Here is a 60,948-nt window from a genome sequence, read left to right as displayed (position 1 = left end):
TTGTTCAAAGCTAAGGTTTTATGGAAGTTAACCTAAGCAAAATTTTCTTTACCCACAACTCGAGTAGCAGTGGAGCTATCCGAGTAGACACATGCGTCATCGATAGACTCCTCAAAGTGATAAAACAACTCCTGGTTGGCGCAAAGGTGTCTTTATGTGTTTGTGTCTAGTACTACTCTATCTTGTTAGCTACCAGGTTTTTCTCGATGACAATAATAACAATCACTTTATTACCCTCAACAAGATGAGCTTAGACACGAGCTCGTCCTCCTTGCTTCGAGTTTTTCCCTTATCTTTGATGAACTGTGCAGCTTTGTGACCAAGTTTTTCATAGACGATACAAGGTCTTTTTACCTTTTGGATTTGACTCTCTAGCTTGTTTAAGTGAGGGTGCTTCTTCACATGCCTTTTTCAAAACGTGCATTTATTTTTGTTTGAACATGCTTTTATAAAAGTATCAGAAGATTCCGCAGAGTTAGCTTTAGAAGAATTAAGAGAAATATCGTCCATCTTATCTTTGAGATGATTTGCCTCTTGGTCCCTATGTAATTGATCAGTTGTTAGAGAGTCAAGTTTTTCTTGTTATGTTTCAGTTGGTTTCTGTAATCACTCTAGAATGGTGAACATTTTCAAGCAGAATATTGGCTTGAAAAACCTCACACATCTTCATGCCCTCGTTGAGAACGTCAACAGTCAAGTTTATATACTCGTGAACATGTTCCATAATTGGCTTATTGTCAACCATCCAGGACTCTAAACCCATTGCTCAATAACATACTTCTTCTTCCCTACATTATCAACACCATATTTATTTTTCAAACTGCCCCATATATCCTTAGAAGATTTATAAGTAACAAATAAAAAGAAAACCGGAGTGGTCATTTGGTTCAGCAGGTGTCCTCTAACCGTTTTATTCTTTTTTTTCAAACTTTTTTAGTAGCATCATCAACAACCACAATAGTGCTATAACCAGCAGTATTGTTAGAAACATCAATAGAAGGTTCTTTAAATAAAACACAATCAATTTCAAATTGTTCGAAGAAAATCATAAGTTTCTAAGACCAACATTTAAGTTGTTTCTGTCCAAACGCACAAGTTAACAAATCAGGAAAAGTATTGTCCAAAGAAATAGCCATTGATCAATATTGTATATAGAAATTTGCTTTCAGTTTTTTGGATAATACTAGAATATTGATGTAGAACATAAATAAATAAAAAATAGTAAGAAATGATAAGATCAAAACATTATGTCTTGGCAAGCCACATCCTTGATGTCACATGTCATGAGCATCAGCCGAGCCGGATGGCGGTAGCGGCGCACGTGTGTGGTTGCCAAGTTCCAACTCAACAAGTATGGAGGAAACTCAACGAATCCCAAAAGAAGAAATTAGTATATGAAGTGCTCCTAATGTTTTCCATCTTCCTATACGGTATTTTTGGTCTTTCGCGTAAGACAAAGAAAAAAGTTGGAAAAAAGGAACCCACAAGAATTCTTTATCCTTTGCATTATAAAAAATAACAATGCCGAAAAAGGTATAATGCCAACATGAAATACCCATATAGTTTAACTTATATACATTTACGAGAATTGAATATTAGATCACATAAAAAATAATTACATAGAAAAAGTCTATAATAAGTGAAATCAATAACCTAAAAATACAGCAAAGTACTTACCACAACATGTTAAAATACACATTAACTGTAAAAAATTTCAATATATATGAGTTAGATCCTACACGAATAAATTAGAAAATATCACTAAAAAAAAATGGGTAATTTGCAGAGGTTGAAAGTTGTAATTCGCGGAAGTTTTAGCTTCCACTAGTAATTGCTAGAAGAGGCTAAAACCTTAGCGAATTGCAACTTTTAACCTTCGCAAATTACGCATTTTTTTGTGGTGAATGTGGATGAAAAAGGACGTTGTGAATGGAGCCAGAGTTGAATTTGCATGAATGCGACAACCAGTATCGACTGTCCATAGAAGAGATATTACAAGGACCAAAAAAACACATAAATAATAATGCATGTGGTTCGGTGTAAAAATTGAAACACTTGGCAGCTCTCAACTCTTATATGTGGTTAATTTCTTACTGCTTGGAAGATTTTGTTGTGTTAAGCGAACATATAAATAGTGTTGTTTGCCTTGTGAAGTTGTATTACAATGTTTATGTATTTGGGTACATGTAGATATAATAATTTGAGTTAATATTCTTACCCAAATAATTACACCTAAATTGGCAAGGCTTCTGACGATCTTACTTCTGAATGTATAAAAATAGCATGCTTCAACGATATCAAACTACGCTTTTGAATCATGTGATCAGAGGTGAATTCATAATTTAGAGTCAATTGAATTAAGTATGCTTTTCTTAGAATGTTAAAGTGTATGCATTGGCCGCCATTATTCTAGGTCCGTCCCTTCATGCGATATATAATGTTCCATGTCCGTACTCCACATATATATATACATTATATTAAAAGCATGAACTCCCTAACTTAAAAGTTAAATTACGTAAATATCCTTTTAACTAATCAAAATAACCAATTTAATATTTTTAAATAAAAACCTAAACGTTCTAAGAGACAGAAACCGACGATTAGCACTTTCAAAAAGAGTCACAACTTTTACATTATTAAGTACGTTGCTTTGGTACAAACTCCATAATTCTCTGCCGGAGTCCCGTCGGTGGAAATAATACGCTAACTCGATGCCCTGTTGGTATGACCAGATTGTTGAACTGCTCAAGCCATTTCTTCCTCAGGAAGTCCACCTATCAATTTGTCTTCACTTTTATAATGTTTGTTGGAGTGATTTAGTCTGTTATTGATAAATGTTCATAGAAATATTAGGAAGAACTTTTAGCCACCATACAATATCACGTTCTCAATGATAAACATATTGCACGTTAATTATTATTATTATTATTATTATAGTTGTTCATTATTGAATAATTATTATATCAAAATAATAGTGTTGGTGTATTTTCTGTGAGGTCACTTTATATTTTTCTCATCGCTTAAAAGGAATGATTTATCTTTATTGATTCATAAACTTTTCAAAAAAAGGACAATTCAGTATATGGCGGAGTAATGGACCTATCCCTGTGAACCATTTAATATCTTTGCCATGGGTTAGAAGAAATAATATATTAATCCATACACCTTTCAAACGATGATTGGGTACTCCCAAAATTTTGATAAATTTTGTATTTTTGTGTGTGACCCTGCTAAGTAGTACTTGTAGTTTATTAGCCAGGTTATTCACTCATTTTTACAAAATTAGAATATTACTTCTCAACGTTAAAGTACCTAATTTTGATAATTTGAGTGAGTTTCAGACAAACATATATATATATATGTCGATAAAGATTTTTATGAGAAATAGTTTATGTACATTTATGTTTTATAATGACAAAAAAATAAAGTATCACATCAAACATTCCCAAATGTTGAATTATATCTACCACAATATGTTTTATCACATGGCCACACTACTAGAAATAAAGGTTTTTTCCACCGACATTTAATGAGAAATTTGTGCTACAAAACATGATTTTCCCACCGAACCAGCTCACCGAGAAAACGTATGGTGAGAAACAAGTTCCCATTGAAACCTTGAGAAATTTTCCATTTTTTGCATGTGAAAACGCTAATTTGTTTTTCCCACCGACATTCGGTGGGAGATAGCCACTGAACATTTTTCAGTGGGAAATCATAAGTGGGAAAATAGATATATTTTAGTAGTGCCAACTTTACATTGAATTTTCCAGAAGTATATCAATGTCGATAGCAAAAGTCTTGGAATCCTATTCATGACAACTGAGCAATCAAAATAGATGAAAGGAACATACATCAGCAATATCGCCTAGGAGGAAGTATTAAGATCTTCATACATGTTTGTACCTAATAAAATAAAAATAAGTTAAAAAAAAAACACATATTTGCGTACTTTAATTTATAGTTTAGTACTCAAATTATATTTCCAAAATATATGTGTGAAATTTTATTATTTTCTGTGGCTGAAAAAGATACAAGGGTGCAAATTTATTTATTTTTCATGTCCATAATTTTGAATTGTTTATGATGACTACTTTTCATGTGGGTTAAATGGAAGTAACTTACATTACTTGGTATCCGCTTAAGTACGATTTTGAACTTCTTTCCGTGCAATAGCATATGCTGGTTTAGTTTAGAATCCTTATATAGATTACAACCATAATGATAAGTTGTGGTTTATTTTTTTTCTTGATCTAATTTGAAAATTTAAAAAGAGAGATAGGTATGATCTTTGTATGATTTTTACCCATGCACTTCTACATGTGAGGGAAAAAGATGTCAACATAATCATTAGCATTAAAAATGTTTAGGAATGAAATATACAAATTTTAAAAAATTGAAGAAGTTACAAAACTTTAGAAAGATATCTGCAACTCTCATGATTTTCAAGGGTAACCGATGAATCCAAGTACCTTGATTAGTAGTATGTAGTATATATCTTTGTCTATGATCATGTAACTATAGAAGGTGTTTATAGGTGGAGGGAAATACAGGAATGAAAAAGGTTTCATTCTTAATTGAGTTAGCTAAATATAATCAAACAATCATCATTTTCTTCCATTTACAATTTTTCTTTTATTTTTATAATCTCCGTCTAAAACATAATTTTTAGTAAGTAATATTTATTTGTTTCTTTAAAAAACACCACCCTAATGGAGTTGCAGTATACACGCAACGCGCGTACTGAGATACTAGTGTATGCATATATATATATACGAGTCGTAAATACTCACATGTTAATGTTTTACTATTTCGTCATCTCACTTCTATTCTTCGTATAGCATTCAGACTTAATAACAATGAAATTACGTCGATACTTCTAGGAGATATCTTTATAATCCCCCTCCCTAAAAAAATCTTTTGAATTCTCACTGTTTAACTTCCGATTCATCTCCAGCCATCAAATGTGTATGCTCAAAAGACAAAGAAAATAACAGCTGCATATGAAAATGAGATGTGGCCAAAACAGAGCAAATTAAAATACCATGTCCATATGGGTCTAGTCTTGACACATTATTGTGCACTGAAAATATAACAACACCCAGAAAGGTACTCTTTAACCATATAAATACATCCATATATCTGCCTGCAAACTTACCCTACACCTGTGACCTGACCCACCCAAATTTTGTTTCGTAAGAAAGAAAAGTTCAAAAAGTGGGTCGGTGAGACCACATTAGTGGAACTCTTCCACTAACCTCTTTACAACTCAAAAGTCTACTCCAATTGTAATTCTTAGTTAGTGCGAAAAATGGCCCTCCAGTGCTTGATATTAGACCATACGACTAAGTTGTCTCCACTCCTCGCCGTACAGAGACAGCTAATAACTACTAATAAACTCACATGGAGCCAAGACAATAAAATTGTGCAAATGTCACCTTAATTTAGACATGACATGATGGTTTTTTGTAGCTATATCATATTTTATTATATATGGAGAATCAGATTTAGCTTGAGGGGTGTGTATAAACTACTCCTATCATTTAAGGATATTTCGCCAATATAATGTAGTGTAATATAATTAAGAGTAATTTTCAGGTTTCAACAACCTCGTCTATAGTTATAAATTGAGAAAAATAAGAAAGTAATATTAACCCATTTTGCCTTACAACCCAACTCTCTTGCATGCGCAAATCCAAATTTTTTTTTACCTCTTTACTAGTCCACTAGAGGATAGTTCTATACAAGGAAAAAATGTGTTTTTCCTAGTTCATGAAGACACTTCCTTGAGATATCCACAAAGTTTTTGCCAACATATCATCTTGGAGTACTAACTTGTAACTTATCAGCAGCAAAAAGTAAAAAGATAATTATTTGACGTAGAGGGACATGAAAATTTAAGCGATTGAAGTTTCAATCAAATTTATATTTAAACTCTTGCTAAGAATCTTAGTAATTTAATACTGTTAATAATGTTTTACGTTGTGTGGGGCGAGTTGTAGTCGGATAGAAGTGCTGCAGTGAGAGTTCTGTGGAAACAGAAAAGGTTGACTAATCTTTTCTTTTATATAAATGACAAAAGTAGGGACATATATAGGTGGTCATAAGATGACATGCTTCGTTTGGCCGTTTGGATGCGACTCTCTTCAGTATCTGTGTCGTTTTGGAACCCTCCAACAGAAAGTCCTTCCACACTGATGCACCTGTTCTTCTCTGGGGACCCCTTATTTTGCCCACAATAAACAAAAATAGCTAAATTAATAATATGTCATAATTTGAATATAACAACATACTCAGTGTAGTCCCATAAGTGATGTTCAGAAATATGACATAGTTTGAATCTGCTATGAAATTTAAGAAAATAATGAATATCTTTAAAATTTGTGATTTTAGAAATGTTGCAGTACTTGTGTGGTTATAAATTTTTTAAGACTTGTAACCTTAGCTTAAATATGCTATAATATTTGTGCGTATAAAAACTTTTCATTAATGATGAAGTGAGAAGTATAAAGTTACATGTCTCCAAATATAAAAGTATCTCATTCTTTTTCAAATGAATTATTAGGATAATAGTGTCACATGAATTAATACAGTAAGTATTATTTTGCAACTTGAATGTCTAAGAATTAAGATGGTCTTTACAAAATAGAAGGCATGTTTGAATAGTTGTCGCCTAAAGCCTCATTTGTTTGCATTTAGTGAAAGTCTGAATCTAAATGTTCAGACTTCAAGTTATTAAGTGCATTTGTTTACATTATGAACTAAGCACTTATTTGATTTTAATATGTCTTAATTATTGAGATCTTGTATGAAGTCTTAATATCATTAAGAGATATTTTGTATGGATAATTTTTTTCACTGGCTCCACCATACCCCTGCCCCCACCCCCCACTCCCAACACTCACCACCCACCCCAATATATTATCCCACCCTTATACCAGCCCCCACCACCCACCCCCAACCCTACCCCCTCACTTACCACCACCACCAACACAACACAACCCCTCACACCAACCACCATCACCCAACCCCTCACACCCACCACCATCACCCAACCCCATTCACCACCGCGCTCCATCACTACCCACCACCACCACCACCACCCTAACCCCAAATCCACCTTATCTCCAAGAACCCCACCCACCACCACGCGCCTACCCTACCCACCCCACCTACCAACCTCCCACCCCACCCACCACCGCGCACCTACCCCACCCACCACCATCCACCCCCACCTACCAACCCCCCTCCTCACTCACCACTACCACTAACACAACCCAATCCCCCACCTAACCACCATCATCACCTGACCCCAACCCCATTCACTACCACCCATCCCCACCCTACCCCCAGAACAACCTCACCACCACTACCCACCCACCCTCACATACCAACCCCCACCCCATCCCTAAGAACCCCACCCACCACCACGCACCTCCACCATTGCTAACGAACAATAATGTTTCATTTTTTATCAAAAAATATTTTTATTTTATTAAAGTTGTGTTTATTTTCTAATATTTAGTTACTTTTTTATTTGAATTGTACATTTATTATGTTTAAATAAATACATTATGCACATTCAGATGTTGAAAAACAAGCAGTATTAGAGCTTGTTTGGATTGGCTTATTTTAGCTTCTTTTAAGCCAAAATAGCTTTTAAGCACTTTTGTAATGTTTAGGAAAATAAAAAATAAAAAAAAAGTGCTTTTAAGCACCTGTTTTTAAGCCACAATAACAAAAATCAGCCAAAAGTCATAAATTAGATTTCCTAACTAATGGCTTTTGGCTTGTAAGTCAAAAGCCATAATTAGCTCATCCAATGAACTCTTAATCATTCAGTGTTCAGATCTAGAGACAACAACTTAATCATTCAGATATGCATACAGATTCTGTCTTAATCTTAATGAAAACAAATGAGGCCTAAAACTACAGTACTTCTATTAACTTACAAAGAGATTCTTGGAATATTTACCTTTTGGCAGACAATTTTTTTAGGAAATGCAAAACGAACATGTTTACAAAATTCAGAAAATCTTTTTTAATAATTGTTTTCACTCATAGAAACGCATCTCTTGCTAACTTGACTGTTGCAAATAATTAGTGTAAAATTACTCCATTAGCCTCTCTAACGAATGTCTCCATTACCACGCACGGAATAAAAGGAATCAATTGACTTTGACATACGGTTTGAAACTATGGTTTGAATAGATGAAATCACTGTTTGGACATGCATTTCATGTCATGGTTTTAAAATATGGTTTGAAACTCTAAATCATCCAAAAAGGCATGATTTTGGGTTTTAAAAAATCTAACTATAAACTTGACCCATAAGTTTATATTTTATAAAAAAGGCCCATAAGTTGGTAAATATTTTTAACAATTACTCTCACCAATCATTTACCAACCTCATTAACTTCCATCAACCTTTATTTATGTCTACCATATAGGAGGATTATATTATAGAGTAGTTACATTACTATTCATGTTAAATTTTTGTTTTTATTTAACTAAAGTTTGATCAATTGATGTTGTATTTTTTAGAAGGGTCTTCTAGTAGCGTATTAATTTTGTTCTGAACTATGACTTGCTCATTTGGTAATATTGTATAAGAACTGGGAATGTTTTGATAGTTTTCATAACTTGTGGGTTTTTATATCTATAAGAGAAAATACAACTTAAGATATCAAAATTACATGCCCAAACATGGTTTGAAACCATGATTTAAAAGCATGTCCAAACAGCTCATTTGAAACCATGAGATGAAATCAACATTTGGACATGTGATTTTATCTCATGGTTTCAAACCATGAGATGAAATCTCAAGTCATTCAAAAAAGTATGATTTGGAGTTTCAAACCATATCCAAACGGCACCTTAAGAAGAAAACAAAAAGATAACAGAAGGCAAAATTGTTTGCATTGTTTCTCAAATATTGCTGTAACAAGATAGAACAAATTTTTAGGGGCCTGAGGGAGGGAGGGAGCAACTGATATTTTTTCTTTTGGATCAAAAGGAATATTTCATACTAATATATATTACTGCTAATAAATTAATGGAAGTATTTAGGTCCAATCCAAAGAGAAAAAGGAGGGAAAAAAATATAATATGAACATTTATGTTTTTCCGTCAGATTTTGCTTAAAGAAAAAACACATTTGCTTAAAGAAAAAACACATGGATACACGTAAGCAATACATGATATTGCGACATGACTTACGTGTGATTTTCATTCCTACGCAACCCTAATAGAAAATGAGAAGATAGGAATTTGTGGAAATTTTCTCTGTGTATTGACGGTATCAAAGATGTATTCTTATGCTAGTTATAAAGGACTAAAATGCAATAATAAAATATTTGCTAAACAAACTACCAGCTGTGCAACTGAATTTGGAATTTTGTACATCTATACACATTCTAGAATAATCTAATTTAAGATCCTATACTATGTACAATACGTATGCTTGTACATATATTAGCTTATGTATATCATTTTTTTGCGCGGATTGCCCTTCTTTTGGAATGGTCTTTAAATTTTGCCCCTCATATTTGTGTTCTTAAATTATGCCCCTCATATTGCTGGTCTTTAATTTTTGCCCTTCGCATTGTAACTTTGAGCGTTCACGCAGAAATCATGAGGTTCTGAGTTCGAACCCCCGCTAAAGCATAAATTTTTTTAAAAAAATTGCAAGGCAAGGTTTGGGTCGCGTGTATGTCGGACCCGGCATACTCATGCCTTATGGGCAGACTTGGCATAAGTATGCCGGGTCCGGCATAACTTTGGTAATTCCTTCACAAGTTTATGCTGGTGGGGGCATACTTTTAATGGGCAAACTTTTATGCCAGACCCGACATAAACTTGTGAAGGAATTATCAAAGTTATACTGGACCTGGCATACTTATGCCAAGTCTACCCATAAGGCATAAGTATGCCGGGTCCGGCATAACTTTGGTAATTCCTTCACAGGTGTATGCCGGTGGGGGCATAGCGAAATTTAAACTCTGCCTTGCGAACTTTTTTTAAAATTTTGACTGTGAGTGTGTTAGAACCTGGAACCCATGAGTTTTAGCCGAAAGGCAAAATTTAAAGATTTCAAATATGAGGGGCAAAATTTAAAGACCACCCCAAAAGAAGGATATTTCTTGTAGGAAATAAAGCTGAAGCCCAATTGACACAAAGGCCCCAAGTCTGATTAAATGAGGCCCAAGTGTGAATAGAAATAATGAGCTCACTTTCCCTTTGTTCTTCTTCGTTATTTCTGAAGCTTCATCTGGTTTCTTCACTTTATTCATGGCTTCATCTTCTTACTTCTTCTTACAATCTTCTTCATTTCTTTGTCTAAAACTTCGTCATCTCATACAACTGTCATTTTAACTTTTATAGTATCTGAATATGAACGCAGGAAGATGAAATTATAAGAAAATTCCAATTGTTGAAGAGTAGATCGATAGAATATTATGTTCTCAAATATAGTACCAACAAGAACGGACTAGTAATATTTTAAAGAGTTTTAAATATTTTAAATATTTTTGTAGTGAAATGACATGGGCAATTTATAATAGCTGATGCCACTTTGATAGTCTTCAGGTGAAATTCGTATGGCTTCATTATCAGATTGGTAACTTGAGATAGTTTTGTTCCATCAGTCATTCATAACTTTCATATGGAAGTGGATAATTTTCTAGTTTCTTCCTTTGAGCCGAGGACATGATCTTGGATGAGCTAAGGACTTGACCTTGGATAGGAAGGTGTGGGGGTCGAGAATTAGGGTAGATGGTTAGTAAGTAATAGAATGTTATCATACTTTTAGATGTATGATTTAGGGTAGTCGCGTAGTTTCTTTTTTGCTAATGTGTGTTGATATCTATTACTATATTTGTTTTGTACATTTGTTATTTTGCTGTCCCCTTTTCTTTCTTACATTTTTGCATCAGTTATATTTCTTTTGAGTTGAGATTCTATCGGAAAGAACATTTCTATCCCATAAAGATAAAGGTAAGGTTTGCGTACATCTTACCCTTTCAGACCCCACTTATGGGATTACACTGGATATGTTGTTGTTGTCGTCCTTTGAGCCATAGAAGTTGCATCTACTTGAGTTAATTTCTCATATTTAGCATAATCTCAGTTTATGCATAAATTCTTTTATTTTACACTATACAACAATTTAAAAGTCGGCAATTTAAAAAAAAAATCCTAATTTTTATTTCTTACAAGGTTTAGCCAATATGATGGTTATATAATCTATGTATAATCGGTATGCATATAATATACGCTTGTTATGCATCAAGTATACACTTGTGTGGGGTACAAAGGAATAAAGGATACGGCTAGGCCGTCCGAAGTATTTTTAGCCGCCTTTCTATTTGTGTAAGTTCCCAAAAAATTCTACGTTTTGTTATTCTTTTGAAATTTTAGAGAAAATTATACAGTACGTTAATTGGGGCAACAATGCTACCAAAATTGACCCCTTTTTTTAATTCTTACAAAAAATGACCCAAACTTCTCTCTCTCTCTCTACCTTCTTATATGTTTGTATATGTTGGCATAAGTGTCTGTATATGTGTGTATATGTCTATATGTGTATGTATATGTTTGTATATTTTGGGCTATTTTTTGTAATGTAAGTTTTGGGCAATTATTTTACAATGTAAGTGACCAACTTGTATATTTCTGAAATTTTCCCTTTTCTTAATGGTTCAAGAGTATCATGATCTCAAATCTTTCTATAGCTAGATGAGGTTGTGGGCAATTCGCACGAAATGGCCCTATCTTGGGGTGGTCTTTAATTTTGCCCCTCAAATCGTTGGTCTTTAAATTTTGCCCTTCGACACTTTAAGGGACAAAAAAGTGGCCGAAAATATCTCTGACATCGAAAAAACAAAAACAAAAAAAAAATCGGATCTATGACCTAATTTTGCAAGGCAAAGTTTCATAGAAAGTATTGTTACACCTCGGACATTTCACGACGTTATGCTGTGAATAGACTAGCGCAAGCTTAAGGTGAACATGAAGTCCATGTGACCATAAGGAGAGTACTTGGTAACTTTAAAGTGTACACGACAAGATTTTAAAGCTAGATGAATCGGTGAAACTAGCTAGTCGTGTTTGGAGAGGTTTTTGCAAGTATCGAGTTAACGATTATTTAGTAATGTCTTGGGAAGGAATTATAGGGCTCCTTAGATGGTTAATGAAGTGTTAAACAAGTGCCAAAAAGACTCCACAAGGACTTGAGATCAAACGAATCAACGAAGGCAACTTTGAAAAAAGGTGAGTTATATGACCATTTATACAGTCCGTATAACTTTATACGGTCTGTATAATGGTCCGTATAACAGTTACAGTGAAGGGTCATCACTGGTGCTATTATACGGTCAATTATACGGACCGTATAAGTGTCCGTATAAATCCTATCGGGCAGCTTTGGTTTTTTTTTTATAAAAAGATAACCCAAGTTCTTATTTCTTATTTCTCATCTTCTCCACACCTCTTGAGAACTCTAGAATATTCCACACACCATATTAACACAAATCCAAGAGAAATCAAAGATTAAACACCAAGAATCAAGAGGATCAAATGCAAGGAGGCTCACTAGTGTTTATAGAAATCAAGAATTCCTTTGGTATTGAAGTCGGGGTTGTTCTCAAGTGAGGTATATTCATCCAAAGTTCATCCTTACATGATCAAAGGTGAGTTTTTCATCTATTTCATGTTATTAAGAGTATTTGAGTGGTTGAATGACTTGGATGAGAGGAGAAAATAGAATATGAGCTCAAATATAGGAATAATGATACTTTGGATAGTAAGTTAACTTGAGTCATGATTCTTAGTATGCTATGGGTATAATTTTGTTATGAATGATATTAAGGATGTTGAAGGAGTGGTATATGTAGATGAATATGCTGTTGTGTTGTAATTATGGTTATGAATGACTTTGAAAAGGATTTTGAGGATTGAACAATGTTTAAACTCGAAGAAGTTTATTGATTATGGTATTGTGGGTGTTGCTATTGATGTTGGGAGTTGTTTATTATATGGAGAAAATTATCGAAATAAAGGAAATGCTGCCCAATTTTCGTTAACTTTTAGTCGCTTTAGTTTAAACTTAAGCGTATCTTCACTTATCTAATTTTAGTGGGAATTCTCTTAAATGTAGAGTCGTGAGCTTGGAAGGAGAACGTGTAGCCGTTAAGAAAACGTTAAGGTATGTTAAGGCTAGTCCCTTTCTTTCAAAGGCATGACTTCTATATTATGATTTCCTCTCTATATCTCCATGACCTTCTTACATCCCAAAAGATGAAAGTTAAAAATTCTTAAGAGCTCCTTATGAGAAAGAGATAAGATGTCTTCTATGATAATGATGATGATGATGATTTTACTTCTAGAGATTCCAAAGCTTATGAATTGATGCTATTTTGAGCTTAATGATCTTATTTCATAATTTCCTTGATGTTATTCATCGTTGGCCATCTCACTTCATGACACTAGTTCCTTCAAGGTGAGACATAGTGATGATGGTTGTTCCATAATATAATCGGAGGGTACCAACCTTACGTCACTCCGATAGAGTTGTAGCTTTTACTTAAGCTCTCATGCATGCTTTATGTTATGTATGTGTATGACTACACCCTGCCTTGTTAGCCGGACAGACACCACTACGCTAGGCGTAAGTGGGCGGCTTATGGATAACACCATGCCTAGTTGGTCAGGCAGTCACCACTAGTGGGCGGCATGAGATGGTTACCCCGGACGCGGGCTGATGATGATAAGCAGTTTATGTATATGCATATGTTTATGATGTTGTTTAAAGGTAAAAGTTAGCATGCATGACTCCGCCTTAAGAGACAATCAGTTATAGGTTATCTCTTCATTTTACGCTATTTTATTTTTTGCTTATGCTGTTACACATGCCTTACATACTCAGTACATTGTTCGTACTGACGTCCTTTCTTTTATGGACGCTGCGTTCATGCCCGCAAGTAGACAGGGAGACGGCACAAACGCTTAGGAGCTTTATTCAACAGATTTGCAAGAACACTCCACTACTCCGGAGTTGCCGCTTATTGGTATATTATTTTGTGTACATATTTGGGCATGGCGGAGTCCTGTCCTGTCCTTACGATCTCAGTACTCTAGTTAGAGGCTCGTAGATACATATGCGTGGGCAGTAGTGTCTCATGATCTCTTCAGTGTATCTTTTGTATGTCGTTTTGTGGCCTTGTAGGCTTATGTACGTATATGTTTTCAGAGATATTTGAGGATCATTTCATGATAAGCTTGTGTTGGAAATGGTGTATGTTCAGGTTGAATTTGATGATAAGTCTGATGGGTGGTGCTCGGTAGTTAGCTCCGGGTACCCGTCATGGCCCTCTAGTTGGGTCGTGACAAGTATGCCTTGTCGGGCAAAGTTACATAGATGTCTTGTCCAGCATAGTTCTGTAGAAATTAAGTTATCCGACATAACTTCATTTCTATAGAACTTATGTAGGATAAGGTAGAACTTATGTTGGACATGGCAAAGTTTCTATAAACTTATGCCTAGGGGTGTTCATGGGTGGGTTGGGTCGGTTTTGGTTTTAACCAAACCAATCTAGTCGGTTTTTGAAACTATTAAAATCAAACCAAACCAAAGATAATACATATTCGTCGATTTTGTTGTAGTCGGTTTGATTTGAGTCGGTTTTTCGGGTTTTAAGAAAACAAACGGTATTTCTCTCTTTCATGTTTTTTTTCTTACAATTAGAAGAATATTTTCTATCATTTTTCAACTTATAATTCGTTGTGGTAGCTATAGTTTTCTTGCATTATGGTGAAAATGGTTTATGATTTTAATTTAGTGAATAACGTTTTAAATCATATATATTTTAAAAATATGGGTCTTACACATATTTTCTTGGAAATAACAGTTAGAAATTGGGTTAATCAGCACAAAAGAAGAGGGAAAAGTCACACAAATACAAGTTTTTGAAAAGTAATTTAAAAGCATTACAACTACTTTCAAAAAATTACACAAATACAATTTATGTCAAGTTATTTACATGGTTTATAATTTTTTAGATTCTAAGTATCTTTATTTTTAGGAGTTACTACCATTAATGCATATACGTTTTACTTTCTCTTTCTTTCAAATATGGAGAAGACAATAGAGAGAATTAATGTAACTTTCCAATAAAACAAAATTAGATGAATACTATTTTTTAATAGACCTTTAAATCCGACATCTATCATTTTGAAAAGATTCTTTTTCGGTTCCTTCTTCTTCTTTTTTCTTGTACTTTTCACTTGATGCAATTATTTTTTATGACTAAAAGAAATTATTTAAATATATTAATATCAATAAAAGTACATGAATATACAATAATAATTATCCGCACTTCAGCATAAAGACAATTCTTATAACTTTTTTTTACTGTACATGTGTGTGTGTGTTTATATATGTATTTTATTTCATTAAAATAGTTGATATACCAATGTTAAATGTTGGATATAATATGATTAATATTATATAAAGTATACAATAGCACAATAATTAATATTATACCTATGTTATATGTTGTGTATGGTATACTTAATATTATATAATTTATACAATAGCACAATATATTTGATATTATATACCTTATTATAATAAAGTATACAATAGCACAATAATTAATATTATACCTATGTTATATGTTGTGTATGGTATACTTAATATTATATAATTTATACAATAGCACAATATATTTGATATTATATACCTTATATAATATTACGATATACTTGATATATTATTTTTGATGATACAAAAGTTACAAGAATAATTTTCATGTTGAAATGCGAATAATAGTTACAAATTAATTTGAATATTCATGCACTTTCTTAATATAGTAACATTCAAATAATTCCAACAATTTCTTTTAGTCACAAAAATATAATTGCATTAAAGTGAACAGTAAAAGAATAAAAATCAAAAGGAGGGGAAAAAAATAAATTTAAAACGAGCTAACAACCCTATGCATCTTGACCTTTTTTTTTTTCTCGGGAAAGCCATTTTTTCAAGTAGGGTTTATACTAGATATTCATTTGCATATATTCCCTATATGTCTACCATTTTTAGTTTGAAAAGAACTTATTCATAATAAAGGTCATTTCTAAATTAGAAAATATATATTAATAAAAACTTGGCTTTTCTTTCCTACACAGTGTGACCCCAAGACAGCACAGGGGGAAAGAGAGAGAGACAGAGATACTTTGGGAAGGAGTAATTACATTTAATATGTTGCCATTTACTATTTCAAGATTTTAGGAATAGTCATAATTGAGATAGGATTGATACCTTTTAAGGCATACCATATAAGTTACTTTGATGGTATAATATATAATATTGGGTAAACTTACAAGAATATCTACCTTAAGATTGGATGTAACCAGCCGTAGCTACCATTCCAATATTACAGCTCGTAGCTAATATTATAGCAAAATACGTATTAAATCGAGTGTATTTGGAAGTCTTCAAATACACTGATATGTGGTATAGAACGTGTATGTAAAAAACAAATCCCTGGATATTAGGCATTAATCATGCGTTAAATATGGAAGGTGAAATTAAATATTTTACAATCTGTTCCAGCAAAATAGATTCCCATTGGTCACACGTTTCTCCTTCTCTCTCTCCTTATTCTTCATAGTAACGTAAATTCAAATTTCAAAAACATTCAAAACAGAGGAATCATAAAAATATAGGTTTTGATCATACACCAGGTAATTCGGAGAAAATCATTTACAAAATCAAATTCACTAAACAAGCAGTTGAAGTTTCGCTTTTGTTGAGGGCATTCCATTTGTTGCGTCGTAAATCTCTTTTGGGTGAGTGAATGTTTTGTTGTATTTGATTTTCGATTTTATGTTTTATTATCTCCATTGTTATTTGGTTCGTATATAATAACAATAGAGATAATAAAACATGCAGTGATTTGTTCATATCTATGTATAGTACATGTAGTTCATTAATGTGATCAAAATACATAGACAGTCAATTTCGTGTATGTTTTTTGTGAATCGGTGATGTTCTGTATATTTGTTTGTATATTTTGTGAGTGTGTAATTCTTCAGATTTTCGTGTATGTCTGTGTATAGTCCTTATGTATGTGTAAGTGTATTTGAAGCACTAAGGAACTGCGTGTCGAAAAATACACATACATTCAAATCTTTGTGTCGTACTTTGTATTTATTTTGTACCTGTTGATTTTCGCCATTGTTAGTTGTTTCCTATAATCATTCCGTATTTTATTTGATAATGTATTTCAGGATTTTACCAAGCACATTGAATTCGGTTGTTGGAAAATGTCCTCTATATCTTCGTTGATTAGACACTATGGTACTTGGAACGATGAGAACCGTTCTGTAAATTTCAAAATCGATGTTGTTGTTTTCAAAGAGTATTCGACGTATATGGATTTGTTACATTCAATTGCAACTCAGTTGAAATTAGACACGACCAGAACAGAAATATACATCAAATACATGGTGGAGGGTAGTGATATACCGATGGAAATACACAATGATATGGGGGTCAGAGTTTACGTGGATTTGAAGAAAGAGAATAAGCAGTTAGCAATGTATCCATTGTGCATAACTACTAATGATAAGAGCTTTGACAACTGTGTATCTGATGAAAGTTGTATTCAAGGAGAGGTTTTGCAACTTGGATACACAAGTCAGTTCAATTCTATGGAAACAGTCGGGTGTGTAGACTTGGCGTCTTCAAGTTATGGCAAGGCTATTGCTGTATTTGAAAAAGACACCAATCCAATTATCGAAGACAAGAACCAAAAAGAGGTTATTTTTTATCAAGTTTACAAGGACAAAAATACATTAAAGGCTGTGATGGCAAATTATGCAATTTCAATAGGTTCAATTTCCGGACTGAGAGGTCTAATGCAATAAGGTATGATCAAACGTTTTATGGTGTGTATAATGTTATGTTTTATATTGTATTAGTAAATTTATTCTAATAGTTTGTATAACCAGAAATTGTGCTATGTATTAAACTGTTTTATCATATTATATGCCTTTTATTGACTGATGTATTTTTTACTTAGTGTATTTATGTTGATCTGTGTATTTGTAGCTATACACTTGTGTGTGTGTCCGAAGAACGTGATTGGAAATTCAGGGCATAAAGTGTTGGGAAATCCAAAATGTTCATAGTTAGGGAGTTCCGTGACAAGCATCCATGTTCGCTAAAGGATAAAGTGTATTTGCAATGGCATGCCACAAGTTGGTTAATAGGAGGGATTGTTAAACCAAAAGTAGCCAACCATAAGAGGAAATACACACCTAATGACATAGCGGATGATGTATTGAAGGACCTTGGCATGAATGTGTCTTACATGGTCGCTTGGCGTGCTAAAGAGAGGGTTATGAAGGACTTAATGGGTGAACCATACGAATCATACAATAAATTACCCGGATATCTATATATCATGGATAAAACATACCATGGGTCGTATATACGAATGCGCAAATCCCACGACAACGAGTTCTTGTATGTTTTTATAGCATTATATGAATTTATCAAGGGCTTTGAATGTTGTAGACCCATTGTGGTAGTGGACGGGAGCCACCTTAAAACAGCATACAACGACATATTCGTTTCAGCAAGCACACTAGACGGTGCAGGTAAGCCAAAAACACATATATATTTGATATGCAATAAATATGGTTATGCTCAAATGAATATATACATACTGAATTCTTTGTTTAAATGCAACTGTATGTGCAGGCAATATACTTCCCTTAGTATATGGTGTGATAGATTCTGAGAATGACAGGTCTTGGGCGTGGTTCTTTGAGTGGTTCAAAGAAGCCTATGGAGTTAGAGAGAATATCTTCTCCAATATCTTCCTTCACGATTCTTCATCTCCAAATCATTGTTGCGAAAATTGGAAAAAGTTGTGTTTGGGTAAGTTTTTTACATTCTATTAGTGTATTTTGTTCATAATTACATCATATTTTAAGATTTTGAAGCGTATTCAACTTCCAATTGTTAGGTTTTTGAAGAATAATTTACAAAACATCCATTAATGGCAGACGAAACAACATCTAATAGGGTTACTCGAGGTATACCATTTATGGTTCAAAATATAGATTTTCCTTCTTTTGATTTGGGGATTTCTCAACAACAACATGATGTTGTTGCAGCCTTTGCCGATAAAATGGCTGCTGAAAGGTGTTCCAAGAATATTCATGATCCTCAAAGAGTTCAAAATCTCCCAATTTCAAAATCTTCAAAGAAACTAGATTCGGCTACAGTCACGAAGAGGAGAAAAACTACTGATGTTGTTCCGGTCAGCAAGGGGAAACAAGTCATAGAGGCTGAAGCGGAAGAAGAGAAATTACCTGCGAAGAAACATGTATTTCTTTGAATATATGTGGTTTTTATGTAAATAAATATATGTGTAGCTAAAATGTATTTCAATCTCTACTATTACTGATGTTCAATTTCTGGGAGTTTGATCTTTTAACGAATCATGTGTTTGAACACATGTATAAATGCGTTCTTGAACAAGCGAGGAACTGATAATCATGTATTTGGACATATGTGTTATATGCATTTTGAACACTTTTTTGTATGTTCTGTTACACCTAACTGTTTATTTTGAACAAATGATTAACTGATTATCATGTATTTGAACATATGAATTATATGTATTTGCACACACTTGTATGTTTATGTTACACCTAACTGTGTATTTGAACAAATGAAGAACTGATTATCATGTATTTGAATATATGAGGTATAAGTGTTTTTGCACACATTTGTATGTTTTTATGTAACAGGTAACTGTGTATTTGAACAAATTATGAAATGAGCATCATAAAATTGAAAGTCTGAGTTATTAGTATTTTATTTATTTATCCATTACTGAATCATGTATTTGAACACATACACGCACAACTGATGAAATAAGAAGCAACTGATGGACTGAGAATCAAATAAATGTGTATTTGAACAACTGACAAGCTGAGAAACAAATACATTTATATTCAAATACACATATGAGTTATATGTATTTGAACAATATTAAAAAAAAAAAAAAAGGCAACTGATGAACTGAGAAGCAAACATACAGTGTATTGAACAACTGTCAAATCGAGGCTAAAATACACAGATATTCAATTACACATACATTGCATACATGTTGTTGTTTTTGTTCTACATTACACATTTGATTCTGATTTTTGTCTATATATAACTTTCTTTCAGGCCTCTAAATTCCTTGTTAAATTTCCTCCAACTCATCCTGTAAGGTATGCTTCGTACATGAACCACAATATCAAAAAGGACTTGGAGGACAAACTTACAGAAAGACAGCAACAAATATTTTCCGAAACTATATTTGCAAAATACCACCAGATGCAACAATGTGAAGTCCAAGGGCAGCTGTTCCGGTGTTTAATGGTCAGAGAGCTGAAGAAAAGCACAGCCGATGCTTTTGTTATTGACATTAATGGGACTGAATTGACATTTACTCTCTTTGAATTTGCATTAATGTCTGGGTTAAAGTGTTATGGTGAAGAAATCGTTTTTAACGAGGGTAAAAACAGACTGTTGGAAAAATATTTTTGTGGTTCCAACAAAAGTGTGAAAAAGATGGCTTTAAATGAGTGCTTCAATGACAAGAATTGGGGTGTAGATGATGATGCAGATCATGACGCTTTAAATATTGCGGTGCTGTATTTCATTCATAACTACATACTTTCCAGTGAGAAGAGGAACGTCGTAATTCCAAGACTTCATTTTGACTTGGTAGACAGTGAAAGGTACAAAGACTACACATCTGGCAAGGAAGCATTTGTTGATTTGATTAAAAGCATTCACAATAAGATGGACAAGCCGAAACAGTATTACTGTCTTTGGGGCTTTCCATTTGCTATGCAAGCATGGGTATACGAGCGCTGCTCCAATGTGGACCCAGATTTAGCCGTAAGAAATGGAGACCGAATTCCCAGGATCTTAAATTGGAAGACAATAGACCCAACGCCACCATTTAAATACCTAATGACTGGATGTTCAAGGATGACGTCTCTCAGGTAGTTCTCTATCCTAACAGAAGTGGTTTTATACATTTGCAAACATGTATTTTGAATGGTATTATCATAGATGCTCTTTTTTCTCATAAATACATATATTTGAACCATGTATTAATCATGTATTTGTATATATATGTTTTAAATATACTTGTAAATATGTATGAATTTGAGCATGTTATAGAACTGATTTCAACGTCACATTCATGAAACTACTCGTTTCAATAATTTTTTAACTAAAGCATGTATTGTACACAAATATATGTAACAGTCAACTCACATATGTTCCTTTTTTGCAGGACGTGTTACATATAATAATATTGTGTCAGCCATGTCCGAGGTTGAGACTCTTGAACTGCGTCCATATCTCAGCAGCAGAACTGCATCAACCCCCCACATACATGAGGTTGTAGATGATTATGATGATTTTAGTTCCACGCCACCCCATTTGGCTGCTGCAAAACAACCTCAAAATAAGGATGCATCAAAATCTCCACCGCACAAGAAGCTGAGACAGATGCGAACTGTACCACCAACGGTGGACAATACAACAACTTCAATCCCAAGTTATGTTATTCATTCTAGGGGTGGACGATCGACCAGACGTCCTGTTTTGGCATCAAATAAGTATGTTGCAACAAAGGAAAAGGAAAAGTCATGTCCAAGCGCCCCCCTTCCCATCCCGCCCATGTTCCTGATGACGCTCCAAATACCACCAAATCAGATAACATCAAAACTTTGAGGCAGGAACTTAATGCGTTTAAGAACAATGTAAGTATTATGATGTTACTTATGTTATTTTAGTTAGGTATTAATAAGCAATGCATTTTAACGAATTTTTTGTATGAAAATTTAGGTTTATGCTGAATTAAAGGATCTTCGCAATGCCATGGATCGACAAGGTTTTTGACCTTATCAAAGGGCATCAAAATTTTGAAAAAAAAAATTCAACACTTCGACAATTGTTTTTTCAGTATATCCACACAATTCAGGAATATATTTATCAAATACACCTTTTTGTTCTTAGGGTGCTGACAGCGAGGCTCCGGTTCATCTTCCCGATGCTGACATACATCAGCCAGCGGACGACTACATGGACCATGGGGATGGCATTCAAATGGAGATGGATATAAGCCATGTAGATTCAGCAGTTGTAAGTATCATGTATTCACAGATAAATTGATTACTTTTAACATTATGTGTAATTGAATATCTGTGTATTTTAGCCTCAATTTGTCAGTTGTTCAATACACTGTTTGTTTGCTTCTCAGTTCATCAGTTGCCTTTTTTTTTTTAATATTGTTCAAATACATATAACTCATATGTGTATTTGAATATAAATGTATTTGTTTCTCAGCTTGTCAGTTGTTCAAATACACATTTATTTGATTCTCAGTCCATCAGTTGCTTCTTATTTCATCAGTTGTGCCTGTATGTGTTCAAATACATGATTCAGTAATGGATAAATAAATAAAATACTAATAACTCAGACTTTCAATTTTATGATGCTCATTTCATAATTTGTTCAAATACACAGTTACCTGTTACATAAAAACATACAAATGTGTGCAAAAACACTTATACCTCATATATTCAAATACATGATAATCAGTTCTTCATTTTTTCAAATACACAATTAGGTGTAACATATAATTCATATGTTCAAATACATGATAATCAGTTAATCATTTATTCAAAATAAACAGTTAGGTGTAACAGAACATACAAAAAAGTGTTCAAATACATGATAATCAGTTATTCATTTTTTCAAATACACAGTTAGGTGTACCATAAACATACAAGTGTGTGCAAATACATATAATTCATATGTTCAAATACATGATAATCAGTTAATCATTTGTTCAAAATAAACAGTTAGGTGTAACAGAACATACAAAAAAGTGTTCAAAATGCATATAACACATATGTCCAAATACATTACTATCAGTTCCTCGCTTGTTCAAGAACACATTTATACATGTGTTCAAACACATGATTCGTTAAAAGATCAAACTCCCAGAAATTGAACATCAGTAATAGCAGAGATTGAAATACATTTTAGCTACACATATATTTATTTACATAAAAACCACATATATTCAAAGAAATACATGTTTCTTCGCAGGTAATTGCGCTTCTTCCGCTTCAGCCTCTACAACTTGTTTCCCCTTGCTGACCGGAACAACATCAGTAGTTTTGCTCCTCTTAGTGACTGTAGCCGAATATATTTTTTTTGAAGATTTTGCAATTGGGGGATTTTGAACTCTTTGAGGATCATGAATATTCTTGGAACACCTTTCAGCAGCCATTTATCGGCAAAGGTTGCAACAACATCATGTTGTTGTTGAGAAATCCCCAAATCAAAAGAAGGAAAATCTATATTTTGAACCGTAAATGGTATACCTCGAGTAACCCTATTAGATGTTGTTCCGTCTGCCATTAATGGATGTTTTGTAAATTATTCTTCAAAAACCTAACAATTGGAAGTTGAATACGCTTCAAAATCTTAAAATATGAAGTAATTATGAACAAAATACACTAATAGAATGTAAAAAACTTACCCAAACACAACTTTCCCCAATTTTCGCAACAATGATTTGAAGATGAAGAATCGTGAAGGAAGGTACTGGAGAAGAAAAAGGAAAGGATTGGAAGTTGAATACGCTTCAAAATCTTTGAAAATATGAAGTTATTATGAACAAAAATACACTAATAGAATGTTAAAACCTATCCAAATACAACTTCCCCAATTTTCGGAACAATGCTTTGAAGATGATGAAACGTGAAGGAAGGTAGTGGAGAAAAAAAAGGAAAGGATTAAAGTTGCTGGAGAGAGAATCTGACAAATTTAATTAATTAACCGTTAAACGTGGGATATGGGGAGTGTTTTACGTGTGTATTTGGACTAGTAACTAGAAGTTACTAGTATATCTATGTGTGGTAAATTTAAAAAGTATTTTAGTTACTAGTTATAATTAAATTAAAGGGTAGTTATTATTAATAAATATGTTTTAAGAGAAGCTACAACCAGTAAAAAAATTCCTTCATCAATAATGTAGAAGCCCAAGTGAAACTCACCCCAAATTAGATCAAATGGACATGTATCTACTTTCTTCTTTAAGCTTTTAGTTCATTTTCTACTTTCTTCTTTAAGCTTTTAGTTCATTTTCTACTTTCTTCTTTAAGCTTTTAGTTCATTTTCTACTTTCTTCTTTAAACTTTTAGTTCATTTGGCCTATGGCCAAAACCATAAAACTCATACTATTTAGCTTTTAAAAGGAAAATGACAGCTTTCTCCTTAATTAATTTAGCAAGTAAAATTTTACATTGGTGAGCTAATGAATTGTAAATGCATGTAGCATCTAGTTTTAGGCTAAAAAGGAGATCCACATGAGCTCAAATATTAAGGATTATACCGGTTTCACTTCTTGACATTGTCTTTTATTTACCAACTATTTTGGGATCATGGAAATATTTTTAATTGACATTAATTAACACGCACGACTAATTAATTATGTTACGTATATCATTTTCAGTACTGGCTACTAACTCAAGCATTAAATAAACGAGAGTATTTCTTTGAAGGAACCAAATACTACTCTCTCTCTCTCTCTTTCTTTTTTTTCTTTTTCTTTTTTAATTCAATTTCAAAATACTCATTTTTTTTTCAATTTCAAAAACCAAACATTGTTCCAGCTTCTACTAAATTTTATAATCTTGTAGTAGTTTTTGCTTGCAAGTTGAAAGAAAGTGTGATTCGCGGAGCCAGAGGGCGCAAGGGGTTCATTCAGACCTCCTTTAGAAAATTACACTATATATATAGATGGTCAAAATTATTATTTATGTGTATAAAATAGATGTTATAAATTTCTTTGTTTCCTCGTGTATTTACTTAATTACTTTTTTTTAACTGCCAAAAACACAAGATCCGATTTTCACTCTTCTTCACTATTGCCATAGACTCGGTACACAATACTCTCTCTCAGCTCCAAGCAAAATGTTTCTGCTACCTGCAGAAACGGATCTAATATCATATAGCGTTGAGTGTGGCTGCACTAACTACTTCTAATCCGAATTAATATTATTAATACACATAACAAAAAATTCTTATAATAAATTAACGTATATATACACATATAATAATTTTCTCAAATACCCTTTGCCCAAATCCTAGATTATAATGATTTACAACCTTTCTTCTAATTATGTCGTGTGTTTATCTTCATTTCCTGCGAGAGGACACTTCATTTTTGTGTAAATTTGCAGCAGAGAGGATCAACCCAGTATAAGAAAAAAGAAAATATTGTCTGGAAAACAACTTATTGCATTTTCCATTTGGATACATGGCATTTGTGAAACTTGGCTCCAAATCCGAGGCCTTCCGTCGTGAAGGCCAAGCTTGGTAAGCCCCTTTTCAGCCTTTCTTTTTTCACCCGATGTTAGGTATCTGCTTTGAGGCCCTGATTAATTCGGATTCGTGCTGCATAAAGCCCGTTAAAGGAAAAAGTGCTCCCTATTACTCCATTCTTGGAGCTTGAACACGAGGCCTGTGATCAAGGGTGGAGGGATCGTATTTATCTCATCATAATCCTTGGTGGTTTGGTTTTCTTATCTATAGCGTTTTTGTTAATGTTAATGGGCTTAAATTTTGCACCTTCTTCCACAACAATTGAATTATCATTGCTTATCTTATATTATGGACTCTATCTACTTTTTTTGTGCTCGAGTTTCCAATGTGTATTTTTGGAGTGGCTACTGTAAAATTAACGATAATTGTTACAGTGATATAAGAACAATATTGGCCAGTATAGTAGCTATGTTGTATCAGTCCCTGTGAAACACACCACATTTGCGTCAAATTTGAAGGGAAAATTAAGCCTAATTAAGCATATGCTAATAATCTCTCTGTTCACGAACAGGAGTTTAGTTAGAATTTGACTCTTCTGGTCTTATTATTTTTGCGGTAGATTAGGTAAGAAACGTATTAATGACAGGAAACAAATTTTCATATGTGGACCATTTGGTTTCTTGAATTTGTAGAGGTAAAACAATCCAAACTATAAATATCGATTCATTTTTGCGTCTGAAGTAGCAAAATTAGAAATGTTTTCTTGAATCATGAACCTTATGCATGAACTCTCTTCAGGCATTGCACATCAGGCCTTCCTAGTGATGTTACAATTGAAATGGGAGAAATGTCCTTTTATCTACACAAGGTACACCTCTTTTTTCTTATCAATCATTCTTTATTCAAATGTAGTGTTCGTGCATTATCTTGTTTGCATATTATCTTGCAGTTTCCACTGATATCAAGAAGTGGACTACTAGCAAAGCTAATTAAAGAATCATGCAACGACGACACATCAGTTTGCGTCCTGCAGCTCAGTGACATACCGGGTGGTGCTAAAGCATTTGAGCTAGTAGCCAAATTCTGTTACGGTGTCAAAATAGAACTAACTCCTTTAAATATAGTGAGTCTTCGGTGTGCATCGGAGTATCTGCAAATGACAGATGAATATGGTGATGGAAATCTGATTGCACAAACAGAAGCCTTTCTTAACGATGTTTTCGGCAATTGGACAGATACCATAAAAGCTCTGGAAACATGTGAAGAAGTTTTACCACATGCTGAAGAGCTTCATATTGTGTCTAGATGCATAAACTCCTTAGCAATGAAAGCTTGTACTGATACAAAGTTATTTAACTGGCCTGTGTCCGAAAACGGTCACGAGGCTACCACAGGCGCGGATGTGTGGAATGGTATATGCACCGGATCGAATACACAGCCCGTGACCGATGATTGGTGGTATGAAGATGTGTCGTTCCTTAGCTTACCTTTGTACAAACGGTTGATTCAGGCGGTTGAAGCCGGAGGAATGAGGCCGGAAAATGTAGCGGGTGCCCTTGTGTTTTATGCCAAGAAATATATTCCCTTGATGAATAGACAAGCAAGTTTCAAGGATGCTACTAGCCACAATAAATCAGGATCAACAATTTCCACTCCATCGGAGGCAGACCAAAAGGCACTTTTAGAGGAGATAATGGAGTTACTACCAAATCAGAAAGGAGTAACAGAAACCAGGTTATTAAACTGTCAGAGAGATCACACTTTTAATTACTTAATCAAATTGTATGTCTTAACACTTTTTCCTTTTTGGGTGGCGGTGAGATTTAAAATTCGGGGTGTGTTTTGTATAGAGTAAATGTTTTCCAATTTTTCCATATTTGGTTGGTCAAAATGTTTTGGAAAATATTTTTCTCTAGGAAAACAAGTTCTTCAAGAATTAGGAAAATGAGGAATATGAAAAACAAGTTCCACAAGTGGCATTCTAAGTTCATTGTCTCTTTCCTACCCAGGCCCCCAACCCTTACCCCCCCAGCTACCCCTTGATCATCCCCCCCCCCCCGGGTTCCACCCCACCCCACCCTATAGTATTTAAATGTTCTTGGGAGAATCTATTTTTGCTTACTTACTAGTTATAGTTACCAAACACCAGAAAGTAAGTAAAATCACTTATTTTCCAAAAATAAAACATTGTCTAGGAAAACATTTTCCTTCATACCAAACATATCCCTAGGACCTTTGGCCTGCACTGGTACCATCTTGAGTTGTGTGAAATATCTTGTTTAGAAGCTTAAGTTGTTATAGAGAGCACACTTTTAATTACTTAATTATATTATGTCTCGTTACAGGTTTCTTCTTAGGCTGCTCCGTTCCGCTATGATGTTACAGGCGAGTCCATCCTGCAGGGAAAACTTGGAGAGAAGAGTGGGATTGCAGTTAGATCAATCTGCACTAGATGACTTGCTAATACCAAATATGGGATATTCAGTAGAGACTTTATATGACATAGACTGTTTTCAGAGAATTCTGGACCATTTTATATCAATAGACCAGGCTTCTTCTGCACCTTCTCCATGTATTATGGAAGAAAACCAATCGATGGAAGGTTCACATTCCTTGACTTCATTAACAAGGGTGGCGAATCTGGTGGATTCATATCTTTCTGAGGTGGCGCCCGATGTTAATTTCAAGTTCCCGAAATTTCAGTCTCTTGCTGCCACAATCCCAGATTTTGCAAGGCCACTTTCTGATGGTATCTATCGTGCAATCGATATATATTTGAAGGTATATTTTCCATTAACTGATACGTGATCCTTCTTACTTTCACTGCGTCTTGCTATCGGGGTTGAAAATGATTCTTTTGAAATCAGAATTTCATGTTAGCAGCAAAGAAATAAAATGAAGATGACCATCTTAATTAGTCTCTAAACATGTGATAGAAACTCATCGAAGTTACTATGAAAAATTGAAAATCTCTGTGAGTCAAAATACTGACTAAACAGCTAGAATCAGAGGCGGATTCAGAATTTTAATTTAAGGAGTTCAACTTTTAAGATTTTCAGCGTTGAATTCATTGAGATTTTAGTATGTTTTTACATATATATCTATACTACATGTCAAAAGTTATGTATGAACCAGTAGCCAAAAGGCTACTTTCGCCCCTGGCTAGTACACAGTTATGGTAAAGTAGGAACTTGAATTGGCAACATTCATTTCTGTACCTCTTTTTCCCAAGTCAACTTTTCTTTCTTTTACACTATAGTGTAGTTTAATCTATGATAGTAGTTTAGTTACCATTTTTACCAGATTACCCACTAATGTTTATTGTTGAGATTTACATGTATTATTTGCAATGTTCTGATATTATGTAAATATTTTTGTACTGTCGGTGTGTTGAACTTTATCTCTTCTTTACTTATGTACACTTTCTTACACATTTCAATTTTAGGCACATCCTTGGCTCACAGACTCAGAAAGAGAGCAAATCTGCAGACTGATGAATTGCCAAAAGCTCTCGTTAGAAGCTTGCACACACGCTGCTCAAAACGAAAGGCTACCTCTTAGGGTCATAGTTCAAGTCTTGTTCTTTGAACAACTTCGGCTACGTACATCAATATCAGGATGGTTCTTCGTCTCTGATAATCTTGACAACTCCCAAACTTCTCTCCGTGGAGGCAACCGTGAAACAAACACTGGAAATGGCAGAGGATCAAGTATCAATGACATGAGGGAGCGTGTTGCAGAGCTAGAAAAAGAGTGCAACAACATGAAACAGGAGTTTAAGAAGGTGGTAAAAACGAAGAAAAAGTGGAACGTGTTTTGTGGAAGAAAATCTGAGTGTGACTTGAATTCAGTAAAGCCCTTGAAGCTACAACCTCCACATGTTAATGAGCACAAAAATCACAAGAATGGAGACTCTAGTTGAAGCTGTACGTAGTTTACTTTGTTTTCTATGTATGCTATGGTTTGCACTCGTTCTAGTGCTTTACAATTTGTTAACGTAGTGAGTAGATAATAGGCATGTTTAAGCAAAGAACAGTGGTAGACAGTGAAATTTTGAGGTACTTAAAGGGGTGGATTTCTTTGACTTTTAGGAAAAACTTAGAAAAACAGAACTCAAGGTGCAAGTACAATAAAAAAAGCAGTTCAGTAATTCTCGGAAAGTTTTCATCTACATGGGTATTGGTCCGACATTTGACAAAGACAAGATTGAGTGTTTTTGTTATAGGATGTGTGAATTCTATATATTTGTTTGCTCTTTCTGGCTATGTGCTATAAATTGGAATGCAGCATACAATTGCTTCTCTATGAGACAGAGTATATGGTTTCCAGAAAAGCAGTAAAACAGGTTATATAGTTGCAGGGTGGTGAATGAACTATTAGAGTACAAAGCACGTGGAGATTAGATATCACTTCCACTTTAGACGCTATGTCATTGGGTTTTGTTGTCGTGTAGAGAATATCTACATTCTACACGTACCCAGCAATGCTTTTATGAACAAGTCAGATTCTAGTAAGTTTAGACATTGCCTGTACTTATTGGTTCGTGTAGGACACATTTAGTAGCGTCCTTGTGAGGACATTTTGGCAAGAGAGTTCGATAAGATGATTTCTTCTTGATGAAAGGAGAAAATTCGCGCCAAGCGACAGATTGTATATAGGCCATCGCGCATACTCCAAGTCAATGCTCATTAATTTGGACGTAAGCTTTTGAATGGAGCAAAGAGCATAAACCATTGTCAACTCTCAATGCCTTCTGAATTCTGATTTTTCACAATCAAAAAGGTTTTGAGCTAGCTGAGAGTCACTCTTTCAACAATTTCCAGGCTCTAGTGAGAGGCATGGCAGATACAAGCAATTTGTTAGCCAATGTATGTACACACACACACACATTACTTGCAATTTGAGCTAGCAAGCATGAAAAACTCTCTCCTCTATCACAGTTATTTCCGCTGTTTGACTAAAATTTAGTTCGAGGCCTCACCCTGAGGTGACATTCAGACCTCGCAGTGGTTTGATTCACTTACTAGTTATGAACACACGCAGGAATTATAGAGCAGGAACTGTGAAGGAATTGGTATACATGAATTTTACTTTAAAAGGGCATTTTTGTCTTTAAATAGTTTAATCTCTACATTTGCTAATACACATTCTTATTCCACATTTTATCCCGCATAATCTAATATTAGTTTTATTTAATACCACAAACCCTATATTGGTTATATAGTGATTATTTTTTTCTTATACGGCCAACCAAACATTGTACTATGTCATGTGGGATTTTATATTGGGATTGATTGTTCCATTATGATAATCAAACTCCTTAGTCCAACAAATCAAGTTTGGAGGACTCTAAGTTTGTGCAGTAAGAATGGTTCACACCAAGATACATCCCAAAGAGTGATCTAACATGTCATCGTCTAGTCCATTATCAGCTAATGGATATAAATTACAGGTCAGAATCTTTTCCCGAGGCAATTTTAGAACATACACTTGTAAAAGAAAATATACTTGTGAATACTCTCATTAGTCTAGATGCAGATACCAAAATTTTGTACCAACTTTGGTGTAAAAGTAGCAGGTGTTGAAGGTGCAAACAGTTGATGAGCTTTACCGCGATTTTAATCATTTCCAGGCCCTGCCATGTAGATTATACATTCGTAAGAACAAAAACACACTCCGTAGGAATGTTGAACCTAAAAAGAACCAAGTAAATGGACATGGGATTAAGAGGGGAAAGACAACGTGCATATGGTATTTTGAGCTTTTTCAACTTTCATCCTCCTTTTTCTTCAATTTCATAGTACCATTATCAAAAAAACTCTTGTTGGAGTGAAGGTTGTGAGTGGACAATTTCGTCAGAGGTTACTAATCCATTCGAGTTTAAAAATAGATGTCGATGCGTTCTCAGCTATGCCTTGGAAAAGACTATGCAGAAATTTGAAACCAGGACGTGTTAGTTGTTTACCTCAAGCTTTTATACCCAGTCAAAAAGATGTAGTTTTAACACATTCAAAATTGACGCCTGGGTGGACGCTCTTCAGCAGCGCTTACGCGTATGGACCTGCCATCAAGGTCCTGCACCACAATATCACACAGATGCATAGTATTAGTATCAGAACAGCCTGATGAGGAAATCAAATATAAATCAACTAGTCCAACAGATATGGGAGGAAAGATGCAAAAAACTGCAGCTGTGGACAAATTCATACACCTTCTTTTCGGATACCTAACGGACACTAACAACTAGTATCGACAAATACTCAGAACAGGCATGTGTATATCAACCCACAAATTAAGATATGTAATCAGGCTTGGTAAGAATATACTTACAACGCCATTCAAGCTATCGATTGCATTGTTGACCTCTTTAGCGGAACTGTATGTTACAAATCCAAAGCCCCTTGATCTACCACTATCTCTGTCATAGACTACTTTGGCATCCACAACTTGGCCTTGCTCACTGAACAATTCTTTTAGTGCGAGATCATCGACACCCCATGAAAGGTTTCCTACATAGACTCTGTTGGAGCTATCAAAACTTCTCCCACCACCCCGTGCACCTCCAAAAGAAGAATTCTCACTTCTTCCACCTCGTCCACCTCCAAAAGAATTCTCCCTTTTCTCTGGCGGTGGCCCACAGTTCACCCTCAATGCCCTCCCGTCGATTTCCTGCAAAGTTACATCAGAAACATTTGCTTAGAAATCTAAAACAAATGGTTGAAAGGGATGCATGTCCAAGCACTTCTTTGGAAAGACAAGATTTTTAGATTACACAAATGACAAATTGAAAGTGAAACTAGAAAGTTTTTGGGATAATAGTATTTTGGTCCCTCAGTTTTCGGTAAATTCTAATCTTGGTCCTTGTGATATATGACTCAACACATTTAACCTTCAAGTAATTAAAATGTGTGATTTCAGTCCCTTTGTAGAAATATCTTATATTTAGCCTATTGTTGAAATACATTACCCTCAAATATGGAGTAACAAAACAACTTTAACATAATACATAGGTAATTAAATATATAGTTGTACAAGCAAAGGGATCAAAAGTGCACATTTCAAGTACTTGAAGGTTAAATGTGCTTAGTAAGACATCACATGTATTAAATCAAAATTTACAAATAACTAAGAAACCAAGTGTTATTAACCCAAAGTTTTTTCATCAGCTAATTAGTATTGCAAGTTGTATTCACTTATCACCACAAAAGTAAAAATTAAAGCTTGTTTTATCACCCTTCAAGATAGCCAAGACCATGGAAACATTAGACAGACATTGTAATATAAGTGAGCCTGAAGATATAATGGATGCAAGCAAAAAGGGCAAAGACTTTACATATCCATTGAATTGTTGTTCAGCAGCTTCCACTTCAGCTTTACTAGACATTGTCACAAAACCAAACCCTCTGCTTCTTCCTGTAAGCTTGTCATATATAACCTGCACAATTGTAACAACTTCAGTACTTCATTATCCTCCCAGATAACCCTTGCGTTACATTTGAGGATACAGTTAATTATACATTAAGAACCTTAAAATATCTCATTTCCCATTAATAACATCCAAGCATGGACAACACAACACGTCAAAGAAATTTCTAAAAGGCACTCCCCTTCAAATCAAAGCTTACTACTCTTTCTAAGTGTTAAATTGAGTAAACCAACTCAGCTAAAGGCTTAAACTGTTATAACAAAGACACTTAATTATTTAATTAAGTGTGTTTTAACAACATGCTCCCTCATGTGCCTAATTCTTTTATCTTAGGCCAATTACATGGAAATACCTTATCCTAAACTTGCACCATGAACTCATATCTGCTATGACAGGTCACACTTTTACTTACTTAATTATATGTTTTAACATCAAGCCGCAAAACTAATGTTCCCCAAGTTAGCTAAATTACAGAAAATATGGAAATATAACTCCCTCCGTTTCAATTTGTTTGTCTATCTTGACTTGGCAAGAAATTTAAGAAATTAAAGAAAAACTTTTAATCTTGTTGTCTTAAAATGTACCAAAACACCCTTTAATATTTGTGGTCTCAAACATGTCCCGTGTAAAGAAGTTAGAATTAAAGAGTTATCAAAAAAGAAAAGAAAGACAAACAAATTGAAACCCACAAAGTAGTCAGCTAAATTTACCTCAACCATTTCGACATTTCCAGCACGTTCAAAAAGACCAGCAAGAGCAGCACTGTCAACACTGAATGGCAAATTACCAACAAACAGTTTAAGGTCTGGTGAGAAATTAGGTTGCTCCACTTCTTCAACATCGTCTTCCAGTTGGTCAAATTCAGACAACGCCACGTTACATACAAACCTAGAAGATGACTCAAAAGGCTTAAAAGAAGAAGAAGAAGAAGAAGAAGGTGGTGTTGTTGAAGAAGATAAAGAAAGATTCTTTGATGGTAACGAAAAGAAAGAAAATGAAGTTGAAGTGGAATTGTGGGGTTTTAGAGAAGAAAGGGTTTGTGGGGTGACAAAGAGAAATTGAAGAGAAGAAACTGAAGAAGCCATTGTTGAGTTGCTATAGAGATAACGGCTAAGGTACTGAGTATAGAAAGATAAGGTTTTTTTTCAAGATTTTGAAGAGGCTAACGTTCTTATTTATAAGTGGGAAAATGTCTAGATATTTTTTTTTTTTTTTTTAGGTTAAGGCCTAAGGAGAGTAAGGCCCAATGAACAAATTTGCAACTTTAAAGAAGCCTTACCCAAAGATGTCAAAAAAATCAAAGCCCTGCAGATTATTGTACTCTCTTGGAGGCTTGGACAGTTGGACCTAATATATTTGAGGGTTATACGACAACAAAACATTGCGCGGATTGCCCTTCCTTTGGGGTAGTCTTTTATATTGCCCCTCATATTTGTGGTCTTTACGTTTTATCTCTCGCTTAAAAAGGTGGGCGAATACTGAGGTTCTGGGTTCGAACCATAGGCGTATGTAGCCTATAAGGTTGGGGTTCAACTGAACTCTAAACTTTGGACGCGGAACCTAAATTTATGTGTAAAAAATTATTAAAATTGCAATAAATAGTAGATATGAACCCCTAACTTTAAAAATATAATGGGTTCAATGCTAAAAATCTATAGATTGAACCCATAAAATTTAAATCCTGGATCCGCCTCTGGTTCGAACCCCGCTCAAGCATAAAATTAAAAAATATTTTCGCAATGCAAGGTTTGGACGCGTGTCTGCCTGTACCGGCATAACCTTGTTAAAAAATAACTAAAGTTACACCGGTACCGACATAACTATGCCTTATAGGCAGACTTTTAGTTATGCCTTTAATTAAAAGTCTGCCTCATAAGGCATAATTCCTTAAGGCATAGTTTAGTTATGCCTTATGGGATAGACTTCTAGTTAAGACATGACTAAAAGTATGTCCCATAAGGCATAACATTTCCTTAAGACATAGTCTTTGCCTTATAAACTTTTAGTTATGCCTTAAGAAAAAGTTCCGCGTTATGGGGCATACTTTTAGTTATGCCTTTAATTAAAAGTCTGTCTCATAAGGCATAATTCCTTAAGGCATAGTTTAGTTATGCCTTATGGGATAGACTTCTAGTTAAGACATGACTAAAAGTATGTCCCATAAGGCATAACATTTCCTTAAGACATAGTCTTTGCCTTATAAACTTTTAGTTATGCCTTAAGGAAAAGTTCCGCGTTATGGGGCATACTTTTAGTTATGCCCCTAAGGCGGAACTTTTCCTCAAGGCATAAACTTTGACTTATAAGGCGGAATTTATAGTTGTGCCGGTACCGGCATAACTTTAGTTATTTTTTAACAAGGTTATGCCGGTATAGGAAAACACGCGTCCAAGCCTTGCTTTTGCCTTGCATTGCGATTTTTTTTAAAAAAAATCTTATGCTTAAGTGGGGGTTCGAACCCAGAACCTCATGATTTCTATGCAAAGCTTAAAATTGCAACGCAAAGGGAAAAAATTAAAGACCAACAATTGGAGGGGCACCAAATAAAGACCACCCCAAAGGAAGGGCAATCCTGCAAATTGCCCATACCACAATGGGGTTGTTGGCACTTATGGCCCTATTTTGTGTTGGTCTTTAATTTTAGTCTCTTATAACAAATAATTTTTTATGGGCTATAAGTTTTTATTTTCGTATCATAATATATCACAAGTTATGCCTCATGTTCTTAAAAAACAGTCTCACGAGGCATAAGTTCGATTATTAAGCGCAAAACTTAAGACCAACTCATTTGAAGGGAAACCATGCAATTTCTTCACTACGATGTCATATTATCAAGGGATATTCACACCTATATACAATTCAGAGCAATTGTGACATATTTTCAGCTAAGGATTATGTTTAGCACCCAAAAAGATTAACATTGTAATTATATCCAATTAAAACACGCGAAATAAAAGGAGACTAGATATTCTTTTTCTTGACTTCATGCTTCACCAACCTTGCTTTTAGCAAAAGCTATAAACATTACAAAACTGCACAACTAAAACTACGTTTAAAATGCTTTTTACGTATTTACCATTTTAGCTGGAATCTTTGGGAGTTGGCCAAAAGGCCATATTGAAAAGTTATTTTGCCAAAAGGCCACAAGTCTTCAAAAATTAGTGTTTTGGTCACCATTTATGACGTAAGCATGTTAAAGATGTGTTGTGTTAAATCCCAGCCTCAAAGTTTTGAAAATTACACTTTGGCTCCCAACCCCCAACATTTTAATTACCCAAAAAAAAAAAAAAAACCCTCAAAAAGCTCCCGATTTATCCACTTCTCAGATCCCGTTTCCGGTAAAAATTCCGGCGAAAGTTCCGGCTTTTCATCAGAAAATCAGTCCCCAACGACTTAGTATGGGGTAGATTGCAGTCATAGACCATAATCGTAGTCTATTATCGATTTATTATGGCATCGATTGCAGTCATAAACCATAGTTGTAGTTTATTATAGATTTATTATGGCGTCGATTGCAGAATATATTATAGCAGGTGGTGATTACATGGGTAAATGAGAGGAGACCTCAAAATGTTAGAATTGGATTTCTATGAGCAAGCGACAAGATGATCCTGATAGTGATGACGAAGAGTGTACGGACAAAATAATAAAAAAATAAAACCCCAAACCCCAAATTGCACAAATCTAAGGGATCATGGATAAGTATACCATAAACCGACCGTCGTCAATAGCTAGCAGTTATCATTTAGGCTCGACTTCACGCATGGTCAATTATTTTCCACATGTTATGTATAGACCAAAGACAAGATTTATCTAAATAGCCAGAAATAATTTTTTTTTTAAAAAAGGACATAGCACTATTTAAATATTATAATAACACTTTAATATGTCATAGGAGAGTCCCCATCCATTAAACGCATGATCAAAAGAGTTTTAGGACAAGTAATGTTAATTAAAAGGTCAATATTTGTCTAAATAGCCATAAATAATTTATTTTTAAAAAAAAGGACATACCACTATTTGAACATTATAATAACACTTACTGCTTACCCACTCCCCTTTATCATTCGACTGGCTGGAGTACCTGATCCCTTTATTTGTCTTTCATCCCCCCTGAATAAGTAAGACCCCGCTCTATACATCATATGAGAGTCGCATCCATTAAACACATAATCAAAAGAGTTTTAACACAAGTAATGATACTTAAAAGGCCAATATTTATCTAAAAAGAGCCTTAAATAAATAAAATAAAAAATGACATCACTATTTAAACATTATGATAACACTTTAATAAATCATATGAGAGTCCTCATCCATTGAAAACATGATCAAAAGAGTTTTAGGACAAGTAATGATACTTAAAAGGCCAATTTTCATCTAAAAAGGCCATAAATATATATATATATATATATATATATATATATATATATATAAATAAAAGGACATGTGTCATGACCCGGCTAGAGGGCCATGACGGGTACCCGAAGCTACCCTGCCGAGCACCACCTAACTCACTTGTCATCACATTCAATCTGAACATACACCGCTCTCATCATGAAACCCATTACGAGATAACCTTCATTTACTTCCGAAACATCTATATACATATATACATAGGCCCACACGGCTACAAAATGATGTACCGAACATGCACTAATAAGATCATGAGATATCTACTACCCACACACATGTATCTACGAGCCTCTATTAGATTACTAGAATCATAAGGACAGGACCCCGCCATGCCCCAAATATGTATACAAAAAATATACCAACAAGCGGCAACTCCGGAGAAGTGGAGTGCTCATATAAGACTGCTGATAGAGCTCCTAGGTATCCGGTCCCTCTCCCTGTCTACCTGCGGGCATGAACGCAACGCCCATAAAAGAAAGGATGTCAGTACGAATAATGTACTGAGTATGTAAGGCATGAACCATAATGTAGTAAAGCAATAAGGAAACATGAGGGAAAAAGATAACATGTATATCAAACTGCCTCTTAAGGCGAATACCATGCATGCTTAGCCTTTTAAGAAAACATTTTTTTCATACATACATAACATAATATCATCACTAGCCCGCGTCCGGGGTAATCATCTCACGCCGCCCACTAGTGGTGACTTCCCGGCCAACTAGGCACGATGTAACTATCATCATCCATAAGCTGCCCACTGAAATGGTGTCTGCCCGGCCAACTAGGCCCGATGTAAATCATACATAAAAATAAGCATGCATGAGAGCCCAATTAAAAGCTACAATTCTATCGGAGTGACGTAAGGTCGGTAACCTCCGATTATGTTATGAAATAATCATGATCGCCATGTCTCACCTTGAAGGAACTAGTATTATGAGGTGAGACTACCAACAATGAGTAATATCAAGAAAATCATGCAATAGGATCATTAGTCTTATTATAGCATCATTTCATAAGTTTAGAATCTCAATGGATAAAATCATCATAATCATCGTCATTATCATAGAACATATCTCATCCCTTTCTCATAGGAAGCTCTTAGAAATCTTTAGCCTTCAACTTTGGGATATGAGGAAGTTATAGAAATATAAAAGAATTATAGTATAGGAGTCATGCCTTTGAAAGAAAGGAGCTAGCCTTACATACCTTTACGTCTCTTTAACTTTATCGACTAAACGTTTTCCCTCCAACCTCACGACTCTACATTCAAGAGATTCGTACTAAAATTAGATAATTGGAAGCATACTTGAGTCTAAACTAAAATGACTAAGAGCTAACGAAAATTGGGCAGCATTTCCTTTGTTTCAACCACTTCCTGCATATGATAAACAACTCCCAAATATCGATAGCAGCAATCCCATAATCAAAAGATTATATTTAAATTATACTCAATTCCATCCCAAAACTTCTTTTCATAAACAATCCATAATAACAGATTCAATACAACCCCTTTACTCTTGTATACAACACTTTGTCAACATCATTAGTACCCCTCATAACAAGATTATACTCATAATATGCTAACAATTATAGCTCAAGTTACTCTACACTTAAAATATCATCAATATTCATATTTGAACTTTTTCCCATAACTCTTTTCACTTTTAAGACTTGCTAAACCTTCACATCCACTTAACACAAGAGATGAGATGAAGAACATACCTTGTGTTTGAAGAATTTCAACTTACACAACTTGCTCTAATACTTAATCCCCACAACTCCAAGTGAAAGTAAGAACACCCCAACTCCCATAAATTAAACTAGGTTTTCAAGGTTGATCTACTCTTGATTTGATTGGAATGATTTGGTGTGTTTATGGGTGTTAAGGGGAGCTTAAAGAGAATTTAGGGTTTGATTTTGGGTGAAAAATGAGGCCCAAGTCGTGGAAATGGGTGTTTAAAAGTTGGGAAAAAAATTTCACCGCCTTAATTTCTAGAAATCTCGAGAGTACGTGATGAACAGTATCACGTACTTTGGGGGGCAAAAATTTTAAGTTCTGGAAATTTTTAGCAAAATACGCCCAAAAAGTACGGGCCGTATTTTCCTCCATACTTCACAGAAATGCGATCTGTCAGTTGCATTGGAAAGAAGGCTCGATGAACTTCAATTTACATAAGTTATAGATTCCGTAACTTCTCGTATTCTAGGAGATATGCCCCTCACAAGTTGGACCAATATTTTCGTCCAAAATTTTGCCAAGTTTTTTCAAATTTTCAACTAACCTAATTTCTTCGATTCGCTTGATCTCGAAACCTTTAAATAGTTATCTAACACTCATTAAAAGTCTTTCTTGACCTTATAGGTGTATCATAGCCTCTCTGAACTCACTTTAGTTTGCTTATGATGACGCGAAAATCCACGAGGTGTAGCATCCTTCCCCCTTCGAAACATTCGTCCTCGAATGTTAAACTCTTAGGAATTCTACAAAATTTTTGCTAGAGTTTCCCTTCTAACAATACCACTACCAGCCTATCACAACAACCCAAAATATAGAATGCCTCACAGGGTTACAACAATAATAACAATATTGGCCACACCCGACCAAGGAATCATCAAAAGAAGCATTACATACCTGGGGACAATGGCGTCTCATCTTGAACTTCTTCTGGGGGTGGAAATAAATGTGGATACCTGGATTTCATATCTTCTTCTGCTTCCCAAGTCATCTCTTCTCTATTATTGTTTCTCCATAGAACCTTAACTGAGGCTACGTCTTTGGTTCTGAGTCTCCGAACTTGCCTATCTAGAATGACAATAGGTACCTCTTCATAGGACAATTTCTCAGTAACTTGGACATCATCTACAGGAATAATTTTGAAGGGATCTCCAATGCATTTACGAAGCATTGACACATGAAAAACTGGGTGGACTGACTCCAGGTCTGAAGGCAGATCTAACTCATAAGCCACTTGGCCCACCTTGCGCACAATCTTGTAAGGCCCAATATACCGGGGACTAAGCTTCCCCTTTTTGCCAAATCTCATTACACCCTTCATCGGTGACACTTTCAAGAATACCCAATCATTAACTTGGAATTCCAAGTCTCGTCGACGATTGTCCGTATAAGATTTCTGACGACTCTGGGCTATCAATAACCGGTCTCGGATAAGATCGATTTTTTCTACCGCTTGCTGGATCAATTCTGGGCCTATTAACTTTGTCTCCCCTACCTCGAACCATCCAATTGGCGATCTACACTTCCTCCCATATAAAGCCTCATATGGAGCCATTTGAATGCTAGAGTGATAACTATTGTTATATGCAAATTAAATGAGTGGCAAATGATCATCCCAATTACCTCCGAAGTCTAACACATATGCTCGCAACATATCTTCGAGGGTCTGAATGGTGTGCTCAGCTTGCCCATCAGTCTGTGGATAAAATGTTGTGCTAAGTCTCACCTGAGTTCCCAAACCTTCCTGGAAGGACTTCCAGAAATTAGCTGTAAATTGTGCTCCCCTATTAGTGATAATGGATATTGGAACACCATGAAGTCGTACTATCTGTCTGAGATACAGCTTTGCATAATCTTCTGCTGAGTACGTAGTCCTGACTGGTAGAAAATGAGCTGACTTTGTAAGTCTGTCAACAACTACCTATATAAAGTCATGCTTACGCCGAGAACGAGGCAAGCCTACAATAAAATCCATATTAATCACTTCCCATTTCCAATTTGGAATCTCCATAACTTGCAATAATCCTCCGAGCTTTTGATGCTCAATTTTCACCTGTAGGTAATTAGGACACTGAGCTACAAACTCTGTTATATCTTTCTTCATTCCGTCCCACTAATATATGGACTTGAGATCATGGTACATCTTTGTCGCTCCTGGATGAACAGAATAACGAAAATGGTGGGCTTCTTCCAAAATCTGATGGCGTAATCCTGCAACATGCGAAACACATAGCCTGCTTCGATACCTGAGAACTCCATCTGCAGAAATCTCAAATGGCGACTTTTATTTCTAAGAAATTGTATCTTTATAATTACTTAACTTGGGGTCTTCATGTTGGCGCTTTTTCACCTCAACTACCAAAGATGAGGCAGCCGAATTTTGAATAGTGACTCATGTATTGCCTGAATCCATCAAGCGAACTCCCAGATTGGTTAGTTGTTGAAGTTCACGAGCTAACTCCTTCTTCTCTGGATGAACATCACATAAACTACCCATGGATTTACGGCTGAGAGCATCAGCTACCACATTTGCTTTTCCAGGATGATATAAAATACTAACATCATAATCTTTTAATAGCTCCAACCATCGCCTTTGTCGCAGATTTAATTCCTTCTGCTTGAAAATATACTGGAGACTCTTATGGTCTGTATAGATATCAACATGGACCCCATATAAATAATGCCTCCACATCTTTAATGCATGGATCACTGCAGCCAATTCTAAATTATGAGTCGGGTAGTTTTTCTCATGTTTGCGCAACTGCCTTGAAGCATAAGCAATCACCTTACCATGCTGCATCAACACACCCCTAATCTAATACCGGAGGTATCACAGTAGACAACATAGCCTTCTGAGCCTTCTGGAAGTGTCAGAACTGGGGCCGAAGTCAATCTATTCTTCAACTCTTGAAAGCTACGCTCACAGGTATCGGTCCATTGAAATTTTGCCGATTTCTGAGTTAGCTTCATCAATGGTGCAGAAATAGAAGAAAATCCTTCTACAAATCTTCTGTAATAACCTGCTAAACCCAGAAAGCTACAGACCTCTGTAGGCGTCGTAGGCCTTGGCCAAGTCTTCACAGCCTCAATCTTTTGGGTATCTACTCGAATACCATCAGCTGAGGTAGTATGGCCCAGAAAAGTTACATAATTCAACCAGAACTCACATTTTGAAAACTTGGCGTATAATTCCCGAGTCCGAAGAATTCCAAGAACAGTACGTAAATGATCTGCATGCTCTGCCTCCGATCGAGAATATACCAGAATATGATCGATGAACACAATCACAAATAGATCTAGGAAAGGCCTGAACACATTATTCATCAAGTTCATGAATACTGCTGGGGCGTTAGTAAATCCAAACGACATAACCCGAAATTCATAATGACCATATCTGGTTCTGAAAGCCGTCTTCGGAATGTCTTTTTCTTTAACCCTCACTTGATGATATTCCGACCTCAAATCAATCTTTGAAAACCACTTAGCACCCTGCAGTTGATCAAATAAATCATCAATTCTCAGAAGTGGATATTTATTCTTGATTGTCACCTTATTCAACTGCCTATAGTCAATGCACATTCGTAAGGAACCATCTTTATTTCTCACAAATAATACAGGTGCTCCCCATGGCGATGAACTAGGCCTAATAAAGCCTTTTTCAAGCAGATCTTTTAGCTGTGCCTTTAGCTCTTTCAATTCTGCAGGAGCCATCCTATAAGGAGGAATAGATATGGGTTTGGTATCCGGCAGCACATCGGTAGTAAAATCGATCTCCCATTCTGGTGGAAGACCTAGAAGCTCATCTGGAAATACATCCGAAAATTCATTCACTACCGGAACCGATTGAAGAGTTGGCGGTTTTGCTTAAGTGTCATGAACCCGGACTAAATGATAGATATTGCCCTCAGCAATCATCTTTCTTGCTTTGAGATAGGAAATAAATCTACCTCTCGGGGACGCTATATTACCTTTCCATTCTAACACTGGTTCTACCGGGAATTGGAATCGAACCATTTTTGTTCTACAGTCAACATTGGCATAACAGGAGGCCAGCCAATCCATGCCCATAATAACATCAAAATCTAACATCTTCAGCTCGATCAAATGAGCTATAGTATGACGATCACAAACCACAACCACATAGTTTCTATATACTTGTTTGGCTATTAACGGGTCACCAACAGGAGTAGACACTTCAAAAGGTTTGATTGGCTCGGGTTTCACCCTAATATGATCAGTAATATAAGGAATAATATACGACAAAGTAGAACCGGGATCAATCAATGCATAAACATTATAAGAGAATACTGATAATATACCTGTGACCACGTCATGGGAGGACTCAAGATCCTGTCGCCCAACCAATGCATAAATACGGGGCTGAGGGCCACTTGAACTGGATGCTCCTCCTCTGCCCCTGCCACGACCTGATGGCGTCTGTGAGCCTTGCTCCAAAGGGCGTATAGACGATAAGGAACCAGCTACTGATCCTGTGGGCTGGACCCTACCTCTATCACCCAACGATGGACAATCTGTCACGACCCAGCTGGGGGCCGCGATGGGTACTTGGGGCTAACCACCGAGCACCGCTCGTGCTATCATTTCCTTAACCCATTTAACAATCATTCATCGATTCCCTGTTAACCTTAAAAAAGATCTGGTTTTCATTACAGAAGATAATGCTCTAATACAAGAACATATTTCAATATACCTATACGCATACATACTATCCACGTAGTGGAACCACATAACCCATATCGAGTATCTACGAGCCTCTATTGAATGACATATACCAATATACACAAAAGGATCAACCGAATAGCAACTCCGGAATAATGGAGTGCTCCTGTAAATCTGCGGAGGGCTCCTACGGATCTGCACCGTCTCCCTGTCTACCTGTGGGCATGAGTATAACATCCAAAAAGAAAAGGATGTCAGTACGAGCATTGTACTGAGTATGTAAGGCATGCACCAAGAAATAAAGGAGAGAATAAGAAGATAAAGTGAATACAAGAAGATAACCAGTAACTGCTTGCCTCTTAAGGCGGATCCATGCATACATACTCATAAACATCATATCGTGTATTGCTGCGGAACGTGCAGCCCGATCCATATATCATCATGTATCAATATAATGTCGTGGAACGTACGGCCCGATCCATTACCCATATATCCCGCGTCCGGGATGAGATCATAATATGCTAGCTGACCAGGTGGCTATGCGTCTATAGCGCCTCACCTTTCCCCATATCCCCTGTATACATATACATATCATTTACTTATATAATATACATAGCATGCATGAGAGCCCAAGAAAAAAGCTATGGCTCTATCGGAGTGACGTAAGGTCGGTAACCTCCGATTATATTATGGATTAATCATGATCGTCATGTCTCACCTTGAAGGAACAATTATTATAAGGTGGACTATCAATGAAGAATACATATATGAATAATAACATCAAGAGGAAACATAAAATAGGGCAATAATCTTATAAGAAGTCAATCCATATATTTTTGGAATCTTAAAGAAAATGTAGTCATCATCCATGAATAAAATCGAGAAGTCAATAGATGGCTCAACATTCTCATGTCGTCTTTGAAATCGTAAACTTGGAACCTTTAAGCATAAAATCGTTCTCATCATAATGATATTCTCATTTTTGGCATCATCGGTGTCATGGAAGAACATATCCATCGTTTTTATCATAAGAGCTCACATAATCACAAACTTTGGTTTGGAGAATACAAATATCTTGGGAAACACTTATGGATTATCAGGAAGGAAATCATACCCTGGGATCTTAGACTTTTTAACTGTTGATAACAAGGGAAATATAGAAACAGTTATGAAATCATAATCTAGGGATCATGCCTTGAAAGAGAGGGACGAGCCTCACATACCTTGGATGTTTACCATTCTTATCGCTTGCTCGTTTCCCTTATGATGCACTCGCGTATACCTTCAAGAGAGTTCATGCCGTCGTTAGTTAAGCAATTATAAGAATGGACTTCTATTTCTAGGGGAAATTGAGCATCATTTCCTTTGTTTCTACTACGTTTCCCATATTCTATTTCAGCTCCCAAACATTCACAACAATAATCACAATATAGAAACCAACAATCATCGTTTATATACATTTAGCAAAATCCACCAATTTCTCCACATTTAGTGGTTTTAGCCTATCATCACATCTCCTCATACGTCACACTTATCCCATGGTCTAAACGTTATTTATAATGTATTCATGATCACAACATATCAACATTTCCATCCAACTACCATTCAATTGTCACACTACTCATCCTCTTAAAAACTCATTTTCCATGTTTTTCTACAATCCAAGCATCTTAGCTTTCCAATACCTTAAACAACATAGTAAAATCATGAAACATACCTTAGATGATGGTGGAACAAGCTTTGAATGGAATTCTTCCTCTTGCACCAAAGTTTCACTTCGCCTCCTTAGGGTTTTCTTGAAGAAGATGAATCCTACTTGAGTTTCATATGCTTTGCTCCATGGATTTTATGTTGTTGATCATCAATTCCCCTTGAATTTTTCTTATGGATGAATGTTAGAGTATTCTCTAGAGGGTTCTTGAAGTGGAGAGTGGGAATGAAATGAAAATAAAATGAAAAGGGGCCCTTATATTTAAAATTGAAATCTAGCCGAGGGACTTTATACGGACCAACATACGGTCCGTATAATTTTTACTGACCGTATGTTAGACCGTACATTTGGTCCAGAATGTTATCTTCGTCTTGGCCAATTATACGGTCCAACATACGGCCAATATAATTTAGACGGACCGTATGCTTGGCCGTATAATGCCAACTGAAGCGACTTCCGTTCTCGTCGACTCGTTTGTTCTCCGATCCTTATGGAACCTTCTTAATACTTGTTTAGCACTTCAATACCAATATAAGGGGCGTTATTACTTAAGACATCATTATGCCCTCGTTAACTCGTTGCTCTAAATTCTTGTCCGATATACAACATGTGACTCACTTTCCCTTAATAACTTTCGTTCCTCATCTCGGATGTCTTTGAGAATCTTAATTAGGGCCATTTACACCCTTATTGCTCGCCAAAACATCGCATATGTTACGTCCTTCGTGTCACACCTCATTTTAATCGGGTTAAATCAGAGTACAACATATTGATGATTCCTGTTTTTGTTTGTTAAGGAGTCGCCACCTAATTATTTATGGTGAATTAGGACACCTAAAGTTTATCAAAGTTATTTTCTAAAGTTAGCTCTGTTTAAAGTCTGTGAAACTTAAAATTCTAGGTAAGGGTTCAATTAGTCTAAAGGGAAGGTATTAGGCACCCTTTAAGACCCATTAACAATGGTTAACCGACCGGACTTGCGATTAGTTAGGCTAAGTGTAAATATAGTATTTTTAAATATTTAAGAAAATATCTTGAAAGTATTGCTAAAGTTATAGATAGAAGTAGAATGTTGTTTAAAGTAAAACTTGTAGAAAAGTAGTGATTGAATAAAAAAGAATTTAGTTATAAATAAACCAAAAGAAACGGAATGGGTAATGTTTATATGTATTTGGAATATGAATTGCGCCAACTAGCAAATTAAAATGTATTTGTAAAGTTATTGCAAGATTAATATTAATGTTTTAACAAATATATATTTCAAGTGTTCTAAGATAAAAAGAGTAAATCTTGATTCTTTTAGCTCGATGTGGTCGTGCTAATTTGAGAAATCAATCATTCAAATAAATGTTATGGATACTATAAATAGTTTGAAACATATAGTTTGTGGAATTAACTACCCTTTACTAAACTAAAACCCTTAATGTCACTAAAGTTTACCTAAATTAGCAAATAAAATGTTAGTCATACAATACACATTAAATGCACACAAGAATAAAAATAGAGGGGTAGATATGATGTAAATGGGCTCAGCCCATTTTTGGAATACTGTTGTCCGCTACTGTTGGGCTTCGGCCCAACAAATTTTATTCATATATTGCTGCGGGCTGTCTCTGTCTGTTGGGCTTTGGCCCAGATGTTATTTTTTGTTAGGCTGCGGCCAGGGGCTGACACCGGAGGAGTTACGTTGGGTTTTTAGCCCAACGCCAAAATGCGGCAGGAGACGAGTCCCCTTGGACTCGTATGCGATGTTCATGCATAAAAATGAAAAGAAAAGGATTAATATCTACTCAACGAATAAGATTAGACATGCAAAATATAAGTTCAAAACAAATCAGTAGGTTATGTATATCATATGTATGTTCAAGTATATCTCATGTATACACGTTCATAAGGATGTATTGGCTAAAGTATACCTTTCGTATACATACATATAGATAATCAATACAAGTATACCTAGCATGTCAAGCTGAATAGCAGCGGAAATATCACATGTTTTATGGGGCTGCTTGAAGCAATTACCACACAGATTATCAATTAACCCAGCAGACAAATTAACTATTATATCATCAATTCTAGTGACTTATTGTACTCAAACAGAACCAAACACAATAGTCCAATAAATTGCTGCCCAGTAAAGGTAAGAGAAATATATACTCTACAGTCTCATTTAAACAAGTACTCAAACCAGTGCATTGTGTGTGTTGCAACAATCAAACATAGAAATCCAGCATACGTTCAGCAATATTCATGAGAACATTCTCCAGATTAGCAATAAAGAAAGGTGAAATGAACATGTATCTAACTAGCAAGCAGACTTAATTGCTACCAATTAACATAACTGCTAGATCTTGTAGATCACTCATCAAGGCGTGAATCAACTGCATTATCATGTAATAGTTTTTTTTTAGAATGTCAACTAAGTATGGTAATCTACATCAAGTACATATGACAAGGCAATGGAACGCATGATGGCAGACATTTCATTCACAAAGTTCAACAGGTCACTTGCCTAAGTTTAAAGTCGCTAGACTGAGTTTTGAATGCTTAAACTCTTTTGAGCCCATTCTGATTTTTATAGCACCAGAACCAACAGCAAATTAAAGGTGCCAGCCTTATAGTTTTTCGAACAAAATCACCAAAGAGGGAGCATCCAAAGGGTCAGGGTCAGTTTATAGATCAGTTTGTATCTCATTTAACCAATACTTATTCCCCACTGATTTAGATACTCTATTCCTCCAATTTGTCTCCTAGTTTCAGTTCCTTTTAGCCCTTTATAACATACCAAGAAAGAGGGAGAGCACTTAACAAACACAAGAAAGCAAATCAAAAAGGAGCTGGAGGGTCATGCCAAAATCAGAAGGAAACCGTAACACAGGATAACATGGATATGCAGCAGCCAAGATGAAAGAGGACAGGCAAGTTACAACATATTTGAAAAGGAGGTGCAAAATTCACTCAATGATACATGATGACCTATCTAGAACAGGGGAAGTGTTGAATCATGATCAGTAATGCAGAGTTTAAGGAATAAAACAGGACACTAACAAGGTTTGATGTTTAGGATCAATAGAGATGTCCAAAGTGAGATAGAATGTTGCAGTATTCTAAAGGAGGAAACTAACTATGCAAGACTGATGAGAATAAACTATCGATACAGAACTCAAGTAGTCAAAAACAACTCCTCAAGGTACTGATGGGCATACAAAACCAGGTTCACTGTTATGATTATATAATGGTCACATATGAATTGAGTTGAGAAGCACTAAATCATATCATGTCACCAAGGCAGTAATTCAGGTAGATATAGTTGAGTATGAAGTTATTAGATAGGTATTTGAGGTGTGCAAGGCACTTCTCAAACATAAGTAAATTACTAAGCACTGTGAATTTGACATAGTTTGAGGCAGCCACACCAAGTTTCATGTACACAGTTCTGAAATTTAGCTTAACACATTCATGTAATCAGTTGAAACTTCATCAATCTAATAGCCATACAATAGGTATCTTATAAGATATCATGTTGGTCTAAGCTTCTTTCATCCCGCAACCCTTTATGACATATGTGATCCTGACACTAATCTAAAACATGCTTGCATGGTAAATTGTGGTTAGTATGCTGACAGAACATTCACAATACATCCATGGGCAACCAAACAACAGATTTAACTAACGACTAGAAAGACATGGACAGACACAGAGAAAAGTAATCACCAACTGCTCTCAGACTACATACATATCTTGAGAAACACAGAATTAGACCCAAAGGTATTAAGATACCTAGACAGGTTGCCAAACTTACACATTAGACAAATACAGGCAATGCTTCAAGGATACACATCCATTTATATACTACTCATGATGTCAAAGCACAAAGCTATATAAGATAAGCACTAATCAAGATCAGGTCATACACAGGAGGTTTAAAGCTGGCAATATAACAACAATAATTCAGACCCAATGAACACAATCCTTGATTACTATAAATCAGAACATCAACACATAAACATTATTTAAACTAAATAAGCTAACAAACATCATCGACTAGACAAAATTACCACTTGATTAATTACTCTGTTCAAACTAGGTAAAATTAACTTGGTGAACATAATTAACCACATTGAGCTTCAATTGATACTACGCTATATTAACTAAGACTAAATTCGACTGAACTAAACGAACACCAACATAGCTGTTAACTAACACATGAACATAAATTAAACTAAACAAACCAGAATACCAAAAATAAAGAAAAGGAAAAGGGTTTACTGACCTTTTGTAGGTGCAGTGAAGTGGGTGTCGACGGCCTCGAATCTACTCGAACACGACGAGCTCGAAACCGATTAAAATAACTAAAGCTTCAGACTAAGAATGAAAATAGAGTGATATGTTGGGCTGTTATTTTCGAATAAGGTTCTCTGTTATGATTAAAACTTGTGTTTTGCAGGGGGTTTTGTGGTTTCAGATCCTTGTCGATGTTAGGATTGATTTCGTCTTTCACTCCCCAAAAACTGAATCCCCCTAAAAACGATTCTCCCTTTCCTCCCAAAACTGAATCCCCCCAAAGAAAGCGGAATCCCCTAAACGATTCCACCCGGATTCCATTTATAGGTTTTCATCTGTATTAACATAAAGATAGGAGCGTGGGAGAGAGACGAAGGACAGGCGTGGGGGACAGGTGTGTGTGGAGGCGGCAGAGAACGTGGGGAACAGGGGAGTGTGGAGCGCAGAGAAGGTGGGGAAGAGAGAGAGGTGAGTGGAAGGGGTGTGAGGGTATGGGAGAGAGGTTGAGCGAGAGAGAGAAGAGAGGACGAAGTGAGGGAGGCGGCTGAGGCATTAGGTTTAAAAAAAATAAGTGGGCTGGGTCGGGTCACAGGTAATAGGGGTTGGGCTGGTCTATTGAGTATTTTAGTTGGGCTAAAATGTGGATTGAAAATGTGGGTTGGGTATTAAAATGTGGGTTATTTATTTGGGTAGGGAAATAATATTGTATTTGTATTTTGGGCCATTAATTTGGCTGAAAATCTTCCTCTATATAAATTCTATTGGGCTTCTAATTTAATGACTAGTACAATATATACTATGTGGAGACAATTAATAATTAATATGTAGAAAAAATAAAGATTTTACAAAGTGTTGTCTTGTAATTAATTTAACGATTCCCAAACCCGAAAATGAAATGATGACGAACATTTTGAAAGTTGTGATAAAGTAGTGCTAGTAACGTTGAATAGTAAAATAGTAAAAAATTAATAATAGTGAAAATAAAGTGTTTCGCTCGTCAGTAAATTTAGAAGCCCGAGTAAATAAAATTAAATAAATGAGGGACAAAGTTGAGTGTCAACACTTTGCTCACCTATTCACTGTACACGTACGGAGAATTTCCAAGGTGTAACACAATCACGCATCATATGCTCAGTCTGACCACAAGCATAACAAGCATCTGAGCCTCGGCGACATTGGCCAGTATGTAATTTACCGCACTGGCTGCATCGTGGTACTGGTGGTCTCTTCTGACTAGGATCGCCTCCAAACTGAGAACCCGAAACTTTCGAGCTCTGACCCGATCCAGAATAAACAGGGCGGTCAAATCTCCTGCTCGCAAATCGAGAAGGTGCACTAGTCGCGGACTGACCTGAATATCTGGAATATTATTGACTCTGACCCTCTCTGTACTCACTTCTAACACCGGCAGACCTGGCCCTCTTACTATGCCCTCTATTAATACCACGCTCACCCCTAGGCGGCTGCTGTTGTTCCTCTAAATTCTGGGCATGGGCCTAAATACGAGAGATTTCCATCCCTTCATGAAGTGAAGCCGTCAAGCAGTCTTTAATCAAGCGTAGCCCCAAGCCACTCACAAATTGATGCACTCGGTCCCCCATATCGGCTACCATAGTCGGAGCATACCTAGGCAATGAATTGAACCGAAGGCTATACTCTCGGGCGCACATATTTCCGTGTCTGAGATTTAAGAACCTGTCGGCTCAGGCCCATCAAACTTCCGGTGGCAACTAATGGCGAATGAAGGCATCTACGAACTCTTGCCATACCGAGGGACGTGCATTTTCCCCTGTCGAAAGCATCCAATTGTTATACCACAGAACTGCTACATCCCGCAACCTATAGGACGCCAACTCCACTGACTCAGTATCAGAAGCATGTATTATTCTTAGCATCTTCAACATCTCATCTGTAAAGCCCTGCGGGTCCTCATCCGACTTTGACCCAAAAAATTTTGGCGGGTTCAAACTCATAAAATCAGAAGCATGTATTATTCTTAGCGTCCTCAACATCTCATCTATAAAGCCCTGCGGGTCCTCATCCGGCTTTGACCCAAAAAATTCTGGCGGGTTCAAACTCTGGCACTAGTCGCTCTGTCACCAAGACCCGCACTCTGCCGCTGGGTCTTGGCGGCTACTAACTGAGTCAACAATTGGACCGCATCTCGCAAGTCCCGATCTAGAGCAACAGGGGGAAGGGCTGGAGCCCTTTCATGCTCTTCTGCTACTAGAGGAATAAAGGTAGCATGCGAGGGAGTGACACTCTGAGACTCGCTAGGTCCTAGCTCAGCCGTGGGTTCTCGGCTAGTACCTTCTCCAGCAGTGACCAATATTGTGCTGACTTTCTTCTTCTTTCTCGGAGGCATCGCTGAAATTAAACAGGAAAGATTAGATAGTTGCATTCTTGATTTGACTCTATCGCACGATCTAAGATGAGAAGGAAGGTCAATAGTTCCTAAATGCCCTGCAACCTCCTGTTTATAAGTGTGGCGTGCTTCACACCCATAAACAAGACTCTACAGGACACGGCTCGTAGACACACCCTAGGACAAACTGCTTTGATACCACTTTTATCACGACCCGGCTAGAGGTCCATGACGGGTACCAAGAGCTACCCTACTGAGCACCACCTAACTCACTTGTCATCACATTCAATCTGAACATACACAACTCTCATCATAAAATCCATTACGAGACAACCTTCATTTACTTCCCAAACATCTATATACATAGGCCCACACGGCCACAACATGATGTACCGAACATGCACTAATAAGATCATGAGACATCTACTACCTACACACATGTATCTACGCACCTCTACTAGATTATTAGAATCATAAGGATGGGACAAGACCCCGCCATGCCCTAAATATGTACACAAAAAATATACCAACAAGCGGCAACTCCGGACAAGTAAAGTGCTCCTATAAGACTGCTGATAGAGCTCCTAGGTATCCGGTCCGTCTCCCTGTCTACCTGCGGGCATGAACGCAGCGTCCATAAAAGGAAGGACGTCTGTACGAACAATGTACTGAGTATGTAAGGCACGAACCATAATGTAGTAAAGCAATAAGGAAACATGAGGGAAAGAGATAACCTATATATCAAACTGCCTCTTAAGGCGAATACCATACTTTGGGGGGGGGGGGGGGGGGGGAATTTTAAGTTCTGGAAATTTTTAGCAAAATACGCCCAAGAAGTACGGGACGTACTTTATTGTACCAGCCGTATTTTACTCCATACTTCACATAAATGCGATCTGTCAGTTGCATTGGAAAGAAGACTCGCTGAACTTCAATTTACATAGGCTATGGATTCCGTAACTCCTCATATTATAGGAGATATGCCCCTCACAAGTTGGACCAATATTTCCGTCCAAAATTTTGCCAAGTTTCCAAATTTTTAACGAACCTAATTTCTTCGATTCGCTTGATCCCGAAACCTTTAAATACTTGTCTAACACTTATTAAAAGTCTTCCTTGACCTTATAGGGGTATCATGGCCTCTCTGAACTCACATTGGTTTGCTTATGACGACGCGAAAATCCACGAGGTGTAACAACATGTCACTATTTAAATATTATAATAACACTTTAATACATCATATGAGAGTCCCCATTCATTGAACACATGACCAGAAGAGTTTTAGGACAAGTAATGATATTAAAAGACCAATATTTATCTAAAAAAGCCATAAATTAATAAAATAAAATAAAAAAAGGACATACCGTTATTTAAACATATAATAACACTTTAATACATCATATAAGAGTCTTAATCCATTGAACACATGATCAAAAGAGTTTTAGGACAAGTAATGGTAATCATAACACTACTATCCAATTAGTCTGAGAACAAGTAATTTTTCTCAAAGCACAACTTTGTTCTAAGGATAACCATTACTTGTGCTTAAACTCTTTAGATTATGTGTCTAATGGATGGTGGCTCTCATATGATATATTAAAGTGTTATTATAATATTTAAATAGTATCAAGTCTTTTTATTTATTTTATTTTATTTATTTATGAATTTTTAGACAAATATTGGCCTTTTAAGTACCATTACTTGTCCTAGAACTATTTTGATCATGTGTTCAATAGATGGGGACTCTCATATATTGTATTATAATGTTTAAATAGTGGCATGTCCTTTTATTTATTTTATTTTATTTATTTATGAATTTTTAGACAAATATTTTCCTTGGTCTATATATAACATGTTGATAATTATTGACCATGCATGAAGTCGAGCCTAAATGATAACTGTTAGCTATTGACGATGGTTGGTTTATGGTATACCTATCCACGATCCCTTAGATTTGTGCAATTTGGGGTTTGGTTTTTTATTTTTATTTTCCCATTAGACTAGTGCAAATTCAGCATGCTTTTCATTCCAACGGCCGCCTTTATTTCACTAGTTTATCATCGACCAAAATGGTCTAAAATTATCCTAAGCAGTGAGTTATGATAAATTAAGGTGGTTTATTTCTGGTTTGGCTTATAATTGACAAAAGCACACCTGGCTTTATTTCGACTGACGGACCACAAATTTCTCTACAACGGTAATAAAACAAAAAATTCTTAAATTTACAACCTTAACAATACATCCTTCCCTATATAAAACTGACCAAAAGTTCAAACTCCTCCATTGTCTTTTTTCTTGAACAAACTCCTCCATTGCCTCTTTTCTTGATCAAACTCTTCCATTATCTTTCTCGATCAAACACTTCCATTCTCACATACATAACCATCATTATCAACTCTATCTCCTTCATCACCATCAACACTACACTTATCAATGGGGTCTGAGTAGGACTCACTCTCAGCTTCTGCACTTCTTTTTCTTTTTACATCTCATCTAACTTCTTCACCTCTTCTTTTTTTATCCTTACGATCTGTGGTAGAACTGGTTTGAACCATATCACTTGAACGGGGGAGTGCTTTCCCTCTTCTTCCTCTACACCTAGGCATTTATATGATCTATATATAAACAATACAGGATTTGTTGAACCACGATATAAGAACCATCACTCTCAACTCTCAACTACATCTAAACCATATGTATCTGAACCATCCTGAACGGGGACGTGGCAGTTGGATCTGAACCATCCTCAAATAAGGACTTTATTTTGCATGTTTTTCAGATAGGGAATAAGAATAATCGACCAAAAATCTGTTAATAGACCATAATTTACAAAAAGCAAAAACACAAGAAGAAAGATCGAAACAAGCAAAATAAGTATAAATAACACACATTTCGATGGAAAAATAGGCAAAACTTCAAAGGTTTTGGAAAAAAGCAGAACTTTATGAACACAAGGTTTTTATCAAGATCAGATTTTTTTTTTAATCAAACCATACTTTTAAATAGGCAATATGGTTCTTAAAATGCTTCGCCACTGATGCAAAATTAATTAGCATACTTGAGAACGACGATTCGAGAGCTTCTGGGCTCTAGAGAGAGGAAAAACTGACTGGAGAGATTGGTTTTGATAGAGAAGAGAGTGAAGAGAGAGAAGGCGACTAATGCATATTTTAGGAGAAAGAGAGAGGGGCTTTGTATATTTTTTTACCAGTCATAGGGATTCAAGTGTATAACTTAAAACCTCCAGACTTTTTAAAATTATAAAATATACCCCATTCTCCTTTTTCTAAACCCTAATACTGAAAAATAATTGAAAAAGAAATTGAGTGGCCTTATTCCCAATTAAAACATAAAAGCGGCCTCCTCCACAAATCTACTCATCTTTTTATGTTAAATAGTGATAACGGTTCTTTACTACTATATCTCTAACAACATGTTCAATCTAAAGAACTATAATTTTCATTCTATATTACGAAGAAAAAAAAAACACCTTAAACAACTTGAAATGTGAGATGATGGAACAATCATATTATATAAAATCTCACATATGTTGTATGTGTATTCTAAATACCTTCTCCAATTTTCTCCTCAAATCTTTCAGTATTTTGTCTTCAAATCTCTACTTATTAAAGATCATTGAAGCATGATTCAAAAATTTTGATTTGCATATTTGCGATTTATTTTGATTGGATGATATCGGTTTCTATTAAAAGCATCTTAAGGAGCTTGAATATCAATTTTGGAGGCACTTGGAAATGATTTGTGGTATTTTGAACTGAATTTCATTTTGAAAGCTCAAGGTTCAATGCAATTGCATATGTGTATCCCTCACTAGAATCTGTGTATATCACAGCATATATCAATGTATATCTCTAACTTTTTTAAAGTATAAGCAAGAAACTAAAAGTAAGTTCTTCATGCAAGACCAACTTTAATTGTTCACAAGCAAATACTATTAGCAGTTTACCTACTAGATAACGATCATATGTATATAGTGATTGTTTTTGTTTAGCTCTAGTATTTATTGCCGGCATGTGCGTGGAGTATGTTTAATTACTGTCTTTTTTCTTTCCTTGGAAACATTAATGTACTGTTGAATTAAAAAAAAAACTAATGCTCCTGCACGTACTATTTGATGTTTCATCCGTCCCAATTTATGTAACAATTTTTACTTTTCGAGATTCGAACTATGCAAATTTTGATCAGCATTTTAATTTTTTTTTAAATAATATTGACATGAGATGATTTACAACTTATACTAGTATTTTTCATATAGGTTTTTAATATCTAAGCTTTAATTTGAAATATTGAGTTGATCAATCCAATTTAGTTTCAATGATTAGTTAAATTGACTCTCAGAAAACGAAAAGTGTCAAATAAATTGAGACGGCAAGAGTATTGCTTGCTATCTCTATTAAGAAAATCGACTAGTCACACGTGTTAAACACAGGAGTTCTAGTTCCAGAAGCAATTAGTCACCATGAGTTCTAGTTCCAGAAGAAATCTTTTAAAACCAACTCATAGGCGTAGGAACAGAGAAAACGAAAAAGGGTACAGGGAGCAATAAAGTGTGGAGAACGGACGTCGGACTTATGTAATGAATGTCCATTTTGCCTATCACAAAATGAACTATTCATGAATCACTAAATAAATCAATACATTAGGGTGTAATTCATAAAAATAAAGGGAAAAGGTGTATGCCACAAAGTGGGTGCATACATTATGCTTAGGGACGCAAAATGCCTGCGCTATATGGGGGTAATCTTAGAAGTCGGCCCAGAATACTTCTCTTCTTCACATTGTTGCAATGCATATATTGATTTATCAAAATCTTGTCCATAACTCCAATAAAATAAGATTCAAATAGTATTCATGTGACAAAAGAAAATGATCAAATTGAACCTTGTAGAATTACACAATGTTCATAACACAGTGGAAGACAAAAATAATCACGGACATACCTATTTGCGTTTAAAATTTATTTACATCTCAAAGAATCTGGTAACAAGAGTCATAATTCAAAATTTCTTAGATAGCACAAAAACTCTACGCTTATTCACACCGAAATGGATTTTGCTATCAACTCCTTGATCAACGGAACTTGCGAACAAATTAGATTAAGAATACTGTACGAAATTTCAACTCAAAATAAATAACAACAACAACAATAATAACATACCTAGTGGAATCCCACAATGTGGGGTCTGGAGAGGGTAAAGTGTACACTGAACTTACCCTCACCTTGGAAGGGATGGAGGTTGTTTTTGAAAGACCTTTGACTTAAGAGAAAACAAGACAAAAGAGTCAAATAAGGACGAGTGTATCAAAGCAATTCAAAAATGATAAATAACAAGAGCAAGAAAGTCATGATAAAACAACCTGGAAAGATAAGACCCAACAAATATTAGCAGAAATCAAAAGGCAATAAACGATAGAGCAAAACTACGACTACTAGTGTGAAAGAATAAGCAATAATACCTACTAACCTTTTATACTAATCTGAGTCCTCCACAACCTCCTATATAAGGTCATGTCTTGGGTAAGCTGAAACAGTTTCATGTCCTGTCTAATCACCTCTCCCCAATACTTCTTTGGCCTACCTCTACTTCTCCTGAAATCGTCCATAGCTAACCTCCGCACTGCGGCATCTGTGTCTCTCCTCTTCACATGCCCAAACCATCTCAACCTCGCTTCCCGCATCTTGTCCTCCACCGATGCCACTCCCATCTTGTCCCGGATGTCTTCATTCCTAATCCTATATCTCCTAGTGTGCCCACACATTCACCGTAGCATTCTCATTTCCGCGATTTTCATCTTCTGCACGTGAATATTCTTGATTGGCCAACACTCTGCTCCGTACAACAAAGTCGATCTAACCACCACTTTGTAGAACTTGCCCTTAAGTTTTGGTGGCACTTTCTTGTCACACAGCACTTCGGAAGCAAGCCTTCATTTCATCCACCCTGCGCCAATACGATGTGTGACATCATCATCGATATCCCCATTTCCCTGTACAATAAACCCAAGATACTTGAAACTTCCTTTTTTTTTTGGATGACCTAGGTACCAAGCCTCACTTCCACGTCAGCATCATGAGGTACGCCACTGAACCTGCACTCGAAGTACTTTGTCTTGGTCCTACTGAACTTGAACCCTTTAGACTCCAACATCTGTCTCCAACCCTCTAGCTTAGCGTTAACTCTGCTACGAGTCTCGTCAATCAAGACTATGTCATCCGCGAACAACATACACCATGACACTTCACCTTGAATTTGTCGCGTCAATCCATCCATCAGTAAGGCAAATAAAAACGGGCTAAGAGCTGATCCCTGATGCAAACCCATCAGAACTGGGAAGTGTTCCGAGTCTCCTCCTACTATCCTTACCCTGGTCATGGCTCCATCATACATGTCCTTGATCGCTCTAATGTACGCCACAAGTACACATTTAGTCTCCAAGCATCTCCATAGAACCTCTCTTGGCACTTTGTCGTAAGCCTTTTCTAGGTCGATGAATACCATATTCAAGTCCCTCTTCCGCTCCCTATACCGCTCCACCAATCTCCTAACAATATGAATGGCTTATGTAGTAAAGCGCTCCAGCATGAATCCGAACTGATTCTCTAAAATACACACACCTCTCCTCACCCTCATCTCTACCATCCTTTCCCACACTTTCATAGTGTGGCTTAACAGCTAAATAAATGAAACAAGAAAATATTTTTTCCCCATCAATATTTTCTCTCTTGATTTGGTATAGTACTCACACATTTTCAATAAGGTGTTTTTCTCATGAAAACTTACATAAACAATCTTTTCCATCATCCTTTATCATCACCTCTAAACCATTTTCCGGTGATGATTTACTTGGGATATAGAAATTAAGCTTCATAGGATCGCGGAAGTACGAATTGGATTCAAAGAAGTCTATTCATTATTAAATTCACAGTGCCGTGCATTTCTATGTGGACATTCCATAATTCAAGATCCCATTAATATGGGATTGTTGCGTGCAAGTCTTTTTGGACTTATTACGTGAACAAACCTTAATGGGCCTTCCACCTGTAATATAAGAGACGTGACTCTTATTATCATGATCCTTAAGACGGATCTACATGAAGCCGCCGAAAGGGTTTATCCGATCCAAATCTCTTTTGTCGGAAACTTATCACGCTGTGTATGAGTCAAATTTTTATTTTTAAGTGTATATTTTAAATGTTGAATCTCTTAGCACAAACCAAAAGCGTAGTCCAACAGTAAATTGGGTTCAAATATTCCTAGAGCGCGCAGGATTGATTCTTGCTGAAGATATTTTCTCGGACTTTTTTAGATTCAAGTGTTTTAAACTTTACAACCATAACGACAATTGCCGAGGCCCTCGTGAGGGTGTGCGACACTAAGCAACGCCTGCCAACCAAATATGTTATTTGATCAATTTAATGTGATTTAATTTGTTATCTAATCAAAGCTTCCTTTCTCATTACTGTGCAAAAAAGAGTAGTTCAATTCATTAAGATAGATCGCTATATACTGTCAGAAAAGGAGTTCAAATAAATAGAATTTATTTGTATGCAATTTTATCTAGCATGCAACCATGATTTAAATCTCTAACTTTATGGCCACACAATAGGGGTCGTATGGTTGCCGGTTAGGAAGGTGTATATAATCTCGCTTATATCTGATCTGACTCGCTCAGATCTGATCTGACCCACTCATTTGTCAGCATTATTAGCGTACTTACTTTTTTTTTTTAAGGAAATTCTGTCTCCACCACTGATTCTCATTATGATGACAAGTCCCAAAATTTACATGTCATATTAATTAAGCAATTAATAATATCTAGGATAAAAGAATTTGGGATTCCATATATATATATTGAATAACGTCCACAAGATATGTTCAAATCATTATATATGAGAATGGATCTAGGGTATATCAACTATATATATCCCTAACAAACGTCCAGCCAAACCAAACTGATCATATAGTTGGTTTAAATTTTATGTTTGATTTTGATAAAAATGGAACCAAATCGACTCATGTACACCTTCTAGTTGCTACCGGCTCGAACTTGACAGTTGTCATTAATTAGGTAGCACACTTTGAATTCTCATTTTCCCTCACTTATATAAGTGGAAGTGGAAACGCACATCCATATATAATCCATTGCTTGCGCATAGTTCAATATGGCAAGTCTTACTATTTTCGCCCATGCAACTGCAACCTCACTTTTTTCCCGCCCCAATTTCCCAGCGAGAACCACCGCCATTACCTGCAGCGACACCGTTAAAATCGTCAACAACAGCAAAACTTACTCAATGGCGCCATTGCCGGTAGTGTCTCCGAGCTCGTTACGGTGCCAACCCGGTTACTTGATACCAAATTATCCGGTAGGCGGTAATGGGGATGATACTGGATTCCAGTATCTGATCGACATTTTGAGTACGAGAGTGTATGATGTGGCATGCGAATCCCCATTACAGCTTGCGCCGAAGCTTTCAGAGAAGCTCGGGATTAACGTCTGGCTCAAACGAGAAGATCTTCAACCCGTAAGTTCACTACAACAAATTTGATTGTTAGTGACGAATTATTTTATCACTTAAAAATCATATTTCGTCACTCAATAAATTTTTGGCTAATGTTAATAAATTGCGCCATTATTGAGAAACTTTAGTGGACAAAACTTTTGCTACGAAATTTTGTGTTTCATCCTATGTGGCTCATGTATTTGAACACGAAATGTAATTATTGTCACAAAAAATGAACAATTAGTGACGAAAATTGTGGCCTAGTTAATAATTTCGTAGCTAAATATCACATCTGTTTTTCTCATTCTCACGTTTACATTATGAATTTAATGTAAACGTGATGTTCTGCATTGGAGATTAGCCGTCAGTAAAATCAATGTTCAT

The 60,948-nt window shown here is 35.7% G+C and overlaps 3 protein-coding genes across 4 annotated transcripts in view; 2 read left to right on the top strand and 1 right to left on the bottom strand.

Moving 5' to 3' along the window:
- The first annotated feature begins 24,478 nt into the window (after positions 1-24,478).
- Positions 24,479-29,419, top strand: LOC132606889 (BTB/POZ domain-containing protein At5g03250-like). Of its 2 annotated transcripts, XM_060320557.1 has the most exons (5): positions 24,479-25,477; positions 26,222-26,291; positions 26,373-27,157; positions 27,769-28,204; positions 28,869-29,419. In XM_060320557.1, exons 1-5 carry the CDS (start codon positions 25,419-25,421, stop codon positions 29,343-29,345), a joined length of 1,827 nt encoding a protein of 608 aa, XP_060176540.1. In that variant the 5' UTR covers positions 24,479-25,418; the 3' UTR covers positions 29,346-29,419. The 2 variants fall into 2 exon arrangements, with proteins under 2 accessions (XP_060176540.1, XP_060176539.1); XM_060320556.1 differs by having other exon boundaries at positions 26,222-27,157.
- Positions 29,420-30,807: 1,388 nt separating this feature from the next.
- LOC132606890 (29 kDa ribonucleoprotein B, chloroplastic-like) lies at positions 30,808-34,008 on the bottom strand. The gene is made up of 5 exons (XM_060320558.1): positions 33,560-34,008; positions 32,757-32,858; positions 31,754-32,092; positions 31,389-31,498; positions 30,808-31,058 (listed from the first exon to the last, which is right to left on the bottom strand). The coding sequence occupies exons 1-4, from the start codon at positions 33,932-33,934 to the stop codon at positions 31,433-31,435; spliced, it is 882 nt and encodes a 293-aa protein (XP_060176541.1). The 5' UTR covers positions 33,935-34,008; the 3' UTR covers positions 30,808-31,058; positions 31,389-31,432.
- A 26,078-nt stretch (positions 34,009-60,086) lies between these two features.
- LOC132605343 (threonine dehydratase 1 biosynthetic, chloroplastic-like) overlaps positions 60,087-60,948 on the top strand; it is a 4,737-nt gene continuing 3,875 nt past the window's right edge. Inside the window, exon 1 of the mRNA XM_060318522.1 lies at positions 60,087-60,585. Coding sequence (XP_060174505.1) covers positions 60,223-60,585 — 363 coding nt within the window. The 5' untranslated portion in view covers positions 60,087-60,222. The remainder of the gene's footprint in view (positions 60,586-60,948) is intronic.

This window comes from Lycium barbarum, chromosome 8 (genome assembly GCF_019175385.1).
Source record: "Lycium barbarum isolate Lr01 chromosome 8, ASM1917538v2, whole genome shotgun sequence".
NCBI lineage: Eukaryota > Viridiplantae > Streptophyta > Magnoliopsida > Solanales > Solanaceae > Lycium > Lycium barbarum.
Note: the sequence above shows the minus strand (reverse complement) of the source record. Positions and strands in the feature narration are given on the sequence as shown.

What these genes read in the sequence shown, in the direction of transcription:
- LOC132606890 (XM_060320558.1), bottom strand. Translation starts at nt 33,934, where the DNA reads ATGGCTTCTTCAGTTTCTTCTCTTCAATTTCTCTTTGTCACCCCACAA. An exon ending in GAAATGTCGAAATGGTTGAG is followed by an intron (nt 32,859 to 33,559) that starts GTAAATTTAGCT and finishes ACAATTGTGCAG; the next exon opens with GTTATATATGACAAGCTTAC. An exon ending in TCGATAGCTTGAATGGCGTT is followed by an intron (nt 31,499 to 31,753) that starts GTAAGTATATTC and finishes ATTGTGGTGCAG; the next exon opens with GACCTTGATGGCAGGTCCAT.
- LOC132606889 (XM_060320556.1), top strand. Translation starts at nt 25,419, where the DNA reads ATGGCATTTGTGAAACTTGGCTCCAAATCCGAGGCCTTCCGTCGTGAA. An exon ending in CGTCGTGAAGGCCAAGCTTG is followed by an intron (nt 25,478 to 26,221) that starts GTAAGCCCCTTT and finishes AACTCTCTTCAG; the next exon opens with GCATTGCACATCAGGCCTTC. An exon ending in CAATCGATATATATTTGAAG is followed by an intron (nt 28,205 to 28,868) that starts GTATATTTTCCA and finishes TTTCAATTTTAG; the next exon opens with GCACATCCTTGGCTCACAGA.